We start from the raw sequence: 72,089 nt of genomic DNA on the forward strand, positions 1-72,089 counted from the left end.
CCAGGAATGATTAAACATCTAAAGTTGGACGTAGATAAGCAGACATAAAATAAGGGGACCTGTCTTCCACATCCTTCAAGTAAAAAGGTAATTAATTTGACATTCCATTCATTGCCAAATGCAATTAATATTATCCTGCAATTTGAGGTGACTGTAATGTGACTTCATATGTAGTTTAGAAAAGCTGCCTTTGCTGATATTTGTTTATAGTGAGGGGGACAGAAACCCATCACCTTCACTTCTCCACAAGGAACATCGTGTTCAACAGAAAGCCTGATAGTGCTGCAGGTTGGAATGGGATTGTATAGAAGGAACACATCTTTGACTCTTAAAGCCATATAATTCCTCTTCATTATGAAGTAGATATAATACCAAATCAAGAATGTATACTAGACAATTTAAATTGCAGATTTGCAAGATGTATATATAATTGAACTTTAAGAACAACCAGTGGTGTGAAAATGAGTCAGAACAGTTTCGAGATAACTGGCATGCTCATCCTTAAATCTTTGCCAATTGAAACACAAACCGTGGAGATGACAGCCAATGTTTAATATCACAACCCGTCCCCCTGGTTATATTAAAAAAAATAGATATATCAATTAGTTACTGTATATAATTCCAGACATCTAAAATCAATGTTATTATTTTTTGTAACTACATTATTATTCATTGTCAACATTATTTTATTTTAGAAGTAATTTTAGAAGTAATTTTAGAAATGAATATTACACAAAATGTATGTGTAATATTTCTTTAGATAAAAAAAATGTGGTGGATGAAGTATTGAGATTTACCACGGGCGACCGTGGCTCACTGGGTTAAGAGGGTCGTCTGGGAACCGGAAGGTCAACGGTTCGATCCCCGACTGGGACGTGTCACGTGTCGAAGTGTACCTGAGCAATACACTGAACCCCCGGCTCCCCGGGCGCTGATCACTGGCAGCCCACTGCTCCCTATACAGGGATGGGTCAAATGCAGAGATACATTTCGTGTATGTGTAAAAATATATATGACAATAAAAATGGTTTCTTCTTTCTTCTTCACAGTGTAGAAATACTCGGTCAAGTAAAAGCCATGCATTAAAAATAAAAAAGCACATTTGTATTGGCATTAAAATACATGTAAAGTAATGTATTATGCATAATACATACCACACTGAATTATAATTATTGATGCATTTATTGGTGCATCACTTTAACGGTATGCTTGGCTGTTAGGTAGCTTGTGGGACAAATACCGGTATTCAATAGAAATTGCCTAAAACTCTCATTGCATCCGTTGTTTCCTGCTATCACTTTGCATCTTGTCCTCGTGTGGGCATGTTGTATGTTTGTTTTGAGCGCATCTTTTGAGACATCAGAATGACACAGCGGGAAAAGTTCCTCATGGGTTACTTCCTCATTTTTAGTCACCTGATATTATTTACAATATATAAAGAAGAAAAAAACTTTTGAACTTCTCTAATCTTGCATCATGGGAATGTTGTTTTCAGAGCGTTGCGTGTGCAGGGCTGGGGAGGGGGGGAAACGTGTGGCCGGAATGAGCTGTATATGGCAAAGAGGGTGGACGTGTGAAAAGGGCTCATGGGACGATGAGTCACAGCCAAGATGACTAAGTAGTCACTTTTCTGAAAGAATCTTGAATCAAAGGTCTGTCACATATAGGAAGCAACAAAAAAAAAAGATTTTAGTATTGGATCTGATTAATTTTGGGATGAAAGATTTCAACGGTTTATTAAAACTTCAAACATTTAAATTTTCTTTTTTTTTTTTTATTAAAGATGAGCCCAGGTGAAAGAATTTGTGTGCAGTGTGCAAAAGCAGAGAGAGATGTGTGCAGTGCCACGGAGGACGGGGTGCAAACTTGGAAAAGTGTCCAGCGTCGTGGAAGTGTGCAGCGTGACTTTGATATTTAGGTTTATGCACAGGGTACTCCGAGAGTTTTGCAATTGTAGAGGCCAGTCTTGTCTGAGTCATGACTTGTCAGTAATGTCACATGGAAACGGACAGTTTATGACACACACACACACACACACATACGCACACCTCCTCAAATGTTGAAGGACTTTTTAAAGTTTTGTTTTTAATTATAGTTTGCAGGGGCGTAAGTTGCAGTTTCAAGAGGGAAATACAAGTATGAACAATGTCTTCTTTGAGAAGTTGAACAGATGTATACGATGCCATCTTGTGTTCAATCTGGAAATGACAACTTGGATTTCATTTACATTCGTGCATTTAGTGATGTGTGCCCTGTCTATGATTGTTTAAGCTTCCCTTAAAACTACTTACCTGCGCTTTTTAAACCCTCAAACAACAAATAAAATAAATAAAACCATGAACAAAACGTATTATTGTTATTATGAATAATAACAATGACAATATTTATAATAATAACAGCAACAATAATAACAATAATTATTATCATATACCAATGATAATAACTAAATCACAAAAATAATAATGCTGATAATAATCATTTTAATGATGTAAATTGTTGATTTATTTAGCATTTGAACAGAAGAAGAGGTGGTTTGGAGGGACTAACGGGCTGGAGGAACGTAAACATAGTCCGCTCTGAGGGCTGACTTCAAAGCGAGACCGTGGCATCCTCCTCTCAGCGGTGGTGCACACCCTTGACCGACAAAAAGCGAAAGTGAATGTTCACCCACGGTCTACAGCCTCTTCCCTGAAACCACTCTTTGAAGTCACAAAATGGATCTGATTGACTTATGAAGTAGACACATATACGTATAGAATGGAATATAATTATATGTGACAATGCACGTGCTGCCTCTATTGCTTCCACAGTCTCATTTTATACGAGGATATTACAGCTCCCCTGTGTTTGGCCATGCTGGCAATCTGCACAGTTGTGTGACAGTTGAGAGGTGTATGTATTGGGCATGCAGAGTTGTATCCTACAATTCAAATGATATGTTTTGCAGCAAGCTTACTCACGTTATAGGGTGAGGAAAATACACTTTATTGTTAGAAGCCATAATGTCTGTTATAAAACATTGTGAATGTCAAATAAAGGCAAAAAGTTGCTCTGTAGAATTTCGCACTTGCTTGCACCAGTAGACAGGACACTCATTAGATCTAGCAAGCCACAGCCTGTAAAATGCTCAGAATTAACATCTGCAAGTTTGTCTTGTGAGCATCTACATTCGATATTAATAACGTTTAAGGAATATAAAAAGTCCAAAATCTTTTATTTGTTTGTGTTAAATATGTTACAACTCCACTCCAGTTTTATGTTTGGTAAGGGAATATATGATATCCACATGCAGGTCTTAAATATTGTGCAACTCCCCTCTAGTTTGTAGGGCTTGGACTTCTTCCCAGTCACGCCTGCCGTCTTATTTCCACTGACCCACAAGCAGTCGGTCGTCCTACTCAGAATTCCGCGTGTGAATATGCACTGTTAATATCTGTAATCCTATATACAGTGATGATGGAAGACGTTCATTATCGCTGAGCCTCTCCAGTGAAGCCCTTTATGCTTTTCTTGAACTAAAATACACATTTTTACACCGCACAGGTTTAAAACACAACTCTAAATGGTGACCTCAGCTCTTCACACAAACTGAATACACTCCGTAATAATGGCCGTGTGTGTCGGGTGTATGTTAAGAAGACTTTTCGCCGGTGTGATCAGTGATAGAGGCTGGATCGGTGTGTCTGAGCTCTTCATCATTATCTTGGCTCACTGACTCATATCTTGAGCACAGGGAACAAACCTCTGGCGGCGGCCTTGTTCCCGACGCAATGGGACGCCCGAGAGGGACAATGAGAGAGAATTAGCGGTGAAAAAAGCAAATAAATAGGTGATTCAATACATGACAGCCCAGCAACAAAGCCCACTGTAGATGGGAGGGAGAGCGAGAGAGATAGAGAGAAAGAAGGGAGAGAGAGAGAGATGAAAATAAATAGCGGAGCTCAAAGCGAGGCAAGGGTTGAGCAGATTGGAGGTGATGATGAGTGGAGAGCTGTACAAAGTAGTACATCTGTGGGAAAGGTTTTAATGAGGCAGACGTCGTGTGTGTGTGTGTGTGTGTGTGTGTTTTCTCATCTGTGAAACAGACACTCAGAAAATCCTCAGCAATGATACTCCAAACTTCCTGTCTCCACGTGGGTGGGTGAGGATTTGTAAGTGCGCAACACGGACGGACAGTCAAACATTCTTATTGGATGTGTTAAAATGCAACAGTTGTTTAAAAATTAAGAATAAAGTGGACGTTTTTTTCTAACGAACAGCGTGGGGCATAATTGCTGCAAAAAATCCAATGCAAAAATTTGGTTTTCAAGCAATAAATTGAATATACTTGCAAATTGCAAATCTTTTTCCTTTTTCAACAAATAGCCAGACAGATTCAATAATATTTATCAAACCAAATAATGGTCGACAAAATAAGAGGACATCAATTCGATGAGACTGAATGTTGGACACCTAAAAACAAAATACAACAATTTTTCTGCTGTCGTCAGCAAATACTGTGACCAAGTAAACATAAAATAGATTACACCTATCTCTCGACAACTGACTTCGCTCTTACTGATTTTCCGAAAGAAAACAAGCATAGCCAAGCTACATGATCAGAGTTCTTGCTCCTTCAGGACGGATGTCCCAAGGATGCACAAATACTGCAAACACTTAACCAGCCCTGAGAAACTTTCAACGTTTCACTTCCTGATTAACGCTCAAAAAGAAGGTGGCTGAAAAAGAAGTTCATGACTATTGCTTTGATGTTGTTGGAAAGTAGCGCTTAGTGCCCAGTGTTAGAAGATCTCCCTGCTGCCGTGATTGAGCAGCTGCTGTCTTGTTCTGTTGATTTGAGGCGTTACCTCAAACCTCTTGATTGCTAACCGAACCAGACAGATACTCGACAACAACTTGGTGGGATTTTCAAAGTGTTATGATACAGGAGTCATGGACACAATTGGTACTTCAGTCTGGCTCTCAGCACTGCCACCGTGAGCCCAATAAGGTGTGATCATGTTCATCTATTGAGAGCAGGAGGAGAGTGTGTCAGCACAAACATCTGTAACTCTGTTTCTTCAAACGAGAAAGTTCCTTGGTTAGGCCTGCTATATTCTAACTGATTCAATTATAAATGGTAAATAACCGATGTTAGTTTTTTACGATAATATGTCACCCATCTAGATAGAGTTTTGTTACTGATGGCAAATAAACAAGTCAGATCACAGAGACCGTGAGGCACACCTGCAGCCAAGACGCAGCCAAGACGCGAACTCAAACAAGCAAGGGGTTAACAACCTGGGACTCACAGGGTGGTGGCATCATGAGTTTTAGGACACCACAGTCACACTGTTTATAACGTTACGTGGCAATTCAACGGACAATCAACAATGAGCCATGTTGGCTGAGGTCAGTTATTCAGGTAGAGGAGAGGACACCTGAGACTCTGTGGGACAGTTTCCTGGTCAGGATGTACTCTAAACCAGATGTAGGCCTTGATATTGTCTTTCTGAAACAACATCCTAAATGTTGACTTCGGAGTACCGGTATAGATTAAATTACATTACCACAGAAGACACAATTTCAAATTCCACTGAGAAATGATGAATATTCTTTTAATTATTTGCGATACAGCTTGCTGAAACACAAGGAGCCACGAAGGATTTCCATTTTAAGAGCCTCTATTGATGCATTTAATAAAATAATCATTTTAAAGTCAATGGTTCAGTTCATTATGGACTGGCATATTCAAATGTACGACATCCAAATATAATTCCTTGCAGGTACAGTTTTCATCTCTGACCCTGTGCATGTTTGACCTCAATCCACACTTCATGAGCAAGCATTGGGGCAGGAGTAACTGGGTGACAAAAACCGAGTTGAGTGGCATTCTCATACCCATAAAACACTCTTCAGTGCCAGATCATTGTTACTGAAGAAAGATGCCTTGCTCATGGGCTGACAGAGGAGCACACAAACCACAGACAAAGACTCTAAAACCCACACAAACCATCCACTTGCGCCAAATGATCATTCTTGGAGGAATGCAGCTCGGTGGACAAAAGCCTTTCTCTACATTTACAAAAACCTGTTTTCTCATGCCCACGTCATCAACACAGTTTTACACAGTGCCTAGAACTGCCTGGCAAGTTCTGCAGCAAAGGTATTCTGCAATGTTGGCGACAGGCTAAAGGCAATTAAACACAGTTTGCACAGCGCTTGGACAGCCAGGCCGTGTGCTTTGCCAATTAACTTCCCACATAAGGAGGGAGAAGAGAAGCTAGACTCGGAGATTATAACCACACACATTCTCTTTGTGTTCAATCAGTTCTGCATTGTAGCAAACGTACGAGTATCCTATTTTGCATGTATTCTCCATTAGTACTCTGGTGGCACTGACAGCTAATTTGCACTCAGATATTGTAATTTAGATATGAAGTACTTACTTTCTTTCATGCTTGTGCACTTGGCTCCCCCCTGGGACCATCAGCTATTGAGTATCCTCCCCCATCTTCGCCACATCTGGGCAAGTTTCTCCAGTGCGGTCAAGCTGTGGCCCGTCACCTTTATTTCAAAAAAAGAAATTAAGTGGTGTGTTTAAATCTGTATCATGGCACCAGCGATGCTCAATGCTAGACATCTTCATGCATCTTTGGTCGGCTAGAAAAATAACTGGAAGATAGTCTGAATTCCTTGAGTTAATTAAAAGCACCCAGCAAAGCACTGCATGCGATGCGTGCGATGAAACTGTTACATCTGTATCTATTTTCCATTCTTATCTCTCATCTTAGACTTTTCTCATCTTTTATGTTGAACACACGCACAGTCCATTTTGTCCATTCACTCACTCAATGATTTAAACAGTAACATTTTATAGAATTCAATCCAATGAGTCGTCATGTCTTAATACCACAAATAAACCGAGCGGAAATACTACTGTCACTGGACTATACATTTGAGAGCAATTCAATTGGGTGATTTCCAGAACAATGACATCGCTGAAAGGGAACACAGCTATCAGAAATACAGTTTCCAAATCCGATAGCAGACATTGTGGTTCCCTGAACAGGAAGTTGAAAAAAGAAAAAGATTCTGAAGCCAACGTACTTCTTTGGGAATCCACTGATGTTAAATATGTCACAACAGTGTCATTCCATTATTGATTCATTTACTGACTGACTGCTGTTTTGTTTTGTTGTTGCCCAGATTCAGTTTCGGATTGTCAGAAATGTTCCAGTCGTTGTCAGGCCCAGACAACCAGCGGGCGATTCGTCAGAGAGATGACGGACAGGGTTTCTACGATTCTGAACCACATCCACACAGCTGGCCTCAGTTCTTCCCGCCTCGGCCCAGCGGCACCGTTCATCGTGGTGGACCCTACACCAGAGCGCAAATTCCTGTTTGGTGCCAATTGCAAAACACATGGAAGGTAGGTAGCCACGGCAAAATGTACATGAATGAGAACCAAACCTTTCGTGACTCAGTTATGTATCAACACGACTAAGAGTCTACAGCCATGCTAGCAGCTTGGTGATGATGTGCAGAAGTGCTCTGAGCTAACGCTAACAATGCTCACAATGACAATGTTAACATGTAATGTTTACTGTGTTCAACATCTCGGAATGTCAGCTTGCTAACATTTGCTAATTAGCACTAAACAGGAAGCACAGCTGGGGTTGTAATGATGGGAATGTCATCACTGTTGCAGGTATTTGGTCATAAACCAACCAAACCAAAGTAAACAACAACATTTCAATTTGGACATAATTATAGCACTCGATGCAAAGTTATGAAAACACCAGTTTATCCTGAGGGAGACGTGCACATTGAAATATTTTAATACTATTAGATGGATTATAATGCAGTCTGGAGACATTTGCGTTTTATTCACAAATAATTTCATATTATAATAATGTGTTGAAATCCAAGACTTGACAAAGTCTATATATAAAGATCAGTATGTACCCCTATCTTACCATTCTCTATACTTCAACTGATCTCTGAATAGCTGTTACGCAGCTCCCGTGGCTTTCTTTTCTTTACGTGCATTACTCCCCCTTTGTTCTTCCCAATCTCTTTACATTGCATTCACACATGCATTCAAACTATTTGCTTTTAATGATCCACCATCATTGTGAGTTTTTCTTATTCAAACACCCCTAACAGCCTATATATCACCACAGGCATATAATTACTGAACCGTAGGGTTAAATAAATGTATAATTACAGAGCTCCATCAAATGCATCAGCTATCATAAACATGACACCCAGCCAGGCCATAAACACAGCGGGACTACGCAGGTGAACCTTCTCTTCCACGCAAACAACATCAATGACACATTGTTGTCCACTCATCACAGACGTTTAGAGGCCTTTAAATAAAAAAAGGTTCATGAAACAGGGCTGTTACAGTGAAGATCTCTTTTAGATGCGAGTCTCCTGAAATGGTGCTTCTAGCAGCAACACTTTTGTGTGTAACAATCTGCGGTTGGATACATACGAGCCTGATTGCGACTCTATTGCTGTTGTTCACACACGTCGCTAAACATTTGAATGAACCCTGTGTTTTAGGGGGCATTTCTTTTGGAATTCAGTCTCTGGGGATCGTAGGACCATTGTCCAGGCAACTGAAAACCCCCACACAATGTGCTGACAGATCACTGAGCCATAACTGGCTACTGCAATTACTGTATGCCATTCGACGCATGCATACTGTGTGCATTCATGTGCTCTTGCATATATGCAATTTTTTTTTAGATTGCACAAGATTGCAGACCTCATTTAGGACATGAAAAAAAACAACCGGATCTATTTTGCTGCTTTGATGCAAAAGTGAGACTGAATTTTGGATGTTTAGGATACGTCTGGGCTGTTGTGAAAGGAGCCAAATGACTTCCAGATCGGCAGTAGTCGTCTCTTAGGCTTTAGGGAGGGAATTCCTGGAAGGGAGATATGAATCAGACTATCAGAGGAGGAGGAACAGAAAACATCCCTACATTAGATGGTTGACTGATAGACTTCAAAGCATTGTTGCAGTATGTTTTCTCTCTTCCGTAGGAGGCCTTTCATGTGCTAAAGTTGCTCCGGTGTTTGATGTGTGCGTTTGTGTGAATGAGCAAATGCATTTGTGTGTTTGTGAGTCGATACATTCTCCAAATGAAACGAGCAGCAATGCCTGCATGAAGCCATTGAGAAAAAAATGATGGACTGAGTTGATCATTTGCTAACATGTAGCTGTTTTTCAAAGTTGAACATTAAACTATGTCCTATTAATTTCCTTAAAATGTACATTTAGTTCATATTTGAGCAAATATTGCGTGTTGTTGGGTGGTGAATAAAGCCAAAGTGAAAATTTCAACAATTCACACCGTGGCAAAGAAAAAGGCAGTGGTTTGTTTAACACACTTCATTTTTCCATTTTTTTTCCCACCGAATTGAGAGGAATGCGTGAGACAGGGAGACAGCCCAGAAAAAGAGGAGGGTGTCAGGGCGGCAGGGACACTAGCAGGCCAAAGCAGATTGGTTTGGACCACCCATCTGGACTGGCTGAGCGCCTGGGCTGCCTGGGCAGCTGTTTGCCCGCTGGACTGGGTGCACGGATGCATGAATAGAGGGATAAAGACGGACAGAAGTCCCGTGTAATGATTCAGATAGACGGAACAATGTGCTGGAAACATTGAATGTGTCAATGGCAAACACACATGCTAAGACCGGCAACCACAAATCCCATATACGGTATAACAGTTCATCCCATAGATGGTATAACAGTTCATCAAGGTTCAGGTTGAGGTCATCTTCTTGTGTTGTTCAGTCCCCTAAAATAAAAATCTGTAGGCATGTTAACCATTTTTCAGATTGGTGAGCCCAAAATGCAGGGTGGTCAAAGTAGAGAGACCCTTACACATTATATATATATATATATATATATATATATATATATATATATATATATATATATATATATATATATATATATATATATATATATATATATATATATATATATATATATTAAACCGCAGCTAATAGTTTTGGGCCATTTTTACAGCCCAACTGCACTAAACCTGCTTGTTTGACCCTCTCTGCATGTTCAACTAGCAGACTGATTTACACAGCGTACTGTAAATTAAATTAGCTAATCAAATGAAGCCTCAGACTTAAATTGTGTTTTCTATGTGACCTGAGAAATTCATGCCTCGAGGGACAATGGTCTCGCTTGTTTTTCTTCACCCTTACACAAGCACAACTATACATAGGTAACGCACTGTGAAAGAAAGTTATTTTCTCAGTTGTTGGCATGGCATCCCATTAACGTGTGTAAAGGAAACATTGTGTGTAAATTAACATTAATGGCTTCTATGTTACCGGATAATGTTTGTATGCGTTATTTATTCTATGGCTGTATCGCGCTATAGCCTAATACACATTTAAATATCTTATTTTGGATCAGCAGCAATGAAAATATAATTTATTTGCTCAACAAAAGAACATTTAGACACCATTCCGGCCAACTTTCGATGTTGCCTATGACAGCAATGGCGTCTCTCTTTTTTTATGATCGTGATGAAATGGTTCTGTTTTGGAGAGATTTTCCACAGAGGTTTTTCCCTTGACCCCTTCTGATGAGGCAGGGTTATCTAAAACGCTAATCGGATTAGACAGAATGGCTTTCTAAATGTTTCACGTTCAGTTCTTTCGTGTCTCACACTGAATATAACTCCATATCGCCAACACAAACGTACACACACACACACCGTCACCCCTGCAGCTCACCCTTGACCTCCTCATATGCCGATTGTTCTTACAACAAGAGAGATCAGGCCTTGAGACTGTCTCCATACTTGACACTCGGAACAAAAACACAGGGCCAATTCTGGATAAAACATATCATAATCCCTCAAGGTGGGGCGGTGGGGGGGTTTCAAGGCCACCAAGATAGCTATTCACAGCATCCAGACACATGGAGGGACCTCCGGGAAAGACATTGTGAGGTGTTGGTATGAGACTTGGTACGACACCCCTGGGAAGAACGGTGATTAGTAACGAAGAGGATTGTCTAAACTCTAGGTCATTTGTGGAAACATACACATTGATTAATGCTTTCTTACTGCTAATAATGGTAGTTGGCAAGTAAATATGTTTTAATTTAGGAACAAAATTGTTTTTGTTGCAGTTGTATAACTGTTGCGACGATACACAAAAATCTCTGCTTATTTACGCTGTGATGGGTCAATTCTCACCAACGCATTGTGTGGCCAACCTGATTGGTTGATTCAACTTCCTGTCAGGAAGTGGGTTCAAAACGGCCATGCACGTCTTAAATAATAACTGTGCAGAGGTGGATGATGTTTGCAATGTATTCTGAGGGAATAAATCAAGTGAGAAGTTTGGTCATTTTCTTATAGATTTCCAAACAATCAGATTTCTTTTTGCAACCGAAAGAGTCGCCCCCTGCTGGACAGTAGATAGAATGCAAGTTTTAAGACACTTTTGCGTCGGCTTCACTCGGCAGAACTGGAGGATGCGGCCTGAGTACAAGTCATTTGCAACAGCAAATACATTTTGAAGGAAGCGCAATGCTGACCGGATAACCTTTCCTTTTCAACACAATAAGGAAATGTTCATTAACGTATCTGCCAAGTGGCAAAAATATTGTTGCTAATGTGCAATGTTCACTGACATTTCTTTTGTTTTCTGATCTTGCAATACAATATCTACTTGTAACAACTATATTGTTCACTTCCTGATTAAGTTGCCCAACGCTGCGCACTATCTACCTCAATCATCTGGCTGCAACTTTGGTGCGCTTTCTTCACTGAAAAATAACATCACTTCTGAACATGATCCAGCCAGCATTTACGTCCGACACCCCAATGTAATTGGGAAAACATTTTAGTCCTATATATGCTTACTTTCTAGGGGACAGTTGTACTATAACACAGGATTTTACATCTCTGGAAAGTATCAAATGAATGGCGAGGGCTGTTGTCCGTCTGAACTTCTTTATCTACATCTTTCCCTTTTTGAATGGCAGAGACAGTCAGTGAGGGCTAATGTTTTGACCTGGGCTGACCTCATCAGTTGATGGGAAAATGTAGCTCATGCTGTACATCCTTCTCCTCAAGAGTGTGTCTGTGGCCCATAATTGATTCGTACAGGTGTATATTGAAAACACGATTGCACCAATTGATGTTTTTAGTTCTTTACCCGCCTTCCTTATGCTTTTGTCTGGGCCTAAGCGATTATGTTTTGCGTGTATTCTTTAACTTTGATGGTTAATGTTCTATTTTTGTGATGCTGAAATTGTATACATTACTCTTATGCAAGCAAATCCTTTATTTTGATAATTTTGACAACCTGATTCTTAATTCCGATACCAATCAACATCTACATACATACGAAGCTAAAATCCGAAAAGAATGTTTCAAAATGTTTCGTTTTACTTCACAAAGGTGGATGGTGAAGTGATTAGGTTCCGGATAAGATCACGCAGTAAAGCGATCAGTGACATGATAAAAGGCCATTTAAGAAACAATGACTGTTAGTAATTATCTTAACAGCATGGGCCTCATCAAGCCCTCTACGCTATACTCCCACTCTTATCTATCCCCATCTCTTTACATTTACGACTTCCTTCCCCTCGACCACAATCCCAAACATCACGAGAATGGGTTTGTGGTTTAACTGCGGCCCTTCAGGAATTTTTCACAGTTTTACAGAGATTTTAAAGATGACAGAATGGCTGTAGCTGCTTGTGTTAACGACAAGCAAAAAATGGAAGCTTGCGTAGCATTCACACTATTTCGGTCAGCCGAAAGTCTTAACAAGCCTTAGGAAGAACATAAGTCTCCGATATTTATACATCGTAACATATAAAAATAAATCCAATAAAATCCACTTATCGAATCCAAATCCCTCATTGAATCTTTTTACCTTTCAACATTTGCTTGTTTGTTTCATCAGCTTTTGTTGGCTGAGAAGGCAACACCTCTACACCTTTTAGTGGCAGCCTAAGTAAGGTTCACCTCCTGTAACTACAACCTGGAAATGACATGTGCAGTATAATCTATGAAATATTCATCAAATGTATCCGACACGTTCAATTACCAGCTGTAGCCTCCTGTACTTCACCATGTACTCCTAAAACTGAAATTCTTAAATTGATCAGATTCGATGTTGGTATCTTAATATATATAATATATATTAATATGAAGTGTAACTGGGAGTGTCTTAAATTGAAGTGAGGTGATCAGCAAGATAATTTATCTAGAAAAGAGTCGCCATTCTGTGGTTCTCACAAAAATAACCACTCCAGTGATATGACAATATCACCATTTGAAAATCGATAAACAAAGTATTAAACATCCCAAAATCAATGTCCAGTGTTACTTTTGCACAACGTCATAACTGTGGGTACTTAACTAGATTTAGTGCCTTGGTCAACAGTCATGCATTTTGGCTGTTGAGCTGAAACTACCGACTGTACGTTCAACCGTTTGACTCACCGATGCCCTCTTTCACCACTGGTCCACACTTCCCCTGATGCCATCAAGACTAAAACCCAGAGCCCTTCATCCAACCGTTCAACCCTGGGCATCACAGGGGCCCCTGCATACTACACAGCCTTTATAAGATTAATGCAAAAGATGGAGCAGGTGTCTGCCAAAATTCCATTCCTATTTAAACCTCAGAGCCCATACCAGCAACCTAATCCTATTAGGCCTAATTGAGTGAAGTCGACAGTCTTTTTCAGTTAAACTAAGTTCACGCACTAATAGGATTCAAAAGGGGGCAGAAAAAAAGGTACAATGTGTCGAGAGTAGTCGTGTTAGTGTGTGGCTGGGGAAGTGGACAGTGTGCATCAGGGAGCGAGTGAGCAGGGACTGTGTGCGTTGGGACCATGACTTCCCACTGGGTTTGGGGATCTGTGCTTAAGGAAGAAGGAGGGAGTGGGCTGGAGGTCTCCCAGGAGGCTAGATAAGCTCAGAGGGGGGACCAAGAACAACATAATTGGTATTCGGGAACGCCTAGTGTGTTTGTGTGTGTGCCTGTATGTGTATGTTTGTGATACTTATATGAGGAAATCCAGTGTGTATCCTTGGGTACTTCATCGAAACGAAGAGATATGTGCGAGTTTGAGTGGCCATGTGCCGTACGCACAGATACAGTCGCAGTGACTACATAGTCGCATTGCAGCAAACAATAATAGAACAAAGAGGATATTAAATAAAGGATTTGGTCAAATTAAGCCAAAGCAGCACTTACTTTCCCATTATTTATACCAGGATGCACACCTGCACCAACACCTCCCCCGGTAGGAAATCAACCACAAGATATGGTCTACTGTGATACGACCTCAAGCCAAAAGACAGTAGGAAACCACAGACTAGCCCCCTTTAGAAATAGTGAGGCGCCCCCTTTTCATTCTAAACTAAGTAATGCGTATCAAACGGCCCGTTACAAGTGGCTCGGACTGTGTTTCAGCATTTATGGGAACTGTGCAAACAAGACTGCAGTTTGAAGACCAACGTTTAAAAAAAGTGGAGGGAGAGATCATCTATGGCTTTCAAATACCAAACCTCTCGACAAGAATGTGAATAAACACATTTCCGAACATATCGCATTGTGTTTGAAGTACACACACCAAATTTAGGAGGTCAGAGTGCGACACAGTGTTTAGCCAGTGGCGTCAGTGGACACAGACGTGGCCTGAGGACATAACCTTTCAGGGCTGCCCATAGCCAGAGGTGCTACACCAGACTCCCTTTGAAGAAAACACATCCAAAAGGGCTTTGGAGACAAAAGGTTAGCATCGGCTTTCAGTGATGTGACGGAGGACAGTTGACATCGAACAGGAAGTGAAAGAGTAGATGTTATCTGGAGTTTCAGAGTCACAGATGTAAGTTTAAAGATTACGAATAGTTTTATGATTGCATATTACTGATTCCTCGATGGTTGGAAGTATTCTCGTTTATCACGAGGTTTGTGGAATAAGAACCGTTTACATGAATGTGTCTTGTATTTACACATTGCTGAGGGAAGATACTGTTTTACGAATCAGGACGATATAATGTGCGATACAGCTAGAAGTCTAGCCTGATAGCTGTCATAATTCAAATATTAATTACCATCAATCTTCATCGGGTGCACATTTATTACTAGATTAATGTTTTTCAGAAACATTAATTAAGACAGAAAAAAGGTCTGAGAAATACGGTCAAACTTTCTCATGTCCTAGAACGCAGTTGGCATTTTACAGTAACTGGCAGGTAAAAAAAACTCCATAGGAGCCATAGAGCAACATTTTTCAGATGAAACAAAACAAAAAATGTTGACTTTAATAGGTTACATTATATTTCACTTTTCAGTAAAAGTCATTTTCCTGAATCAGGGAAGGATACCAATGATACTTCGATTTCAATCAATAAAATTACCCCTAAATCAAATAATGTTAATTCAGACAAGAAACCATAACAGTTTGACTAGGATTCATATTTCCTGTCTTTTTTTGCTGTGTAATCTGCCTCCAAAAACAAGACATTTGTGATGTAACTCACCATAGTCATGATTTAGAGTAACTTAATTATACACTGCCTGAAAAATTTCCCCTAATCATGTTAAAGGATTGCCTTCATATACTTTTCCTAATCCGATTACATCTGATATCATTTGTAGAATGGCGTTGCCTTAGTTTCCTGTATCTTTGTGGAATCCTGTGTAAATGTCTGAATGTTTTTCCTCTGAGGCGGACTGCGCAGCTAGCTATATTTCCATATCAAAGACAAGTGCAATGTGTTTCCTAAAACCGTTCAAACAGTGATGCGAACCACTACAGTTCATCTTCATCCTAATTGAAGTAATGCGTTTCCAATGGTCCGTTAAAAGTGGCTCAGACTGTGAAAAATCCAGACACACACACACAAACCCCTTTCAGCACTTATGGGAACTTTGCAACCGAGACTTCATACAGTTTGAAGACCCATGTTAAAAACAGTATGTTTTTTAAATATCAAAACTTTTATTGTGAAAGGCATAGTTTGACATTTTGGGAAATACACTTATTTACTTTTTTGAAGACAGTTGGATGAGGAGATTGATATACATAAGAAATGTTCCTTTACACAATTAACAAACTTCACTTTGTTAATACTGTGTACACTGTTAAAACAGTTGTTTTTATAAGAGCTTGTAATGGGTTAATACTTTCTAATAATGCGATTGTAATGGTTTTAGTATCTTCGATGTGAGTGATAGCCTGAGGAAGACCTGAACCTGAGTCCACATACACCAAAGATCCTCGAGTTTGTGTGTGTGTGTGTGTGTGTATGTGCGTGTGAGTGAGTGAGATTGTCCAGTGATGGAGACTGAACTCTGAAAAGTAAAAAAAAAGGAAGGGGGGGGGGGCCACACAGCTTAGTGCAATGATAGAACAGAGACAGGGAGGGGGAAAAAAATCAAAGAATTGGAATAATTGGCATAATTCAAGGTGACTGGGCACAGTCAGGGGGAGTGTCAGCGTTGGGCGAATCTTTTGCCATCCTCAAAGAGAGACGGTCTGCACAATTAGCCACACAAACCCTGACCCCGCTCAGAATAATTAATGAACAGAGGGAATAAAGACAAAAAGGCGCAGAGTGGTCTGGTTGAGTGGCGAGCAAGGGTAATACATCAAAGAATGCCGTTAATTGGCCCTGTGGCTTTCATTCTTTGCCCTATTTCTTTCAATTCATTGACTCAAAATAATGGGTTCAGGTTCATTATAAACAGGTCGTTAGCCCTGGGGAGTGCCACAATTCAACAGGAGAGTCAGGGTGAGAGTGTGTGTGTCTTGCCTGTGCATGTGTACATAAATGTGTGCGTGTGTGTGTTTGATGGCTTAGCTTACGCCTGGCCCCCCCAAAGTCCTGACGACATCAATCCCACAAAGGGAGAAGTAGTATAGTTGTGTTGAGAGGAGAGCAACAGGCCGGGATTGCTTCCATTTTTTGGGGTTGTTTAAGAGCATACAAGTACAGTTTTCATCGTCACGATGTTGGAATATAACTGGTACGGACAGGTAAGTGAAGATGATAATTGAATGTACAGTGTTGAATGGAGCAAAATCTTCTCATTTTTCAAATATTGCAGACTGGGTTTCCACGACTTCAAATGAAATTCTAAATCCAAACTAAATGGCATTAGACTCACTTGAAATAATTGAACACTGAAATCGCTGATGGCATGCTCAAACCACAGCACTGCACGACAAGTTTGATAGCAATACATGTTGATTAAAACATAGCAGAGACACAGATTGATGACGCAAGGAGGAAAGAAATGCTATAGGTGTTGCAGACAAACTGTCTCTTGAAAATTAAGTGATAATAATGATGCGCTACAATGACAAAAATGTGAACTTTTTTCTTGTCTGATAAAAACCTCTCGGTGATTATGGGATGTGAAATTTTGAATGTGTCACAAATCAAATGGATTATCTGGGAAATGCATTGTCACACAGCTGAAACGGGAATGCTTTTCTCAGCTTATGAAAGGTTTTTTTGGACAAATATTGTTTGTGACAGTGATGCTTTGTGGGATTTCTTTTAATTTGTGGCAAAACATTAAATATTGTTTTTGTTCACTCTTAATGCAGTACAAAGTTCTACAGTATTTTCTTACAACAGCAAACATGAGACACTACATATTCTGTCTTTTCCTTGGCTTTGCTAGAGTTCTTATTTTTACACCTGTCATGAACATTCTCTTCTTTGTATTGACGATTAACCTGTTTAATCCCGATATGATACCAGGTAGTGGGACTAGGTGTCGTAATGTTTCATTCTCCTCCACCTTCCGTCACTTTTCTCCCCATTTGTCTGTTTAATTCCTTTAATCTGTATTCAACCTGTCTGTGGCTCTCATTCTTTTGTCTTTTAATTTCACCAATAAGTGCAGTTTTGGGGCAAAAACTCCAGGTCATGTGAAACGACTCCCACTCACGCACAGAACGAGACACACGATGAAAGAGAGAGAGGGGCAGCAGGGGTGCTTAACTCAATTACACTAACTTTCTCTGCTCTCGGCACACATGCTTTTGTCAGAAATACCTCTCTACTTGTTTCACTCTGAAATATTTCAGCCAACCTCAGCACAGCCATTTTTTTTCTGTGCCACACCAAAGTGTTCCCATACCTGGGTGAGCCATGTCAAGCAATTAATACCCTGAAATACGCCTTTTAAGTGAGTCTTTTGGTCTTCGTGGCTCCCCATTGTGATGAAACGATTGGTGTCGTCTCACGTTAGCCTCGCACAGGTACCTTCTCTGCCTGCACATCAGATCATTAACATAACCACAGATGGAGAGAGAGACTGATAGAGGGAGAGAGCGAGTGAAAGGGGAAAACAAGTGGACGAGCAGATCAAGATGATGTACTTTGGCGGGACTTGCTTTAAGTCCGAATGCACTCATGACCTCTGGATAGTTCAGAGTGCTAAACACAAACAATGAGGGACAATAGGCTACTACATTACACATTGCATTATCATCACACTGAAGATGAGAGGATGGACCAGCTGTATTTTGAAAATTCTTGCTTAGGTGGTGTGTTCAAGGATGTTTCTCTAACATCTAACATTTCAGTGCATTACACTCAAATGCAACAGTTTGTTATGACAAAATCTTAAACATAAGACAAACATTTTTTTGCACAAATGAACGTCTTTATGCAGATATTTGCAACCACATTACCCCATAAAGTGATATAGCTTTGACATCAATGGACAGATAATGACAGATGTACTGTGAGATGGATTACCCATGTTTACCTAAATGTGTGTAAGATGATTTCTATAACATAATGAAATGAACTGAGACCAATGGCAGTTTAGAAGGCAGCAAATCAATCTGAAAAAACGCATGGTATGCTTGAGAAAATGGCCAGCTGCAATGTAAAGTATAGACAGCTTGAATGTAATGGACTGACACATATGTACAACCACGAGCATGTTCCTTTAACCCCTAATGCATTTGCACTGTTGTAAACTGGGCACACTTTTAATTACAACGTTTCACGGCCATTTCTGGTTCGCTGATGAGATCTTTGATTGTAAAAACTTCACAGACGGCGGGGAAAAAAAAGGCAACATTAGTTTTGGTTCATGCATGCATTAGCAACACATAAGTAGGATAAATGCAACGCATGCTTGAACATTGACGCTGGTGGGAGCAGAAGAGAGTGAGCAGTGTGCAGAGAGGTTTTAGTCAGAAACATCTGCGCTAGATATAATTAGAAATACACCTTTTAGAAATGGAATTGAAGTCGTCTGCAGTGAAACTTTTTATGCATGTTATTGCATATTCATAAATTCTGGATTGTTCCAATGAGGAAGAATGCGCAGATGCAATTTTAACTGTGGTCGTGGTACTTCCAGAAAACTAGAATTACCACCTTGGTTGTATACCTCTGCCCAACCAGTGAAGTTAGCAGTTACATCCATGTCTGTCCAAAGGTCACAGTGGACTTGATCTTTGAACTCCAAAATCTAAATCAGTTCATCTTTGACTTCAAGTGGACCTTTTGTGCCAAATTTGAGGAAATTTGCTCAAGGCGTTCCCGAGATATCACGAGAATGGAACGGATGTTAGGTCTCAGTGACTTGACTCTTGATCTCCAAAATCGACTCACTTCCTCCTTGAGACCAGGTTTGACATATTGCATTGAAAAGAATGGACCGTACGGACGCATGGACAACCCAAAAAGGCATAAAAGAAAAGAAATCGGACAGATTATTGTTAAAAGCAGAGTATTTGTTGGGGGCTCATAAGAGGCCTGGAGTGGATTCTTTAAAAGAGAAGCATAACACTGAGGGAGGAGATAGGGGTGGACGGATGAGCATTCAAAGCACAGGACTTTTGACACCAGACGGTTTGTGTCTTGCATCTCTAATGATTCTGCCAGACGCTGACATTGGACGTAAATAGTGGAACGCTGAATCGTCCAATATGGACGGTCTTCTCAATATTCTGGGTTGGCATCCTGCTGTAAGGTTTAGCAATTTAAACACGAAGTTTAGGGAAAGGCAGGGCTGGTAGTTGACTTGTCAGATGAAGACACTTTCCTTTATGAACGTGTAGGTGATAGTTGCTTCATCTTGGTTGGAGGTTTGAACCAAACATGCAGGCCAAACTCTGGCTTCAGGTCATCCCAGTCCCACGTGTATAAGGCTTGAGCGGGACAAGTTGATTGGTGCAGCCGTTTAGTTTTGGTGGAGCTTATTTGGTGAAAAAAAGCGGCTGGCATGTGCATCAGAGGAGGCGCGTGGTCGTCTACACGGGAGGACTTGGCAGTCGCAGACAAATCCACACACTTGGAACTGGCAGTGACTAAATGACGGAGAAAATAAATTGAACTCAGGCACAGCTAATTACCCAATTTATCCGACTGGAAATGAGAGAGGGGCGACTGGTGGAGCAGCATGATTCAATAAAGGAAACGGAAGATAAATACATTTAAAAAAGTATATTATTAGCCATTTATTAACAAAAAGTAAAAATAAATTGATTGATGTGCTATATTGTACAGATTGTGGCAGGATGGAGATGCATCTTCATAAAGTTTAAGTTTCAACATGTCCTAAAGTAAAAGACTACACGCTGTTACATTTACTCATTTGGAGGTAAAGTTTAGGATAATATAGAGAGATTCCAGCGAATACATATTAACTGTGATGTAATGTCACGATCTGGATGCTTGATTAAAGCCTTTACCTCTCACTCCCCTGTCATTTGATCTTCCTCTAATGCGTGGGTGTGATGAGGAGCAGAGGCACTCCTCCGTTCGTCACAGCAACTTACTCATTCAAACGGCAGAGGCACAAAGATAGCCAAACAGAGCAAACAAACGGATCTTTGTCCTTGGCACTAAGCAATGTATGACTAGTTCTGGTAAGGTCAAAGTTGATTTAATGTTCTGCTTCGTTCTCATTAAACAGCGATTGCATTACTTAATTTCCCACAATCAAGTTAACGGAGGAGGAGTACTCAATACATCTCCACCAAAAGCCTTTTGAACAGTGACTTGCAAATGTGGCCCACAAATGCACTTTGTGTAGGTCCGGGGGAGCAGCTTTCTCTTGTCGAGCTTCAAAGGTCAGGGGAGCTGCATTGAAATATTTGAGATGTTGAGCTACACTCTATTCAGTTGAATCTAAAAAAATATATTTTTTCTTTCGACTTCTCTTTAAGATTTCTACAAAGATAAGTTCTACGGAAATGTAAACACTAAGTTTCCAGGCACTACTAGCTGTATACTGTAATAAAGGGATTCTCATGAATCCCCAGTGATTGTGGAGTAGCTCAATTCAATTTCATTTTTTTTGATTATGATTTGATTCTGAAATATTTATTGAGTCAGGTGTAACGCCTTAACACTTACATGTTGCGTTTGAGAGTGCACGACAAGCAGATCAATCTCAACTGTTCATTAAAGGGAACTTAAACCAACTTAAAAACTTAAAGTAATGAATACGTGGTTAGAGTAGTTCGCATAAAGTAATGCACAGACATTTGAAATTGCTTGCGAAAAAGTAATGAAGAAATGGTTGAAACAGTTCAAAGTAAAGGATAAATAGCCAATGGCCATTCTATGGCTGGATCCAAACGTCTGGTGAGAACTATTAATGAAGTGAACTTAGCCCACAATGCATCGTCAAAATAGTACAATGAAGGCGAGTGAATGATCTTCATGCATGATTTAAACAACTTTCACAGGCGAGAGGAGTGACCACATTGCCACCTGCTGCTCTGTATGCATATGAATCATATCGTAACAGAGACAGACCCGACATTTTTGACTGCAAAGGCTTTAGTTGCTCTGACTGACAGACTAGAAGCATCCATCCCACACAGTGCACCACTGACATGTTACTGACTTGAATCATTCAATCATCAGTCAAAACACTGGATCTTGTGTTGGCTCTGGTCTTCTTTGCTTTACCTTATTGTCTGTTCTTTGTTTAGCTTGCTGAGTTTGATGGTGACCAACAAGATTAGTAATTTCAACTTTTTCTGACTTATTTTTAAGTTAATTGAAATATATTTCTAAATCACTCCACTGTGGCATTTCCTGGTGTTTCAGGCACAACCTGACTTGTGACCCGTTTTTATTGTCTTAGATGCGGTTATATCTCCTCTTTTTAAAGTTATCATAGAATTGCTGATGTTTGTTAAATGTGAAAATTCCAGGACACACTGAAAGCAAAAATAAATCACATTCTTCTTTAAATAATCACACAAATATTTCTGAAATGATCCCATCTACAGAAGTTCATTAGCTCCTTTCGATGTCTTTCTCAGTGCAGTGAGCGCTTTGTCTTTAGGCTGTTGCCCATGCTTGAAAGGCCTTTACTTTGGTGAGCTGGGACCGTCTCGCAATCAATCATGTGCATAATTTTAATAAGACTTCACCTTCACAGTTATAGTTGGAGCCCACCAGGGGCTCCTTTTCACCGTCTGCCAAAGTGAGAGATTAAAGTTGTCTACGGTACAGCTTTCTGACATCATTCAGAGAGGCAACGCTAAGCACCGGTCTATCCTGTTCTAGCTCAATGGACAGTGAGGGTCAGGGATGAGGTGCCCCTTTCAGGACCACAACCACCACATAGCGGTTTACCCACAATCCTCTGCTCTGTACTGCTCAGCAGCTTTGTGACTCTGGCTTGGACGGTTAAAGATTAGGTTCCATTTGCATTTGTTTGTTTACTTGTAGAAGTCCTTTACCACTGTGAATCCAAATTTTGGTGATTTTATATTTTAACTTAAGTTGAACAAATGACATGAAATTTAACAGCAATAGGATTACAAAAAAAAAAAATTTGCTCAAAGAACCAGTCTAAATCATGCAACATGTTTAGATGTTATCGTCTAATGTTAACTTCATTAGCTTGGCGTTAGCTAACGAGCATTTAGCCTCGCATGTCATGGCATGATTGTATTTGAAAGCTTGGACGCAGGTAACAACCCAATAACGAGAACATGTCAGAAAGAACAATTTTGATTGGCAATTAGAATACAAGTGATTCAAGCTGTAATTGACGGAGTGTGTTCACATTTGCAGAAATTGAGCAAACTGTATGCAGAGTATTGCACGTCAGTGAACCAGAGAGTTTAGAGAAGCGATACACACATAAACACACCCACTAGTTTAGGTAGCATGCTGAACATATAGCACCACGAGCTGTCAATCTGTCAACAGGACGTCCAAGAACATGTAACCTTCATGAGTGTTTGTGTGTGTGTGTGTCTCCGTGAGGGACTGTGTGCACGCATATACGTGTAGAAGAGCAATACGATCTCTCAGGTTCTCCTGATTTAACAGCAAAAAATTATATTATTCCGTTTCGACTAATTGCGTCTCCTCTGCACTGACGGAGAGGAACAGCTGCACTGAGTCCTCCTCTTCCTCTGTGTCCTCCCGCTCTCACTCAGCTTTCTGTTGACCGAAACTTTTGGAATGCAACGTAATGTTTGTTGTTTGTTAAATTGGACAAAAACGGGTCAGTTACAAAGTAGAAATAGTTTGTTAGTGTACTTTAGTACGTTAATTAAGGTGTCTACACTTCACTATCTTTTTTGGAAACACAACTTTGGCATTCAGACTACTACTTGCTACAAAACAAACATGTTTTCTAAGCAATGACACACTTTTCATACAGTTCTATCCCTTGTCGACATCACATTTGCAGCCATGGATTGAAAGATTTACAATTTAAATATATTATATTGTTTGTATTTTTTTTTTTTTTTGCAAATTGTCTTTTTAGATGTAGGACATACATTTAAAATCTCTGATAGGACTAAAGAATAAAGTGTGTTTTGGAAAAAAAATTCTAAAAGGTAAATCAGTAAGATCTACGAATTTTGATCTATTTTTACACCAATGTCAAGGCAGACCATTTTCATAAATTCAATATTTCATCAAGGTAACAAGTACACACACACACACTCTTTCTCTCTCTCCTCTCTCATGCACAGTTTCACATGTAATCCAGTTAAAATGGCTGTAATATTTAATTCATATGAGAATCATTAAAAGTGCAGTGGTGCCGTGTCCATTATGCATTCCTTTTCTAGCAGGATAAAACAGTCCTCAGATGTGGGAGCTGCACTTTGAAGTGTTGTCTCAGAAGCAGGCCAACTCTTACAGGAAGTCCCTGATGTTTAAAACATGCCACGCAGGGGGACTAACAAAGGTGAGCACCACTTGTAGCTTGCCCCAAAGATGAGGCAAAAATGGCCAGCCAGGAATTTGGCTGTAGATGTGATAGAATGCGCAGCGGACATCAAATAAACAAGAGGCAGACAAAATATACACGTGGGTAATGGTGAAGTTGTAAGAATACAAAACACAGGGATGTGCATGCAGCAAGAGATACACGGACACACACACACACACACACCCTCTCTCTTGTCAAGACACAGCAGACAGGAAGACCAGCTGAACATGTGTCATGTTGTCCTTCAAATAGCAGCAAAATGATTTGGACACAGCGAGCTAAAATCTAAAAATCAGGGAATAAGGCCAGGTACAGGTGTGATAGAAACAGAGCAGTGTTCTGTGTTGGCATCGTTAGCTGTACTGCATACACTTTTGCAGGTAAATGTGGTGCAAGTAAAACAAAACGAGCATTTGCTTTAACAGAAATGTCTCGACTGTCTTGATTTGTTTTTGCTAACCCTGGCATTTTAAGACTCCACCCTCTTGTATTGAATACATTTTAGGCATCTGATTTGGCTGATGGTTTTTTTATTATGTAAAGTTTGGGACTACAGGGAGGATTTGCAATGACCCCGTTCAGTTTTGCTGTGTCCAGGGATTCTCTGAGAGGCATTCCGGGAAGGCCTACGTTGCCCTTTGTTGTGGTCTGCCAGTGACTGGGACATGATAACAGCTGTGAGTGAGTGCACATCTCGGTGTTTTCGTATATTTGCACACATGCACAGATTACATTTCGGTGCATTTCCCCCATTTGAATCTGTGACTGTATAGCTTGATGGTTGAAAAGCTGTCCAAGGGAAGTGGGTGTCATGAAGATAACCTGGGAGAATGTGCTGAGCTGGGCTGGATGTGCTGCAGGAAGGAAAGTGTGGCGATCCACAAGCAGGAACTCACATTTTGTCAACTCATTACAACTCTACACATGCACACTCCATCCCCCCCAACTGCCATCTGTATTTCTGCCTCTGTCAGGCCTTTTCCCCTGACCAAAAGCACAGACGCACCAACACACACACACACATACACAGGAAGTGGCCCGTGCGGCTCCCAAATAAGCTGATGTGTCATGCCTTCCTTTCCGATATTTCTGCAAAAAGCTCAGGAAAGAGGCTGCAGTACCTCTCTTCTTCCTCTTCTTCTCGATGAGACGCAGCTAAAGCCGTGACAGTTCATGTTCTTCTGGAAGAGTTTCCATATACTGTGGTGGGAGACGCTGCCACTCTGGGAGCCATGAGTCGCTGTTGCTTGGTCAAAGTGACCACCTTGACAGAGATCCAACTTCTACAGGTAGGGGGGAGCGACCTCAGCTACAGGCCAGGCGAAATCGGGACCAAATCAGATATCGAAACTATGTGTGCAACTATGTGTGCAGTTGTTTGCGTGCAAGATACATGTGCTTTATGAAAGGCAAGCACTTGCAGCAAGAATAAGTGAGTAGCCAGCGTGGAATGCCTATTTGGTGATTGCTTTGCTATCCCACTCTTATCTTCCCTCACATTTCACAATCTAGGGTGTGTGGTTACAGCTATTTACTGTTTAGAAGGCTCAGCAAAAATACAGTGAGCGTGTCTGTGAAGGCTTTTTGTTCCACTTCTATCTTATCTCTGTAGATTCAAGATGGGGGAAAAAGGATAGTTGAGCATTGCTACTCTTAATATGTTGTAAAAAAGAAAAATACAATATTTTTGCAGAAATGAATCCAAACCTCGTATGCTAGGTTTTGTCCATCATTTGTACAGCTTGGTTAATGTCACCATCACCCAGTGTTTCATAAGTTGTAGGATTTTTCTGAAGTGAAAGGAGAACTTGGGCAAGACTGAAACCGAGTGAAGCAAGAGCTTTTCATTTAGAGGGAACACCTGCGAGTGTGTCTGCTGCAATGGCAGTGTGAGTGCAGCGTGTTCATTGGGACTGACGAAAAACACCTTTGAACTCAAGAGGTAAATCACACCACGATCACATGCATCTCACAAATAGAGGCTGAGGAAATCATGATTTGAAAGATGTAGCATTGAGTGTGTGTGTGTGTGTGTGTATTCTAAAGTTTGTGTTTCATCTTTTAAAGGAGAATTTGTGATTTCCATTACAAACATGATTGGGAATATACAATATGTCCTGTAAAAAGCAGGATCAATAGTTTGTATTTTGAGGGATGTTGTTGTGATTAGAGCAACACTGTGACATGCTACACAGTTGCAGTAATGTGCACTTGACTGCATGAATCAGATGCATATTCTATACTAAGTGCCGGAAAAACAACATATGCGCTTCCCAGCAGAGCATAGTGGAGTATTTGTTGGATTTGATTATCAGACACAAATTATGTTTGTGAAAGAATTCGGAAAAGTTTGACTGAGAAAGAACGAGAGAAATGGGCTGTGCGTGTTGCCATTTTAATGGTTTGAATGTTCTCGTGAAGATAATGACGTGAGGAGGTTTATATCTTTTGCAAGGAAGCAGAAACTAGAAATATTATTCTGTTGTTCAAACGTTGTGAAACATAATGAAGCAAACTGTCAAAAACAGGCACAATCAAATGCACCGAGCAACATCTGCTTTGATATTCGTGAATTGGGAATTTCTTTCTTGTATACTCTGCGAAACGTTCGCGTGTCAGGAATAACTGTGCAAATGGAAAGTGAACCTGTGACCTCTTCTCCACCAGTAACCTCAAACACTGCCTCGATTGTTGTAGCAGGTGCCAGTAGCCATGTTGAGAGAGAGAGAGAGAAAAAAATCAAGTGTCTCAAACCTCAGAATAGTCACTACAATCCCAAACCTGATCCTTGATTGATTCGATTCCTATCTCATTCCTATCCCATGTGTACGGTGGACATTGATCATTTTCCCCATGTCCCCTTCACACATACACAACCGTGCCCATTGTCGAGGCTGGCCTCGGCGACTGAAGCACCATTACCTCACAAATCGAATCAGATTCCCTTAAGTGGATAACAAGCGTGTCTCCGGCATTTACAGTAGTGAGAAAGCTGAAGTGAAACCAGGACAAAAAAGCAGTCACACAAAGCAGATGTGGTGTGCGGCAGTCCTGGTATCTCTCCTGCTATCCGTAGTGGAAAGAAAATGTTGATTGGCTAACAACTGGCATCTTGTTTGGCCTCTGGAGGAGTCAGATAAGAGCTCTCAGTCACTACCGACAAGTTGTGTATTGTGAGCCTGTTCTTAGTTCGGCGGATGAGGGGTGAATAAGGGTGGCTAGGCTGGCTGACGAGGAGAACTTACTGCTGAGTTGCATTACAGATCCAAAGTTGCTATAGCTGAAAGTCCCCATGGTTCAGAAGTGCTGACATGCAACCCAGACAAACACACAACCGGCCACTTGCTAGGGAGTACGAAACTGACACGTCTCTCCTCTTCAAAATGAAAAGATACAATACAAGCAATAAATGCAGTTGCGCCAATGAATTCACTCGGGGGTTTTGTTGTTGCAGCCTTATTTGATCCGATGTGACCCGCAGCTAATGGTGGCTTATGTTATGGTAATTGCAGCAAACCTAAAGCTGCAATAGACATCACTGAGTGAGTTAGCTGACTTTATGACTCTTCTCCACTTGTTATACTGATACTGTAGCTTAGCATTTAAGCTAAACCCTACTGTCCAGTTACTATAGAGGTGCAACGCTTTGATTATCTGTGATATTACTTGATAAATGAAACTTGTTCTTGGGGGGTATGTTAATGTCCATTAAAGGTGACATTACTAATATGGGAGAAGAGATGGTTAAGATAATGAAAAGTTCTTCTTTAATATCATATGACCTTTTACCATTCAGTTACACATTAATTCAATGAATTAATTAAAGTCATGTTGCATAGTCTACTACAGTAAATCTGTAAGACCCAAGCATTGTTGCTTGTCTTACTTTTTACTACTTCTAATTGAATAGCTGAGGTCAGTCCTGGAAAATAGTAGCCATGTAGTTATAAAGAAAAAGTTCAGGCAAGCATAGAGCACACTATTTTGGCCAGTTAATATAATATATTTAGAGTTAAAAAACAATCTAGGTAAAAGAGACAGACAGGATGTGCATGTACTGTACGTATAACTCACACGGCTAATATAATAATAATACCACTGCAAATAATGCATGTATTAAGTACACAAAAAGGACATGAACTAATAGAGCAAGTAACAACAGTGAGCTTCTTTGTAAGCTCCAGATCAAAAAAGTAAACTGGATGTTTTTAGGTGATGTTTGCTCTGAAAATACCCCTGAAATACAGTAATAAAGACCTCAAAATAGCGTTATTACAGTTATTGTTTGGGGAAAGTGATAATACCTAACTGTCTGCTTTGAAACCAGTGAATGAATGAAAAGACTTAAAATGGCATCAGAGTTATTTAAAACCTCCATTGGGGAACAAGGGTCAATTGTGCTGCCACAACCCCTGGAGCAGGCTGTAGAGGACGTTGCAAGCTGATCAGCGATTGGCCAGGCAGACAGAAAAGGGGCGGTCCGCATGAATTAGTGACAGACGCTAAAGGCAGATATCCTGCAGTGATCAAACCCTGGGTGATCTGACAGTCCAGTGTTTGAAGTGATTATCATGCTACGCAACATAAAGGCTTACCCCCAGCTCTGTGCCTAATTAGTTCACTTAGGGCCCTTTATAAGACTTCGGCAGGGGACTGGGAAGTACAGACACTCGCTGAGGAGTCAGCAGCTCAACAGGATAGCAGCTACAGATTTGGATCCTTAAAGTTGATTTGCTGCCACAACAAAACAAGCCAATCTGAAGACTTATCTGCTTCTCTGAGAATGCCACACTTAACTGGCTGCAGTTACTACACAATGCGGGACGCAACCAGAGCTTCAAATGTAAGGACAACAAAATGTAGAACATTACTTGGTAAAAGTGTTTTGTTGAACAGTCAAGCATGTTTTGTAATGCAGCGTATTTGTAAGCCTTGTATTCGTAATTTTGACTGCTGACTGTATACGTACTACTGCAGATTAATATTATTTGTTGTTTGTCAACTTATGTTTCGATTCTCGGGCAAGCTTTTTTAATTGACCATATTTTTCAGTCAGAAACTGCTGGTATATGTTCAGAATATGACTTTACTGACAACGGGCCTTAAGAATTAGTCATACTTCTCATAAAGACACTGGCTACACATGTCAAACCTGACTTGCTTTTGTGCGAGTGTTAACTTAAGTTCTGCAGTACTGCTACACGTCCGTTATTTTCCCTGCATAAGTGAGAGTGACAGCACAAGAGTGACCACCTCTTGTGCATGTATTCTTAGTCAGCGCTGTTTCAGTGGCGTGAGAAGCGATGCGCGATGAACTGATTTTGTATTCAGTCAACGAACTGAACGGTGTTTGTTTTTGCTGCAGGTACAAAGCCACCTGGAGAACTCCAAGTTCCACCTCCATCAGACCCAGAATCAGCAGGTCAAGCAGTACCTGACCCTGGGCTCCAAGCTGGCCTCGTCGGCCGGGCAGGGCCACGCCGTTCTGCATCCACACGCCCCTGGCCAGCCACTCGCCACCGCGTCGATCATGAGGAACGGACACATGCCCTCGCTCAGTGACGGCAGCAACCCCAACAGCCCCGTTACCCTGCTCAGTATGGCCAATCACGACAGCGAGGTGAGTGGACTTATGGACATAAGAAACCGTGAATTATGATGTTGCTGAATATATGGAACTGAAATTGAGAAAACTCAAAAATGGGCCGAGCAGTGACTGGAAGAATGAAAATGCAACAACGACTTGGAACCACAGACTGGTTCTCATACAGTACGGACAAAGTCATGATTATTGTAGATTTCGCAACATTCTTGACACGTTTTCCTGTCAACGCTCCATCTTCCTGTCAAAAGTATGAGCTTGTCTTAGTCCCTCTTAATTCTGTCATTTAGAGAGATTAATGATGGCTGACTCTTCGTTTGAAAGACTCTACCTGTAAAATGTCAATGTGGATTGGGGTTTTGAGAGCGTTCTAACTAATCACCTCACCAAAGTGACGCCATTATTGATCTCCCCCTCTCTCTGATGTGTTCCTCAATAACTTCAGACATGCAGTCTCTGATGAGAGAACCATTTCAAAGGAGGAAACTAGTTTGATAACAGATGCATGTTTTTCCCGCCATGTTTTTTTCCCTTCGACAATGCGTTGGAGAACTTGTAAGTTATTGGATTAGTCTCCTGAAATTCCCTCCCTTTTCCGAATGTCTATTTTTGGTTTGAAAGTTGAGATTTTAAAAAGATCAGACTTAGACAGTGTTGATATTTTCCGGTTCAAACATAATCCGTCTGGCACGAGTACACTGAAATGACTGTTTTCTTTTAGTTCCCAATGGATGAAGTTATTGATGACCTAATCAGTCTGGAATCCGGATTCAACGATGGAGGCTTGGATTGCATGGAGCCGAACCTCTTAATGCAAAACAATGTAAGTATTAACAGCTACATCGTAACACTGTTTAAAATGTGTGTCTCAGCAGTTTGAAGGTCTTTTGTATTCATTTTTGCACACTCCTTAATTTGTTAAACTGTTCACGTTATTGCAGTTAGGTTTATGTAAAGTGAAGTTCCTTGACGAATGACTTCTGTCTTTTAAGTTAAACGGGGACTTGAAAGTGAGGTCAGTCCACCTAAATATTTAGGCGCATGCTTGACTTGCTTGGGAAGAAAGGGACCTATCTCAGTTTGGGGTCAGCTTAAGTCTGGAGATGAGTGAAAGTTCATTGGGGCTTAGCAACATTTCTCACATTACTCAAGAAGAAAAGGAGGATGTTTGTGGACAGAGGTGTCTTACTGACACAATACAATTTATAGTAACTGTCGAAACTGACAAAAGTCCACTATTGGGAAGACAACCATCTAGAAGTGGCACCACAGACAAGCACTATCAGTAGAATTCATGGCCAAGAAGGAATTTAAAAACTCTGGGCAAAAGTGTGGGACAAGGGGTCCATTCGGCCGGAGAACATAGCAACACCTGAGCCAAATACAGGGATAGTTTGTGGGATGGGAGCACTGGGAATCTGGCCTAACTCCTTAAACACAGAGAAAGCAAGACTGGGAGACAAAGAATCACACACAGATAAAGTGGCAGGCAGCAAAACACAACAGATACTGTGACAGAGAAGGAATGAAGGGGGGGGGGGGGGAGATAAGGCACGGGGGGGGGAGGGGGAGGAGGAATGGGAGAGCCAGTGGGTTTCAAATGAGGAGCGAGGAGAAGATTTTGTTGGAGAGTTACTGAGCCATTGGATTGGGCTAATGCATACACTCCCCATGGGCTTGTTCAGAAATGATACCATGCTTAAATGGATCAATTCATCCTAATTAGTCATACAGTACGATGCATCACGTCGTTTCGCCATGTCAACACATCCAGGAACACGGACGGGAGAGGGACTGAAGTGATTACAATAGGAGTAGAAGGGGAATTGTTGCAATCTTTCATTTTGATAAGTACTTCTGTCCCCTCCTCCTCCTCCTCTTCTCCCATCTTGTTGAGATAATGGGAAAAAAAACCGCACATGCAAACTAAACCAACTGCAGATATCTGAAATGTCTGCAGTTTCTTCTGTTTTGTTTCTTCTCTCACTTTCCATTCCTTCCCATCTCTTGACTTTGACATGCAGCCTTATCACGTAAACACACAAATGCGAATTAGACACACATGTGTGTCCGCACGCCATATCTTGACATCTCCCCAGTCCGTGAAAAGACGTCGTTATCGCGGAACTGATGCACGCTTTCCCAGACGAGAGGAGAGCCGTAGGAAAACAGTTTTGCCTCTGTTCAAGCGGTTGACCCAGCTAGCCTTTGCATCTAATGGGATGCTATTTCCAACACAGAGCACATCTCTGTGTTAGGAGCACTTTCAAGTGGAGGGGTTTTGAAAATGGTCGTGCTTGCAGATCAAGGCACAACGTCTGGACAAACCAAACCTCAGAAGGCTGCAAGCCTGGGTCGGAGGTTAGGCTTAGATGCAGTAGGGCTGGAGGACGACCCTTCATTGACCTGGTTTCAGCAACGGTTAAGTTTTTGTTTGGATGTTTTTACTCTTTGTGAAATGAGCAGGGAACCTGAACATGGCTGCACTTCACGAGTGCAGCACTGGGTTTGCACGGTCCTGCTGAGGACACATGTGGAGACTACAACTCCCTACTGGGAGGTCCAAAGCCAGAGGCCTGGGGTGGGGGGGGGGGGCTGACAACCTTCTCTGCAAGGCTCTGATCACTCCACTCGCCTCTAGTCATGTTCGTCAATGATAAATAGAAAGCCACACAGCAGTTAAAAACAACTATTTGTGTTGTGGCTTTTGGTAAAGTAAATGCAAATGGCTTTGCATGCATGCTTCCCCTGTGACTGACAATTTCTCTGTCTCGACCTCCCCTCCTCTCTGTCCCTCCTAGGTGTCCCTCAGTGGCAGCATGCTGGATATCTATGGGGGTGAACAAGGTATGAACGCCCCTAATGGTGGAATGAGTCCCACATCTAACCCCACAAAGCTCACTGTAAAAAGGGAACACACAAGTATGAACTCATACCATAGCACTGATCAAATAACTAACCTGAATAATCACATGCTCAAAAGTTGCTGTAAAAGTTAAAAACATAATTGTGGCTGTTGGATTTCGCTGAATTTAAAAAAAGGCATATTTTATTCTACATTCAAGCTCTGGGTGGGCGCTACAAAGAGCAGAAAAAAAGTCTAAAAAAGGCAACGTGTCTGTTTCTGCTTAAATCGAGTCCAATTAAGTGTGCCAGGCAAAATATAGACACATTTCCAAGACTATTTGGGACACCAGTGACTGCTGCTTATCACTGGTTCCGTTAATAGGCCGTACAAACGTGGAGACTTTTTGTCACAGTGCAAAAAAACAAAAAAAAACAAAGGTCCCTTTAAGACATTTCTTATTAATGTCTTGCATCAAGCGAAGACGCTTAATTGATTTAGGAAATAGAAAGGATGCCCAAAGAACCCCTTCACTCTCAACAGGCAAACAAGTAAATTGCCATTCGTTTCATTTGTGTGCGGGTAGAGAGGACAATGGGCTGTTACACAGAGTTTAAATTGTCTTGATTGAATCAACAGAGACAAATTGGGAAATCCAATCTCAGGTCCCCAATTACATAATTTGGAAGAATGTGAATACAAATATGGATGCTCTGGCATTTTCCTCCTCCTCCAGGACAGATTAGTGAATTTGCTAAACTCTCTTAATTACGGGAGTTTAAAAGTGATACCCGTTTTTTTCCCGTCCACAATGGGCTTCACACATGGCAGAGGGGATAAATTGGGCTCATTCAGTGTGCGTGCGCGCGTGCGTGCGTGTGTGTGGAAGGAGGTCACGCTTGTGTCTGTGGTGTGCACGGAAGCTCCACATTCTGGCTGATCCCGGCACTGAAACTCCCTCAAAACAACTGATTGTGCGTCTCCTGACTGGACCTTTTGTGGCGTCTTTGCGTTCGTTGCCTTTCGTTTTCTAAATCAGTGTGCGTTGCTAATCGATTTGCTCCCCTCTGTGATTAACTATTTTTCACAGTGCATGACACAAGAGTGATGGCCAAAGAGAGACAGAAAAAAGACAACCATAATCAGAGTAAGTGTCTCCCTGCTGCCTTTCAAACTCCCTCACAGTTCCTCATCTGAAAATGATTTTCATGGAGTTATGGGCTAGCCTTTAGCACAGCAGCTGACGGCGTCCTAATCGTCGCTTGATCTTTTGTTTTTTGTTCTGCTTGCATAGTTGAAAGGAGGCGAAGATACAACATCAACTACAGGATTAAGGAGCTGGGGACGCTCATACCAAAGTCGAATGACCCGTAAGTTGCAAGATATGAATGTATTTATTGAAACAATACCCCTGCTTCTCTTCACTTTATGTCACTGAAACAACCGCCAGACCTTGTCTGGCGCGGAAGCATATTACATTCTCAGCACAAAGACACTCTGAACGTTGTTCATTGAATTCAAATGAGTACTCAAGCACATTTCAGTCATATTTCAAGGGTGCACTTGAACTTCCATTGTCGTCGACGCTCCAAGAGCTGTACATCCTCTCGCTGGGTCCCAGCAGTTCAGCTCAAAGCATGAATGATGAGGAAAGGGTCAAATGCAAAGAAGCAGGCCACACCATTTGAATCAAAGTTTGAAGCACAATTGGAACACAGAGATGGAGCGCGGAGCTGAATTGAAAATCCACCGGCCGTCTTTCGCAATTGAACTTTGCTTCAAATTTAAATGGAAGGTTGCCGTTGTCATTGTGCCATTAACAGGAGATAAAAGAGATTATTAGCGCCGATCAGACCAACGTCTCACCCGTGTGGAAGAGGACAATTTTACTTCAGCTCCCCTTTCCTTCTTAAAAAAAAAAAAAAAGCAATAATATCTGCAGAAGAATGACTTGCACTCCAGCACCTCAAGTCCAATGCTCCATTTTCTCCTCCGTCTCCCTACTTAGCTCATTTTCCCCTCACCTATTTTTACTCGAGGATTAATTTTACCGAACAAGGAGGTACGAGAATGGACTTTCCGCACAGCTACTTAACTATTCTATTAAAATTCCCATTCAGTGTCCCCATGTAATGTCCAAGGATGAATAATTGCACCATGTAAATCACCATTTCCTATTCATATCATAAAAAAGGGAGGAAAAAAACCTTTTTAAAACTTTTCCCCCTGTTTCTTTATCATTATTATTACGGAGGATATTCTGCCAACATCAGGGGGTTTCTGTGTAAAAGGTTATCTTTTACATTTCTCCTTTCTGCAGGGACATGCGCTGGAACAAAGGCACGATCCTGAAGGCCTCGGTGGAGTACATAAAGTGGCTGCAGAAGGAGCAGCAGCATGCTCGGGAGCTGGAGAGCCATCAGAAAAAGCTGGAGCAAGCAAACAGGAGACTTCTGCTGAGGATCCAGGTAATAAAATACAACGGTCTCAATATGTTAGCACCAACAATGCTGATTGAGTCCTAAAATCAAGATTATAAAACTGATTTAATCACTTACATTCGGTATTATTTGCTGGACGACAGAGTTGAACGTTTTTTGAACTACAACTGGATGTTTACAGGCTTGCTTATAAACTATTTTAATTTGGCATATTATGACAACTACACAGCTTTAGATGTCAACTCATGCAACACTAAACCAGTGCTCCGTCGAATAAATATGAGATAACTGTGTTGGCCAATCAACTCGCCGATGTCCTATCTCTGGGAGCTCAGTGTTTATTATAGATGAGCACTAATAAAAGAGACGCTTAAGAGAGGGAAGCACGTAGACAGATTGTGGCTCATCTGAGTTTACGTCAATGACGGGAGGAACACAAAATCCGTAATCCTCTTCAAAAGATGAGATAACGATACAGGAAATACTGACCATCACTGACGTTAAGAGGACAGTTAGGTCAAACTGCCCTTTGTGATGACGCTGATACGTGACTATAGTGTTGATCATGTACTGTGATTCGAGTGTGTGTGGGAGAAGAATGTGCGTCAACATCCAAACTCCCAAAGTGCGGCCTACCACAACCTCAGTATGTGGAGGAGATGAGGTGTGGTGCTACTCCTCCCAATATTGTCATGGCAAATCTGCATTACATATTTTTGGTAATTATTCAGATCTTATCTAGACGAACATGCAATGAGCGTGGAGATTTGAACTCATGATTACTTTTTCTGTCTTTTCCAGGAGCTTGAGATCCAGGCACGAGCACATGGCCTCCCACACATGGCATCAGCCTTGGGGACAGTTGAACTATCCTCCCACCTCCTCAAACAGCAGCACCAGTCGTCTCCCCAGGCCCAGCAACCCCAGCAGCCGCCCCTCTACCAGGAGGACCCCAACGACGATTACCTCCAGAGGATAGCCGGCGTGCCGTCGTCCCTCCCCGCTGCTGCTGCCGGGCCGCAGGATCACATCCCCGGTGCCGACGGCTGCACCACGTTCTCTGACCCGCTGTCCCACTTCACAGACTTCTTCAGCGCTACGCTCAAGGAGGACCAACGGCTGGACGAGATCCTCATGGATGACCCGCTCTCGCCGTTCGGCACCGACCCGCTCCTCTCGGCTGGCTCGCCCGAGGCCGCGTCCAAGGACAGCAGCCGCAGGAGCAGCTTCAGCTCTGCAGAGGGTGACGACCTATAAGGGTGCCCCCTTTTCATGACAAACTCTTGTTATCTTCTGATGACAACACTGTTGGGATGCCCAGTGGGCGTCGGCCTCTAAAAGACTGACTGATGGCTCCACTCAAAGGGTTGCAAGTAATTTAAGTGACAGCTAACACACCTGGCAGTGCCTTTCAAAGTGCCACCTGTACAATAAAGTGTGTCATTCTTGTTGATCAGGTGGGTGTTCGAGCTCGATTGGCCCAGAAGCTTGCATTCTTCAAAGCTCAGCGGGACCAAAAAACAGCTCATGGACCTGCTGCTCCTGCACCTGCTCTTTTTTTTTTACTTCACAATAGACAATGAATATGTTTCTCTGCCTCCCGGACAGAGCCGGAACAGACTCACAAGAAAAAGGGAGACATTTATAAGCCTTTGAGTACAAAATATAAATGACTGCGTCTCCTGTTTTTTTGGTAAACACTGTGGTAGTTGTATACTGTAACATGTGCAGAATAATCACTGAAATCCAGGCAGAACGGTCCGTGAATGAAATGAAAATACTGCTCCTTTTAAAGAAGGACTGTAAACAGCAATGTGCCTTACTCAAACTCCAAGTTTTGTCCTAAAAAAAAAAAAGGTATCAACATGGGGCCGATGTACTCACCGCAATGCCTAACATGTCTTTGGTCTTGTCTGTGTCTTTTAAGTGTTTCTGTCAAATAATTGCTTTTGTATTTATATATGTTTTAATCCATGTTTTCCTGAAAAATATATATATTATTATCTAACATGTTACCTTTTTTATTCTTAGTATAGGGGTGGTAAAAAATATATAATAAACCCCTTTTTTGGTAAATGGGATTTTGGCTTCTTGTTGTGGTCTCACAGACAACATAATTTACTCGACGTCTGCATTTCAACCGAAATAAGAAATACAAGAAAAACTTTAACCACAATATATACAGATATATTATATATATATATATATATATATATATATATTTCTAAAGGCTATGAACTCCGACAGAGAAGTAATTATAATCTGTGCAATTCAAAACGGCAAAGTTTCAATGGAAGACTTATGTTAGCCACTATCTTGTATCATCATTTTGTACAAACGATCAACATTCTCATACACAATCTCTCACTCCGCTCGATCGTCGAGTGTACAAGTAGCGCAACACATCAGGGGCGTGATGACAGAAACATGATATGAAGTGACTAAGAGAGTGACCGAAGCATGAAAAGTTTCAAACTGGAAGGTGAAGGGCCGGCTTACAAGGTGGCTGATTGGCAACGAGTGGCAGAAAGGAGGAGAGAAGGAGGGAAAATTGGACAATAAAGGCAAGTAGAGGAGGAGTAATAATTCTGATGAGCCTACTGTGAGCTGATGAGCCCTTGAGGATGAATAACGTGGAGGAATAAAGAGCTGCTGTGAGAGCGGTTAGCTGAGAGCTAAGAAAGTTTCCTCTGAGGTAAGCAGCGTTGTGTCCTTTCATACTGAATATGATCACAAGCCGTATCATTAATAAAGTTTGCTGAACAAAGTTTGTTTGCGACACGCTGATCAAAACACTTTGGCCTCATTAGAAGCACGAATCGTACACGGTTTTGTGTTAAAAAATCATTCAGCAACATGTAGTTGTATAATCTTGTTATTATGCATTAATAATACAACAAACAGACCCATCTAAAAAAACAAAAAACACACGCCAAGGTTCCCAAATGGATTTCTCATCAAAGCCTCCCTGAATTAATGTTTTAGAGTGTTATTAGCGCGTGTTTTTCCATAATGAAATCGAAACGTTCCTCGCTCGCATCTCTTTAGCCGCAAAATCAGACTGAACCAATCAATCATGATGGAGCACAGTCACTCCAACTACAAAGTGGTGAGCGATGTTTACGGGTAATTGGCCAAAGCAGTTATGGAAGGTAAATATAGATTTCCACGAGGAGTATCTAAGAAAGCGTCGGCATGACTGAAATTTCAAAAGACTTGATTTACATTTTCAGTGATTCTTTTCTTCTTCTCCTTTCTCGGATTACAAAACTTGAGAAAAATACACACATCCAATTGGTCTAGCGCAGGAATTGATGAAAGCCAAAGTCAGAAAACACAAATGAATGAAGTTATTGACAGTAATACCTATATACACATTCACATAACACTCTTTTGATGCTTACCACAGGAGACAAAGCATGCTCTGAAAAACAAAGTCAGACTAAACCTCCCAACTCATTTATTTCTCTCCATATCAAAGACTATTATGGACAAAGTTCAAGGCCAGTCATGCACACGCTTCAAAAGGAAATGTGGTCGGATGAGGCAACGGTGACATCAGAACAAGCGACTTTTTATTTGGAACATCACAGTTCATCAACCCACGGTTTGGAAACTCACAGGAACTGATGTGGGGGAGTGGGCTGAGGAAACAGCGCGCAGGTGTCCCATAACGATGTTAAGTTCGAGGCATTAGCTGCATGTGTTTGAGAGGCGAACATACATTTGAAAATGTAAAACAAATCTCCCATCCCTCTCTCGCGTCCTCTGCTCTTTACCGAATCTCCTTCGTGGGAAACAGATTGCTTTCTAGCTGGTTGCAACACGTGCCAAGAAAACGCACACCTTGTAAAATAATCTTTCCATTCCTCTTTGTGTTGCATATGCATGTGCGGCAAAAAAAAAATGGTCTCCCTGAAAGAATGACCTCACTTCCAGTGTCAGAGGGCTGCTGCTGCGTCATATTTCAAACAGCAGGTGGCAGCAGTGGGCTGTGTGTTTTCGTCACACTGTGCAGTGTGTTCATAAAAAAGAAACCCAAAACAGGAGATATGGTAAAACAGAGAACAGTTGTTGTGCATTATCTTTTAAAATAAAAAGCCAATCAAGTAAAATAAAAAGAGTATAACTATATTTCACATATGGAATAGTGCCTTGGCAGTATATGCTAAAGTCCACGGTAGTCCCTATACTTCCCAGTATAAACTGACAAATCTAAAGAAGGCAAGTGATGTCGTGAACCTCACAGCGCAGTCGTTCTGTCACCAAAACAACGTTGTCAGACCTCCTGCCACCCACCAACACTGACACCACCACTGAGCAGGAGAAGCTGTCACCTGTGCAGATGCCACAGCTGCCAGCGTGCTACAATGCACTCACCTGTCGGGCCTGCCATTGGCAACTCTTAATCACCTCCAGCTAAGGTGACTCACTTTGGAGCACAGCAAACACACACACACACACACAGGGCCGCACACACTCACACACACACAAACAAGCCTAATCAAATGTGCTTGTGTGCAAACACAAATGTGCACACGCACACACACACACATACGCACGCAGATATACATACAACACACACACGCACAGGTGTGTATCTCGTTGCACCTCGTTGCTACACACACGAGGAAGCTAAGGGGGAGAAAAAAAATAACCACCTAAAAGCCCTCATCAGGATCTGGACTGTGACAAGACTTGTGCACAAATTAGGTGAAATTTGAGTAACAATATGACAGCCGGCAGTGAGGCACCAAACATCAAGTGTCATATCTATTTTCAGCCATGATTCAGAGCTGTGTGACAAACAACACCATGCTGCTTCTCAATCAGTCAGCCCGTCTCCTGGAAATGCGGCAAACTAGGCCCTGGTGGAGTTTTTCCCCTTCAGGAAAAATATGAGAAATGATCTGAAGTTATGGTCAAAGTTGAAATGATAAAACTGGGCCAAGATTTGACCGTTACATTTAATGATTAGGAACTCAAGCAATCAATATCGTCTCTCCAGTGCACTCCAGTAATTCCTCCCGTAATTCTTAAGGGCATTAGCCTCCATGCTGCTTTTATTAAGGACCACACCCTAAACAGTGCTCGACAAACTCCCATGTCACTAGACTAGCAAGGCCCCACGTGCATTAACGATGGAACACTAGAGATGAAGAAAAAGAAGAAGAAAAAAAAAAAACGTGGCCGGGCCTTCTCGAGATGCTATAAAATTAATGCGATTTCCAGAGTTTTTATGAAACGAGCCAGATGCCAAATACATAACTTCAAACAAATTGACTTCCAATTATTGGTGCGGCGCACCACTTCCAGATGTGCAACAGATGGGGCCGGGGCGACTAAAGGTGTCTCAACCCGCGCTTTGTGTTATGCTGCAGTAAAAATGGTGGTACAGTTGTATGTGTTTCAAATCACCATGGGCTGTGGGGCTGGAGGTGAAGGGAAGGACAGGGGGGGGGGGTGGGGGGGATAGCGGAGGGAAAAATGAAAGCACATCATTAGGAAAATAGAAATCGACGCAGCACAGACAGTAGAGCTCCGTATGTAGCATTAATACAGCCTGATATTATGTAAAGGCAGATGAGATGCTGAGGCTGAAAGCTGGAGTTGTATCAAGGAGATGGGGGATTCAGAAATGTAAATGTTAATGTGATCTCTGCCGTATCTTCCAGTGCTGGGATTAAATGGTAAAAAGGGAACAATTATGGGGCGAGCTTTTTTTTGTGCATATGTTAATAGCTTACAATATCCTTGCATGCATAAAGTACATTAGATATTATTAGAAGATATCCACAATACATGGCTTTCTATACGAGAAGGTTTTACAGTAGTCATAAGTAGCACTGCACTCTGTTCAATTGTTAATGAAGTCCCTTCCTGGAAACTTTCAACAATTTGATTAGTCACTGTTAAAGCCACATAAAAGTAAAACAAATGTGATTCAGAGTGATAAAAGTAGCTGAGCACGGACTTCTTCTCACTGCAGGGGAAACTAATAGAATATCCAATAGTGGTACGGTGTCCTGGGAGGGTCATGGCTGTGATCCCATTATTACCACAGACTAGGGCCCTGAGGGAGCCAAAATGGCTGTGTATTTTTCCCCACAGCCCATACTGAAGCGGTCTACTGGGGCCCTATCTACTTAACAAGCAGTCCGCCTGAGCACCACAGGTCCCGCGCCTCTGATCCTGGGGGCCAAAGAGCTCCTTCCTTGCCGCCTCTCTGTTTTCACGTATCTTCGGCTGTCTATTCAGATACAGTGGAGAGAGCGGGGACCATTTTGCTCGGCCATCGTACCTCTGCGCTGCCTTTAATTCCCTCGCTCTGTCGGAGTCGTATGCTAATCCAACTAGCGACAGCCCCCCCCCCCCCCCGCCCTCCCTCTCTCAGGTCTCTCTGCATGCGCACACACTCCAACACACACACACTTTAGCCTTGTGTAATCTGGGTGACCTTGCACTGAATGGAAGCTGCCGAAGAGAGGACCCTGATTGATTTGTGATTCAGAAGAGGAGCGATGGCCAGTGTGGCCCCCGCCATCCTAACACGAGGAAACCCCTCTGCTAGCCTGACAAAATGAAATACGGACACGAAAGCTCGTTTCCACGGTTTTGGCGAGTTAGGGAGCAGGACACGTCGTGAAGTGCAGGGATGTGGGATTTAGGCATGGGGGGTGAGGTGAGTGTGTTGGGGGAGAGCATCAAGACGATCATCATTAGCAGGGGAAGATAATTGGCGCTGCATGGGCCCCGGCGTTGGGGTGCTCTGATGGGCATCTTGTCTGCATTATTCATTCATCTTCTCTCTCTCCTGTTCTCTCTCTCTCTCTCGACCCGGGCCAGCACTGGGCCTTAGGAGCCGGACTCATCTATAATAGATGGGTAATTGTTTATTAAATGCAGGCCTGACCCTATTATGCCTCTTAACCACGTGTTACACACTGGTGTGTGTGTGTGTGTGTGGCTGGCTAGCGTCTGTTTTTTTCCATCTTCTAGAAGATCTGACAATCCGAGGACGTGAGGTCGCCTCGGCATGAGCAAGTGTCAGCATTCGCGGCCGAGGATGGAGACAAATGAAGGAAAAAAATAAATAAATAGAGATAGGAAAAGAGGAGGACGCCGGCAGGGAGGAGAGGAAAAGAGGATGATGAAAAATAAAGCCAATGCCCGTGTGGCTGCCACTGGCCGGAGAAGTATCTCTCTCCGTCTCCTCCAAGGCTTGGTGGATGGAGGCAAAGACAAAGGGTGAGCTAAAGAGATGCTTTGCTTCTCATTACACCGACTCCTAATCTACCTCTGCCCTATCCTGGGCAATCCCTGCTCCAGCCGTTTTGGAGGCTAAAGCTTCAAAAACCGGGCAGTTTGTCCAAAGCGGATTCATTACCTTCGATAGGACCGCCAATGAGCCGGCTAAAATGTCACATTCAACACTCACACCGCTGCCAGAGCCGGGCCAAACTGACACTAGAGGTCAGTGTTGTAACAGAGTTCAGACGCCCTCGCTCTTTCGCTACCAGACAACAGTGAGCTTAAAGCAGACACATTCATCACAAAAGATAGGAGAGATTGGCAAAATAATTCAGGTAATGGAAATGAATTGAAATGATTAAGTTCAGTTAATTACTGGGTAGCTTTGGCAAATCAGCTCAACTTATATCAAAATCAGTATTTCAGCCAGAACGGCAGATTCACCAGGACGATATTTCCCCAACATGTACTTAAACCAGTGTAAGTAAAGTAGGATGAGGCGAATGGATTCGATCTAATACATGCGGCACTCGGTATGGTGACAAAAATAAATGTGCTATTAGCAATTATAGGGCTTTGGGAAACAACCTGGGGTCAATTTAGAGCCACAGATGGTTCGGGGGTGGCGGTGGTGTCATCGTTCCAAGTATTCATATCACCTCAGTACCACTTTTGTGAATGACAGTTTTGCTGAATACCAACTTTCTGTTCAGGAGAAACAGTTGAAACTGTCATTGTCGTACTGTCAAGTAAGTCAAAATACTCACCGAGACGTCTCTACAACACAACACTTGAGGAGAAAAGGGGAAAACATCGCCTGGCTCGGATGTGCTGCTGCGCTGCGGTATGATGTAGTGATCTGCACGATGGCATGTCACTGGTTATTGGCTGGGTTGAGAGTGATTAACATGGGGTGTTAATTAGCGGGTCGTCAGGAGTGGGTGTGTGGCTAACGACACGGCTCCGAACAGCTCGGTCACACATAAACACACGGCACAGCTCAGGCCTTCTTTTACAATTAAAATGAATTTTACAATTAGTGCTGAGGAGAATAATTTAAATTACATCTCTCAATATGTTAGGTTTAATCAACGGCTTAAAGGAAGATACTGACAATTAAATAATTCCGAGAGAAACACAGAATCACTATTTCACAGGACATTATAAGGATATCCGAGTGATTACTTTTATGAATATTTAAAGAACTGCAGATTTATAAACATTTTGTCATTTCAGATCCCATTTGAAATCAAATGATGTCTCGAGCAGCTCACACAGAACAGGCTCACATCAACACAGATGAAGCTGTGGTTGTGAAGAAGGAAACTAGTGTCATTTCTTTTTGCCTCCATTAAGTGTTATCAACTGATAAAATCAGCAGCAGGGATGAGCTTTGTCATTTAGAATTACTGGCCAAAAATACTACAAAATGTTAATGTGATTCTGTGTTGCGTGGACAAACATCTTAAAACAATAATAACATCAAAAAAATCAAATAAATTGCTTTGAAAACGGCATCAAGTGATAATCAACGACACGTTATTTGCAATCTTTTGCGAATTCAATCGTGCCGGAATGCTGTCGAGTTGATTAGAAGAGTGAGAGGAGAGTGACGGAGAGAGTGAGTGAGTAAGGAGAGAGGAGGGAGTGAGCGAGCGAGTCGAGCCGCCCCTCTTCCCCAAAGCTTATTTATTCCTCCAGCATCCAGCCCACTGATTAGGCAGCTACAGACACTCGTAATGCCTCTCCACAATGAACGCGCTCGCTGCACCTTCAATGGACTTATCTGTTGTGCTGTGTTCAGTAAATAATGCCGCAGCTGTCATTGGCCCTCCAACGCATCATCCATGTAGCGAATGCTACGTTGGGATTAGCCGTGTTGAATGAAGCCGTGTCACCGAGCGGGTGAGGCTTTGCCGAGCTCCAAACAGTTTACAGGACCCTCCGCCCCGAGTGGAACAAATAGAACGTAATTAAAAGGAAAGATGAGAGCACGGAGGAGGCGTAGTTTAGACAGGGATGCACACACACTAAAACACATGCACGCACAAACACAAGACTCTCACATTTTCTCCCGCCAATGCAAATGCCTCTTTGTTAGTTGTCGTGCCTTTTAATACCCAGAGAGAGTAAAATACCTTCTTTTTTTCTCCACATTATGGAATTTGTCATGTTCAGTTGGAGCTGTCATAGCTAGAACAGTGTGCGCTAATGTGTGTAATCTGCTTTGCAACACATCAATTATGATGGATATTGCTCCACCACCATGCTTCCAGGGTTTTTATACAAGCCTGCAGGGGAATCAGTCTTTTCTTGTTAGGCAACCTGTTTAGTAAATAATGATCCACTTTGAGCCCGGCTGACGCCGTATAATGTGATGTGCGTGCGTGTTTGTACACGTGTGTGCATACAGTGTAGCCTGTGTGTGTGTGTGTGTGTGGGGTGGTACTTTGGTGCGTAAGGATCAAGCCTACTAGATCAAAAAACACTTACGTCCAGGCTGGAATTCAATCATGCCTGTGCCGTGCGGGAAAAAAAGGAACACGTCACAGAGAAACCTAAAGCGCTTCTGAACATGCTACGAGACCACATGTAAAAGAAACTATAAATATTATCACTGACTTGTAAAAGTCTTTCCAGAGCTGTCTGAGCTAACAAAGAGAAAGAACGAACAAATATTTAGATCTTACACTGTGTCAAACTAAATTGATTTCTTTTCCAAATCAGCTTTACCATTTTCGTTCTTGCAGGGATGCTCCGGGGTGCACATGCACCACCTCTCTCCTCCTCCTGGCATCTCCTCTCTCCCCTTCAATAAATAACACCACCGTTATTTGTCTGTTTTGCTATCCCTTTATCTGGCCCTGCCACGATTTTTACCACTCCTTTCTCATTCTCCGTGGCTGTGGTGAATCAAACTCTTTCTTTTTCAAGCTAGATCAGCTCGTGAACTCCCTTTGCTGGCGTTATAAATTACGTTTCTCTACCTTGCTGTCTCCAGGACAGGGCAGGGCAGAAGAAAGCATGGAGAGAGCGTGGCACAGATTTAATCACAATCAGCTTTAATCTTGTACTCTGGAATCACTGGGTGCACTACATTTCTCCCTTTTTCTCTCCATCGCTCACAAAGTCCTATTTTTTTTCAGTCAACCACAGATTTTGAAGGCCAGCACTCTTCAAACAATCCCGAGCTATGAATCATTCACCTCCTGGCTCGCTCGCCTTCACAGTGCGCAGCAACATTTAGTTAGAACTTGTCCAGAGCAACCTCCAATGACCGAACCTGCAGGGCATATTACGCTTCTCTCACCAAAGCGCATTTTGACAAAACACACACAGACACACTCTTTGGACTTTTCCGTTAAGGGACAAAGCTCTCTAAACTCGGGGCCCACCCTGCATCCCCGGCTCCGCTCACATGGATCAGTGTTTCGCCAACACGCTTGGGAAGGGTTTTTAGCTTTGGGTCCTTTGGGAGATGCAGAAGATCACATGGATATCCCCCTCCGATCCCCACTACACTGCACCATACTCTTCTGTCAGTCAGAGAGCCAGGTAACAGATGGGGGGGGGGGGGAGAGGCCCTTCACTCAGATGAACACATTCTTTAAACCTTCAGCCGCGCTGGGACCCACTCACGGACGTTGCTCTGTTTGTTTTTTTATTTTGTGTGGTGGAAGTGTTTGTACGCACTCACGCGTCGTCACACACCTCTGTCAGAGTGAAAAACAGATGAGATTTTGGTGGCTTAATCTGAGATTGGGACAGACACCACTGGATATTCTATTTACTCCATGCAAGATGCTCCCCGATGCCCCATAAAGCCCCCTTGCCTCTGAACTAAGCTGGTCAGGGTGAAAGCTCCCCAGCGACGGGAGACTGAGTACCTGCCCAGAGAGTGTGTGTGTGTCAGCGTGTTTATGTGCATCTGTCTATGGGAACACACAGTCCTGTCCCCCCCGCCTCTCAGCAGTGTAATGGCTTTATTTATGAAGTGGCACCAGCAGTAACAGGCAGGCGATAAAGGAGCAGACAGTGCAGCAAAGCTGCATGCCATGTCGTGGCCTGCAGCCATGCTATCCTTCTGGCTTTAAAAAGATTGATAACATTTGATGTTGTGTGCTTATCATGTGAGTGAGGAGGAGAGATGGGGTAAATACTGCTGAGAGAGGGGCAGGAGAAGCTACAGGAGGTGATCATTTCAAGTTTTCATGAGCAATATGAATAAAAACATACTTTCAGTTCAGGAAACTATATCATCAAGTTAAAGGAAAGAGTATCTTAACTTCTATTATGCTCACTGAACTTAAACCATGACTTGTCTATTTGTCGTATTTTCCACATGATGAAATTCTCTTTCGATGCTGTTAATTTGGGCCAAATTGTGACTCTGCTCCAGTAATTGGGAGAGAGACAGCGCGGAGTTTGAGCTATTTTTTGCACCAACCTAGGACATGAAAAGGCAGGGTGTACAAACTATGATTCACTGCATGATTAAATACATGCTGAATCATGAAGGCTTTATCTTTCATGTCTAAAGGAATTATTGTGTTTTGACGCGACACTGATTGGAAAGAAAATACTACCAAAGTCATTTTAATGATGTTTATCAGAGAAGACGGCAATAAATACCAGACAATGTAAAAATCACCGACGGTGTCACACAATCATAAAAAAAACAAATTTGTTATTCGTTTATTCAAGATATCGAACAACAACTTCCTTTTTCTCGTGCATGAATGCTTTTCTAAAAGTCCCACCTGCAGCTGGTGCGCACACACACACACACACACACACACACACACACACACACACACACACACACACACACACACACACACACACACACAGAGGTGTGCCTCTAAAAACAGAAAAATTAGGACATTTCCTGAGTATTCCCCAAGGCAGCGGCCTGCTGGCCAATGAGACCAGCAGGTTTTCCTAGAGATGCAGAAACCTGTTGGAACACATAGAACTCATTCAAGCTCTTCTGCCTGTCCTCTTCCTCTCCCCCCCCCCCTCGCATTTCCGCTCGCTGTACTTAAAATCTGCGTGAGTGACTGAGAGCATAACGTCTTTACTCAAACCTCTGCTTCAACGCACCTGTGCGCCGGGCAGACCAGTCGTTAAAATGAACATATGACCTGCCGTTAAATTGGGCACATTGGCTGTGTTTTTCTTTCTCGTTGTGCCATTGCGAGCAAACTGCTGAGTGAACTCAACAGTTCTCTGGGGTACCATTCCTCAGTTGTTTACCTGAATAACGACTGCGATTCACTATTTATTTCAAACCCCAACGACACCGTAATGATGGCGTCTGACCGCGACCGACAGCGAAAAAACAGAGATGCATTCACATGCACAATGAAAGCAATGTTTAATGTGAAGCAAATGCCAACATTGAGTGCCGCTACCAACCAAAACATCTGCAAATGCAGATGTGCGAGGCCAGGCTGCTGTCATCACAACCACCTCGTGTGTGTATCGGAAAAGACAGACGGAGAGCAAAGAGAAGAGGAGGTGAAGACACTTAGTCTCTGCTCATGACTCCCAAGGACTAAATATAGCGTCTGGCTTTTGTAGCCTCTGTTAGATCCCATATTTCAGTCTGACCCTGATATGAAGACAAAGCAGGAGGTTTTTCTTTTCTTTTTTTTAACTCTGTGACCCTCCTTTTCTCACTGACTGAGTTATGCCTAAATTTACTGCTAAGACAACAGAGCGTGGGCCTTTCAGATGTGTCATCTCAGTAAACTGCTCGTTTGTTAGCAGAGATGTTATAATCACTGTCACGCCGAGGTCCCATCTTGTTTTGCCAGGTGGACCGGGGCCCTTCCCGCCAGCTCCGTCTCGACTGTTTTGATCCAACGCAGCTGGTCGGACGCGATACCCGTTTAGTCTGAGAAATCAGCTTGTGCAAACAAACACCTCGCTTTCTCTGCAGCCCCGGCACAGGCCAGTGCATCTGCCAACCATTATATCTGAATATCTAGCCTCGTATCAGCCCTCTTGCAATATCTAAGCCAGGTCCTGTTTCCAGGCCAGCAAATAAACAAAACAGGCCTCGGGCATCATTATTCATTATTAAAGATGATATGACTGAGGCAGGGGCAGTTTACAAAGCACAACCTACAATGCCCACAGTGATCCAGGTCCGCATACCACATCTGTCAAGGGAGATGCCAAGTGCTACTCACAGGTGTGGTGGGTTACGCATGCCGCTGCTGACAAGGTGAGGTGACATGCCTTTAAGATATGCCATTACCTCATATGGAATTCATTGATTTTTTATTCATGTATTCATCAAACACAAAAGCCAATTCAAAGTTAGTCTAAGCGTGAAAACTCTCCTGGAGAGCTCTTGTAGTCTGCCTGACACATACAACGTACAAACATGCAGCCAATGGCTGTATGTCGTCAGTCACTCCAACGCAAAACTGCCAGGCTGACGGAAAATAAAACGCTCCGTGAAGCAACTCTGGAGTGTCACTGCGGTGGAAGTTAACTTGTAGGCCTGCTGAGCACTTCTCCCCGGAGTACAAACTTGTTACAAAGTAAGGAAGTGCTTTTGTGTTGATGGAGGGAAACTGAACACCACTATTCGTTGCAAGGACTTGAAGCTTTGGGAGACACCTTACTGCACCGCGAGAGAGAGACGGGAAGAAAGCAAGAACGAGAAAGTGAGAATAAGGGCAGGTTGGAAACAAAAGAACGACAGTGTGTGTGTGGGTGTGTGTGCAAATGAATGTGGATGAAAAAGGGTGAAAGGAAAGGTGGGTAGTTGTGGCTTGTTTTCCTTGGCGCACCTGTCCGGAGAAGCCGCCGCCACGTACAGGAAGGTCTAAAAGTGAATGACATCAGCTGTCCGAGCCAAAATAAATGTCAGCCCCTGATGGACGCTGCCGGACGCTGCAACACCTCGTCGCCTCTCAGCAGGCACTTCCCCTGCTTCAAGTTCAATGTCCGAGCGCCAATGACGTCATAATCTGTATAATAATATTCTGTTCAAGACACACCATCTCTGAGACCAACTAAATATTTATGTTGGATATGCTTAGGTTCGACACAAAGGCCAAACATGTGTTTTTTGGGGGATTAGAATGAGCTTTGGATCAAGTGGAACCCATTTAGACTTTTCTAATTCTTCACTCTGAATGTTTAGGAATGTTTTTGTCCACTTCTCTGCTCGTTTCCCTTAAAGTCTCTCCGCTATGCTCTTCCCCCCCCCCCCCCCCTAGCTATGTTCATTGAGCAAGCCTTGTTCAAAAAGCACTGCTCCGGGCCTTCCTCGCCTCTTAATCGCTCTTAGTTTCCCATAGCACCTAAGGGTGCCTTTCCTCGCCCAGTGCTTCTGCTAATCCAGCCCCTCCCGGCCTCCCCTCCAAACATCGTCCAGGCTACTCACGCACCCTGCACACATCCAACCGAGAGAGCCTCCACGCCATTCAGCCTCCAAGCAATGTGGACTTAAAAAAAACACGCTATCTCCCGGAACACGATCCCTGGAACATTAGCATAACTTAACCCGGCCCCTCTGGTCAGCCTTTATGAGTCACTACAGAGAGGGAGAATAAAAAACACCCTCCTATGGGGCCATAACTTCGAGAAATATGAGAATAAAGCACATAGAAAAACATTAAAACAAATTCGATGTGTGTGTTATGTGCAGGCCAAACAGTACATGAACATCAATCATCCTCCATCCATACAACAGTTAACTATGTACTTTGAATTTTGACCGCAGATCCTCTCAGCAGAGGGATCCAGCAAAACGGGGAAGTTTCCGCTTGAAAATGCTAGCTCATTAGCAAGCAGCAAAACCTTGCAATAGATATTGCTGCAGCTTCAATTTGACACATTAGCAAGCGTGCTAATCAGAAGCGCTTACAACGAGATGAAGTTTTGCACCTGAAAGCCCTCTGAAAGCTTTGCGAGGATAGATTTCTGTGCCGAAACACAGCGACGCGACATCTCCCATTGCGACGCGGTGAAGGACGAGTGGGTGGGCAGACGGAGGAAGGGCGACACGTCTCGCATCTTCCTCGCGCTGCTGTCACGTCTAGCATCCTCTCCTCTTTCGTCTCCTCTCCTCCTCTTCTCCCCTTTTCACTCATGGCGGGAGCAGTGCGTGGGAGTTGCTCAGGAGACATCATCATGAGCCACTTCACTCGAGTGCTGCCTTCAATCAGCCCTTGAATTAATATTAATCATTTCTCCATCCCCCACCCCCCACACACACAACAACCCTTTCGTCTCCAGACTGCTGCTGATAAATACTGATGTGGGGAGAAGCAGCAAATAAAGGATTTTACAGATGTGTGTCAGTTGACCGCACCTTGGCTATGTGGGCACCTCTTTATTTCCCTCCTTCTGTCCCCGGCAGTTTCACGGTTCAAACCGCCGTTCAAGACTTAATTGTCCCTAATCACTGCGGAAGGTCACGGCTACTCAGCAATACATCTCCTTTCCCCTGCCCTGTCCTTCTCATCTCTCCTCTTTTCCTGGCCCCCTCCTTTCCTGAGCAGCCGTCACATTACCTTCAAGGAAGAAGACAGTGAAAGCAACTGTCCATTCGAAATCTTCACAAGAAATAGAAAAGGAGTGAAAGTGTAATTTGGACCTTTATTGGAAACAGCTACTGTCTTGCTGTTCGGGGCATGCTGCCTTCGAGAGAGAAAATATGAACCCTACAATCAGAAGTGATCATCCAGAGGAATGTTTTTGTACGTGTGCGTAAGCGCTGAAGATGGCTGAAGGGCAGGGAGACGTTGAGGCAATCACACTAATGAAAACAAACGAGGGGTACAGTTTGAGAGGAGAGAAAGAAAGAAAGAAAGGAAGGGACAGAGACAAAAAAAGAGAGTGGTAATGTGTGTGTGTGTTTGTGTGTCAGTGTGTGTGTATGGAGAGATAGTCTGCCTTGCCTCAGACCAATCAAACACAACACGGTGCTATAAAAGGCTGGTGAGAATGTACAGATACACAAGCACACTCTGCCATGTACTGTTCTTTTATTGACATGCCCTCCTAACCTTTAGTGAGACGAGAGGCACACTCACACACATCTGTACTGTACATGAGCACGCACACACACACACGCGTCGACATGGCAGTGGCAATATGTGAAGGTTATTCCTGCAGAGGGATGACAGTGTTTATTCAGGGCTAGCAGGCAGACTCTGTGACATTCAGCGACGGGAAAATGATTAATGCTACAATATACATCGGCACGAGGAAATAGAAGAAGAAGAAGAAGAAGTGTTGCACTGGTCCTTCACAGAGAGCAGAGGCCTTTCTAGCCACAAATACATTGTCCTTTAGCTCCCTGTGCTTCATTTGTGTGTCTGTGAGAATGGGTTGAAATTACAGTGATCATGACTCTTGATATCTGATGCTTTGTCAGTTTTCATATCAAACGCCCCTAATTTGTTCGAACATGTTCAAATAGAAAGAAACAATGAGAGAGAGAGAGAACTAAGGAAGGACACAAAAGTTTGATTCTGAAGAGAAGAGAGGGGGCGGGCGGAAGAAGGAGAGACGTACATGAGATGTAAGTGAATAAAACCTCCATTACCAGGCTGAATGTAAAGGAAGTGGGTTTTTAATTAACAGCGCTGCTAATTAACGGGTGGTTATAGATCAAAAAGAAGATACGGAGGCATGGGGAGGTGTACAGTACGCACACACTTGTCCGCACACACCTGCACAAACTGCCTGAAACACACACACACACACACACTCACGCCTGCACATAGTCACGCGCTATCCGCACCAATCAGTAAGCATGCAGACCCAATGGCTTTCTCACCAATAACACGCGGTGGAGATCATTGAGACATTAGGAGCGATCAATAAGCAGAGGGCCGACCGCTGCGTATAAACCTTCCCAGAGGAGAGGCACCGCCTCGGGCAGAGAGGAGAGTGAGCTGTGTGGAAGCAAACGCTGCAAAAACAATGCAAAAATCAAGAGGTGGGGGGAAAGAAAACAAAAAAATCTACAGCGTGGGGATTCTGCTGCAAAGAGAAGCATTTTTACAGATCATTTTCAGATGAAATGGTTGATTTAAAATGTGAATAGCTGCTCATTAACCACCCGCTGTTCTGCCTGCGGGATGCGAACATTATGTACAACTTTCACAGCTTGCTAGTACTATCAAACATTACATTAATATCAACATGTAATATAAGTATTAATCGGTTAGATTCTTCAAAATGTGGGAGGTGCAAGATGTAACTGGCTGGGGGTTCACTTGATTTAAAAATGCCAATGCCAAAATCATGACCAACTGACTCCCTTACTCCATCAGTAAGACACCGATCCAGGAAAGTTGTGAGTTGAACTTTTAATTGGAAAACTACAGCAGCCAGTTTCCACTCCTTGTTGAATTCCAAGGCCCGAAATGAATCATTTGGAGCGACGAACGCGAGACTTATTTGGCTGATTGACCCAGTCAACAAACCGAGCCTTCAGTCAGCCGGTCGATCCAGCAGCCAGCAAACAGTTAAATCGTCCGACGAGCCAGTCACCCGGGCAAGCCAAACACACTGACTCAGCAGCTCTCACACAGCATCCTGGCTGTGCTGAGCCGCTCTGCGCCGGCCTACTCCACTTCAGAGGAAGCCCTATAGTTTATTTTTCATTGGAAGGGGATTTGGCTGCTATCAAGAGGTAGCAGCCCAGTATCAAACGCACGTCTGGCTTGTAAACAGGCAGCTGGCAGCTCTCCAAGCTCCCCACAGCGTGCGGCGCGGCCGAGCGGAGTTGTGACACTGATCCCACCCCTATCACTCCCAGACAGCCCGTGCTAATAGACCCTTCAAACACTCTCACCTCTATCTATATTTTATTTGAGACACGCCAAGTCTGTTGTGTGTGAACGTGTTTGTGTGTGTTTGCGTGATACGACTCTGGATGTGCATCACGTTGTGTGTGTGCATGTCTCTCTGGATGAGGCATCTTCTTTATTGCTTGTTGTTGACATGGATCCCTTTAGCCCTTAACAGGAGTCAGCGGGAGGGCTAAGCTGCGAACCAGCCACTCTGAGAGAGAGAGAGACACACACACACACACACACACACACAGCTTCACCAGTCCAAAAGCATTATTCAGCAGGTCAACAGCCACTCTCACAGGGAGTGTGTACGTGTGTGCCTGTGTATACAGTATGTGTCTGCTGGATGTGTGTGGGTGTGTGTGTGTGCTCAGCGCTTCGGGCTAAGGCACTCAGAGTGAAATTATGTTCTCAGACTGGCTCCGTGTTGCCCTCTTTATCCTGACAGGCGAGGAAACAGCCACAAATAAATAAGCAGAGAGCTCTCTCTCTCCCCAGACGTGACCGCCATGGCATACTAGCACTCCACAAGACGGCGTGAAGAAAACACAATTGCATTTTATTGTAGGGGTGGCAGGGGACTGTGACTCGATAAGCATGGTGTATTTGTTGTATTTGTGCCACTTAAAGTAAAGCAGCTTCTGTGGGGATGGATGTTGAGGGGGCGTGTGAGGACACAACAGGCATGGAGAAATCTGCTTCACGGGCAAAGGACCATTTACAGTCCCAGGCGGTATTTCTGCTATTTTTGAAAGGTTAAATATGAGTTTTTAATTATTTTGTTTTCAAAAATAATAATGTTGAAGCTTTTAACAGAAATACCGTCTCATTTACAGCTAGAATCGATACGCTTGTCTGGTCTTGTATGATTATATGTGTAAATTCAACTGAACTCTCATTGTTATTTATTGACAAGAATTAGAGTGAAAGGTCGAGGAAAACTTTCCGTTCCGTTAGAACTTTCAATCTAACCTCTCAGTCATATAATAAAAGACTGATTTGAGGTTGTTTTTTTTATCCGATAACATATTGGCAGATGTTAAAACACATAATGAACTAACTTTTTTTAATTTCTGGATGACGTCACATTTCACAGTTGAAAAATATACTTGTCCGGGTTCTTTGATGGACAAACTTTTTTAAAGCGACTGTTTCTGACTGACCTCAAACTAATTTTGACATTTCTGAACTACACGTTCTCTTATGGGGCAAATAAATGTGAATAGAATATATATCTGTGATAAACTAAAATTGGGTAAGATATCAGCACAGGCTCTGGTCATATCCAAATCTCATACAGTCTTCATTAAAACATCTGGATCATATACTGTGCACACATGAGCAATGGGAAATCTGAATTCCATAAATTGAGCCTCTTGAATATTTTCTGAATTTGAATCCAATCAGTCATCATTAACCTCCAGAACAAAGTGATTCTGACCCAAATCCAGCCTCATGTGAACGCGATGGCGGACCCTGCCGGTTATTCAGTTCATACAAACAAGGTCTTGTTGGAGCGACTTCTCGAGCACACAGAGGCAGCAGCCAGGTCGTACAGTTTCGTAATGAACAGACATTTTGTTTTTGCTTCTAGCCAGAGGGAATCGAATCGATTTTTTTGTGTTGACAGCGGTTTTATTTAAATGTCCACGGCTACAGACAAAACAAAAAAAAGGGAAAAAGTCAGTGTTCAAATGGTGGCTGATGATAATGAAAAGAAAACCCCTCCCTAGCTGGCCTATAAAAGACTTGCAGAGAGACATCTTTGAAGGTTCTCCTTCAAAGCCCCGGCGAGCCTCCACAGCCGCATCAGGGGATTTCTGTTATTAATTGAAGTTAATTTTCTGGGATATCAGTTTGCTGGGCACGTGGGAAAGATTGATAGCCCCCACGCGTCTCCCGAGTGTTGGGATGTGGAGGGGGACGGGCGAGAGGACAGAGAAATGACACTGTTCCTCACCATCCCACAACCCGGCTTTCACTTTGATCATCCCCAAATCAAATTACAAACATCGGAGGCCAACCTTGGCTGGAGGAGATTTCCATAAGATTAATTAGGCCGGCGAGCCAAAGACAGAGTGGGCAGGGAAAATATGAAATAATAAATATGGGAGGGGGGGGGGAGTGATGGGGATGGGGGTTGGTCGAGGGATAAGGGATGACATGTGTGTGTCTGTGTGAGAATGGGCAAGTCAAATGGACAATGGGTAATTAGTGCAAGCAGCAGATTCTCAAAGGCACGGGGAGGACAGCCGAGCGGGGGCTCTCTCCGTTGGCCCCCGTGATGTGGAGGGCCGTACGGCGGGGCCCACATTTAATTAGCGCCACTTTGATACCCACAGGAGTGCCAGGGGCCCGGGGGCAACCTAAACAGTGACTGACAACCCCACACCTCCGGACGCTCCCTGCTCTCCAATTATAGATGCACCAAGCTGAGAGGGCCCAGTGTAAAACCCTTGTACAGAGGAACTCACGTGTGCACACACATGCAAAAGTCCCCCACACACACACACACTCACACACACACCTTTGTACTGTATGTGCACAAAATGCCCAAACAAGCCAGCCAACCAGGCAGCTGGCTCCAGCCTCTTCCTATTTGTGTGCTACAAATTGGCATTTGGATTAAATGGAGCTTGAGATGCCCTGAAGGCGGGAAGAGAAGACAATCTCTCACCTGGCCTGATCTGCTAGCAGAGCAGACGTTTAAAATGAGGATTCATTTTGGAAGGCGAGAGGAGAAAAGAGGAAAGGAACGTCAGAGAAATCCCTCTGCCTCTGTTTTCTGAGACAAGGCGCATTAGCAAACAGGGGGTAAAGACAGGCAAGCTAGCCACACACACACACACACACACACACACACACACAAAGCCTTGGTGTGCCAGTGTACAATCTGCAATATTAATGTGTGGAAGCGAGTATGAATAAGTGACTGGAAAGCAGGAGCTTTGGCTGTGTTGCACTAGTCTATTTTTAATGCGCAGGGATGTGCCCGACACCACAACATTTTACAGCGCTTGAGTTACGTGAACAAACAATGCCCGGGACCCATGAATTATGCAGCCCGCAGTGTTTTCATCCAACTCCAAAAAACACATATTTAGTAAACAAACTGCTTACTCTTCAGCTGACAAGATGTTTGTGTAAATAATAGATTTTAAAATCTGTTCTCCCGACAGAGGAAGAAAGTTGCCATGTAATTTGTTGTATTATTTAACACGTCCTCTCTTTTCCCGCTCGCTCTCCGACTCCCCCGTCGCCCGATTCGCGGCACCTCGTTGACAAACACATAACAAACATCAACAGCAACAACAGCTGTTGTTCTTTCTCAATATGCCCTGTGAAAACACTTCTTCTTTGTTTCTTCCTCCCCGCGGTAACAACCTCCGCCTGTCATAAATGAATTACCAGACTTTGAAATATGAATCCACGTGACACACATCCCTCACAAAAAGGAGGGAAATGTGAAGATTTTCACTGTGACAAGCTTTAGATTGTGACTGCTTTAGATTTTTTGAATCAAAAGAAATCAATCGGATAAATGTATGTAAAAGATGGCAGCGCTAACAATGTGGCATCTAATCACATTTGCCTTTTGCTTGTGCTGTCAAAGATAATTCCTCCACAAGTCTCTTCTGGGAAAACCACGTTCGGTGAGCTCAGTCGCGATGTAATGCGCTGACTTTTCAACAACAGATTGGGGGTCGACAAGAGCCCCCCCCCCCCCCAACGACCGTGCGCAACGGGCCGCGTTGTGTTTATCCAGGGAGCGGCGGGTGGTGTTGTTTCATCAATAAAGCCTGTTTGATTGGGGATTTCTTTGAATCGATAAGAGGAAATCAAACAAGCAGACTGCTAATGGCTGGATAATCTGTGACAAGAGATCTGAAATCCACTAAAAGCCCAGAGGCCAGAGGGGGTAAAGATGAGCATTTATATTGCACACACAACCGGGGACGTGTACGGACGTTTAGCTCCAACGTGAAAAAAAAGGCAAGAACTGAAATCAACAGATTAAGGAGTAAAAGTGATGACGCCTCCTATTTCATTCTCATGGGTCTCTTTGCATTTGCTTTACGACGTAAACATCTGTCACAAACTGAGCGACTATAGGGTTTCTTCCCCTGTATGGACTTTTATGTATTGACCTCATGTTTGTTTTATTTTGTTTGTATTGATCTTTTGTTGCAGTCTCAGCAGCTAAATGTATCGATGTATCATAAAAAAAATAGAATCTGGCATGATTTATCAGTCAAAAGCGTCAGATCTCTACAGAACGTAATGGTCATAGCCAAAGAGTTGTCTTGCATGTAGTCTGCTGGCTAGCAAAGATAAAAGGTAGACAAGAGTGGTTCATGTGACAGCATCATAGAAGGAAATATCATGCAACGTGATGCAACTGTGACAAGCTGTTGTAAGAACAGTTGAAGCACATGTGGACATTTTTAGTCACAGGGCATTTGTTATACCAGTCATCATTAATCATTTCCACAACTTGAAAAGACTCACCCGGAGCCCTCAGCGGCCTCAATACCAAGTCTGGACGCTACTTTGTCACATGCCAGTGGACATAGAGCATCAAATAGGGGGTGTTCAAAACCTCCCAAAAAAAATTGAAAAAACTCAACAGCAATGTCTCTTTTGAGAAATCATGTGAGCAGCCTTGTTCCCACGTGAAACTGCTCATAAAAACGTTTGTGGATTATCTTGAGAAACCGGGTTTTGCACTTTTTTTGGCACTCTGAGCACCACAAGCCAAGTGCCATATACGTGAAAAAGCAGACATCTCTACGGCTGACATCACCAACACGTGGCAACTCACACTAAAACAATCTGGATTGATGAATAGCACAAGTGAGGTAAGAGATTTTGGGGGTGAACTGTCCCTTTTAAACACTAAACTGGTTTTCTTGAAAAAACATTTCCATGTCCGGGAAACATGTTTCTTCCACTTTAGTGCCCAGCCTGTATTATTTGCATCGTAGGACATCATGCTCATGTCTCGCAACTTCAGACAAGGCTCCACGCACGCATACATGCATACAGTATTCACTAAACCCATCCTACAGGGCTGATGTCATGCCCCCCGCCCCCCATCTCCACCATGAGCCCATTTGTCACACTCCAGGCCCCCCCGAGGTAGTCGATAGAGTCGACCCTCTTGACCCAGACACTCTCTCACCCAACTGCCTAGAGAGCCGGGGGTGTCCCTTCTGTAACCACCAACACCCCTCCAACCTCACATACTACCACTGCTCCCCCCCCCCCCCTTCCTTCGCCAACCTCCTCTCTGTCTATGCAGCCTGGGGAACCTAAAGCAGTGCCAGATGGGGCCTCTTGTTGCCACAACAGGCAGTCATGCATTTGTTGCAAAGCAGCCTCCCGCTCTCCTTTGCCCTCTCGGCCTCTCTGTTCGCCTTATACATATTGATGTACAGGAACTTGGCGTGACACGTAGAAGTTGACTCAATTCTTGTCGACCCCCTCCGACAGCTGTCATACATTACATCCAATCAGTTTGGCTCTAACCAGCCATTGGGCAGTGAGCCCAGACGGCTGAGCGCCAATGGACTTTATTGGACACGACAAATTGGGCCCTCTCAAAAACTGGGCCATTTGCTCCACATCGCAATTTGTCACCGCTTCGCTTACGTTCTTTGGTGGTCACCGACAGTATATCACCTTTCCCAGAGGACACAATTCCACACATTGCATTACAGGATCTGTCACTGTATCCCCCTTCCCTGAACTACTCTTTTCTGTCGCAGTCTTTGCTCTCTTAATCGAAGCACCTCTCTCAACCAGTGATTGACAGAGGAAGTTGCAAACGTCTGCTATTTATCCCTCCTTACCAACCAGATATGTCGCCTTCTTCGAGGTGACAATAGATGAGACGGAGCTGTCTCATTACAGTGAGCATCTGATGGTATTCGTTGTGATTTGTTGTCACGAACAAGATGTGTCAGCCTGTAAATCAGTGATCATCAGGTTGCCAGCTTTTCGGTCTCGCAAAAATGTATCGGCAGCCATCTAAGAAATGCTCAATTATTGTTGTGATGCAATTCAGTCACACACTGGTAGGTATAATCAAGGCTCTGGGCTTTTCAAAATCAATCTCTCTGTGCATGGATATGCAAGATCAAATCATGTCGACAATAGGAAACGCGCTAAAAGGGATCGTGCGCTTCAATGTGATATTGAGCTCTTCATTTGGGTAGCAACACTTCTTTGAGCTCATTCACGCTGGCCACTGTACTCACATTCTCTCATTGTAATTCGAAATCCCCCCCCCCCCCTCCCCCGGACTCCATCTGCCAGTTTACCCAAACTGCATGGAATAAAGAAGTAATAAACCTCACATTCACGCAACTCATGTTGAAGCCATCGACCGACTCCGAGCCTCATCCGTCCCACAGCTGCAATCCATTATCATTTGCTGTCGATTCTGTATATCAACAAGGAAAACATTGCGTAAAGGGTTCCATATGGTCAAGAAACGCCACTTTTTGTGCGTTAGACACTAAACGGTTTGGAGTAATTTAACATGATCCCCTTTGGAGAAAGAATCTTAGCCCCCTTCCAGCGAGATTTCTGACAAAAGACACAAAACATGTGGTGTTGATGCACGCGAGTGCAATAACATTTACCCTGCAAATCACTACCACATTGGGCTGTGTTGTATCAGGTAAGTTGCCTGAACAATAACTGTTCATACAGTAAAAGGTACCTTATGTTTCCACTAATGAAGGAATGGCTAGAAATCTAGCCGCATTTTTTGAAGCAATTAACAGGAAAAGGGTTGCAGACATTTCCTGCTAGAGCATATTTAGTCAATAATAAATCTATTTCAATTTGACATTTAGGGAGTCAAATTTCACCATCATGCACAATATGCATGCATCACTCCTCTATGTATTTGTTTGTTGGCAAGACTGTGCGTCTCAGACCTGTTGCATCTTGGCTGCCGCTGTTGGCTGAGACCCAGGACCTCCAGTTCAGGCGGAACGCCAACAACACGCTGGCTGCTGTATCATCATGTGTGCCAGGCAAAATGAGAGTCTTTGCTCCGCGACGCTGTGCTACATCAATGTTTTAATGGCTATCAGTTCGTCACTTAACTGCCGTAAACACCCCCCCCCCCCCACCCCCCTCGCAGTGCACGGCAATCTGTTGGTAAGTGAATGAGGAGGGGGGCATTCCCACCCAACGCTGGCACCTTGCCAGGCCCCGGCTGTAGAGGCAACAGGCTGGTATAAAACCGGAAGGACGGAAGGGACCGGGTCGGGCACAGTGAGGCGTCGAGCGTGGGAAGGGAAGGAATACAGGAAAGAAGAAAAAAAATGATGGAAAGAGAATGTGGAAGAAGGTGAATGCGTAAAAAAAGGGTAGATTCCTCTTTCCTCCCCGTTAAAGGGGTTTTTTGGGGATTTTTTCCTGTTCTGATGTGAGGGTTCCGGGACAAGAGGATGTCAAATGTGTACATATTGTAAAGCCCTCTGAGGCAAATTTGTAATTTGTGATTTTGGGCGATACAAAAATGAATTGAATTGAATTGAATTGAAAATAACTTCTACTCAACAGCTTCCAAACATTGTTGGGCCATTCAGGATTCAAAATAGAAATGTGAATTAGAGTAGCGAACAAAAGCTAAAAACCCACATGTTAGAAGAATTACTCTCATGCTTTGTCGAGGATCAACATCGCTGTTGGAGGATGGTTCAGATTTCACACTGAAACAGGGTTCCAGACTTCAGCAGCGACGCTTCGGCTGAGCTAATTCACTAAATAGTCTGTGTGAACAACCCCTGGCCCCACTCCACCCTTTTTACTCACTTCAAAGTAACTTTATTAGGGGAGAGATTAGACTGCACTTAACCTCCAATGATGCCATACGAGAGGCTGAAGAAAGAGGGTTCTGCACGACGCTGTTTTATTTGATAGTTTCAATGTGAAGAAAGGAAGGCGAGCAGCGGGGGGGGAGAGGCATGACAGCACCATATCTGATATCTGAAAGCCCACCACCACTCCTCCTACCCCCACCCGCTCTGACGATGTACAGCTGTTTTCACCCTCCCTCTTTATGTCCCTTCCACCCTTTCCTTTCTCTCTAACCTCCCCACAATCCCTTCCCCCCCCCCCTTTAGTCAAACTGCCTCCCCCTCCCCCTGGCTTTTTCCCCCACAAAAAAAAAAGAAGAAAATAGGCCAAGGTAACTTGCCAGCACCTCCCCCCCCCCCGCCCTCCCCGGGGATTTGTGTGATATTTAACTACGGCTACAGTGGCATTTACTAATTTTATATGTGCAGAATTTATGTCAGATTCTTATTCAGCGAGAACAGGGGAGAGGAGCAAAGGTGGCTGGCTCCGTGTCCACTGTGTATACACTGGTATTATGTGAACTATTCACAACACGTCCACTGACACGAGCGTCGCTATTTTGTCTATAACGCTGCTGCTTTCCAACCCAGGTGCCACAATTAAAGCCTAACCTTAGCATTTGGGGAGGGAGACATGAAGGAGCCAATTTGTTGTCCACCACGCGCCCCCCACTTCGATACACAGTGGCCAATAGAGGTATTCTTTCCTTCTTCTTCTTCTTCTTCTTTTTTTCAGGCGGAGCTCACAGCCTGCAGGGCCACAGCTTGTTGACAGGGGTGCGAGGTCAATCAGATACGACCAATACAGCGACACAGACTAAAGACAAAGACATGCAGGCACATACACACGCACACAGAAGCTTTCACATGTGCACATGTACAGTAGAGTGCGTGCAGGCCATGCATGCTTCCACACACACACACACACACACACACACACACAGACACAAATCATGTCGTTACTTTCACAAAAGAATAAGTCTTTCCCTTACTGAACGAATCATCAATGATCATCTGGTTGCATACTATTGGAGGTCAGACATACTTCTGTTTTTGCATGGTCAGCATTTACGCACTCTTGGACTTGGATACGCAGGAAGTGTATACTGCAAACAAGTCAAGGATTGTATCGGCATTTTAAATGAAAAATTGATTTGTGGGAATCAAAACTCAATCCGACCCAATTAAGATTTTAAAAAATTAGGAATTGCAAATGACGGGTGGTAACTAATTGCTGGTAACAACAAATGCTTCAGTAGTCAGAGTAACATGTTACGCCAATCGCTGAACTCTGATCGCTCTGGAAAAGGGAAAGGAATGTCATGACATTCCCAGTCCGACATTTCGATCGAATCACAAACCTCCGAAGACAGGCAGCTGTGAATAGAATGAAAATCACAGGGACAGTTCAGCACATAGCGATAGAGACAGTGAGTTAGAGAATGCAACTCAGTGTGTGAGAGTGATAGAGACTCAGAAAGAGAGAGCAAAAGAGTTGAGATGTGGAAAAAGAATGATAAAAGGAACTGCTTGAAAGGGAGGAGGGGGGGGTTCAGGAGATTGACCTGTGGGGCTTAAAATCAAATTGCAACGGTATTGTATTCCCTCCCATTTCCAGTACGGCGAGTAAGCTCCTTATTGATAGAGGAGAGATGAGACCACCCATACCTGGGGCTCATCCTGCTGTCACCGTGCAGGACGGGCACCAGGAGGAGGGAGAAATCACACAACACATGTGGGGCCTTTTCTGTTCTGCAGCCAAAGCCAAAGCCAAATCCCCAGGGTGGGATCCCGCCTCGTCCCCCTACTCAATAAAATAATTAGCTTTTGGACGGCCCGGCCGTTAATCAAGCTGCTCTAACATATGCAAAGGCGAAAAGAGGAAGAATAAAAAAAAAAAAGATAGATTCATTTTTTTTATCCGCCTTTTCACTTGGCAAACTTGGCACTTTTATCTGTAAAAGTCGCTGATGTGAGTTCTTTTTTTTCCAGATTTCTATAAAACATATGGCACAGTCAGATTGCTTTTTAATTTTATGTTTAGTCTACAGGAAGCCCGATTATTGCTCCCCGGACTGAGGGGGTTGAGAAGTAAATGAGAGAATCAGCACAAACTGTTTCGTTTCAAATAAATCGGCGAGGTGCTGGAGAGAGGGCACGTCATGTGAAGATTTTGTTTAAATAAACTCAAGCTTTTTTTGTTTCCCCCCCCCACCCCCTCTCCCCAAGATTCCTCTGAGTGTAATTGTTAGTCGTAAATGAAACATCTGTTTGGCGGTGGCGTCGCAGTCGAAGAATGCCCCAAACAATTACAGCAGCCCACAGACAAAATAAGCAACCGTGAATGGGACGCATTAAAAAAAGCTCTAAACAGATTCCCTAGTAGCACATTTACGAAAGGCTTTGTAAATAATCCAAGTGCTCTCCAAACACTATCATTAACATGCCGGTTGAATAGTACTTGGACTCAATTCATTTGTAATTCTACAAAAAGATGCAACCTCAAAACAAAAGAAAAATACAGCAGGGGGGGGGGTCTAATTCTAAACTGAATCTAACAGAAACAAAATATTATGCAAATGCGTGACACGTGATGCAGAGGTGAAAGGAGGCTGTCTGACAACAAGTGAGATGCCTCTTGTCTGTGGAGGCCTCTGCAACACGATACTGTTGGAAATAGGCACTAAAATATGGAGCGCTAATTTAAGGCCTGACATGTTTCACCGTCTAATTTTCCTATTGCTTCACGTTACAATCAGAAGGTTGCAGATATGTGTTTTACACTCACCCCTTTGGGGGATTAATCTGGATTTTCGCACTTGCTGTGGGCAATTGGGCTTAACCTTAGATATGCAAATAGTCCTTTTCTATACATGCTGTGCTCAAGAATGTATTTCAGTTGAAAGCAAAAGGTCACAAAGATGACTCATAATGTCAGCAGGAACTAATACTGTCCTGCTAAGTTTCTCCGATGCTGGACTAAAAAGTAATGACGAGATAATGCAAAAAGAGAGGTGTAGTGAAACCAACTGTCTCCTGGTATAGTCAAGTACCTCACACTGTCAAATCTGAGTGCAGATTCAAGGAATACCTTGAAAAAACAATATTATACAGTTGATAGAAGAAACCAAGTCAATGTGCAACAGTCAGACAGAGGATAAGAGCACTCACAGGGCCCTTATCCTTGAGAGAGAATCTGTGCACTCATGGATTTTCCTTTGCACAAACTCGCACTGAAATGCTAAACAACAACGACACGGTCCACCAAAACAGAGAGAAACACACGGCGCCCCCCCCCCCCCCCCCCCTCATCTTTTATTTTTTATTTCCATCCTCCTCCGGCCCCTTGTCCAAAGCTCAACATCTCTAATGCATGAACCCATCGCCAGGCATTGTGGAGGAATCCAGCATCAACCAACAAAGTGTTCAATAAAATATGGAGGCATGGCGTTCAAAGCCATGCTAAACGCACCTGACATGGGGGAGAGAGAGAGAGAGCAGGACGTGCAGCTTCCGTCAGATCGACGGGAAGAGAGCGAGGAGCACATGAGAGAGGAGAGCAACTGTTGGGAGGAATATTGTAACTTTCAGATCATAACACTTCCACTGTGGCTTGGGAGCAATGATGGTAGACTGCTGGCTGACACAGATCTTGCCTGTGTGTGTGTGTTTGAGCCAGTGTATGTTCAAGTTGTTCATTTGTGGGACGGTGATGATTTAATGAGCCGGTTAAATTCCATCCTGATTAGTTTCAGCATCAATAAACTGTGCTATAGATTTAATACAGCTTGGTTGAAGTTTTTGGAGGCATCTAGCGGTGAGGCTGCAGATGGCAACCAACTGAGAACGGTGGTTGAAGTGCAAACGCGAAGGGCCCTTTTCTAGAGCCAGTGTTTAGTTTGTCCCTTCTGGGCTACTGTAGAAACATGGCGGTGCAACAGCGCTGACAGAAGAGGAACCACTCGGTATGGAGATATAACAGGCTCATTCTAGGCGAACTAAAACACAACGATTCTTATTTTCAGGTCATTATACACTGAAGAAAACACAACTTTTTAAAACTTCATTCAATTCCTGCCAATAGATCCCCCCCCCCCCCTCAATGCTACACACTGGCACTTATTCCAAAAAGTACAGATACAACTCTGTGTAACTGTTTCAATAATTAGTTGGACATTTTATTCACTTTCTTGCCTTAGATGAGAAGATCAAAACTAATTGTACCTTAAATTAGCAACAGACAGCCTGGCTTTGTTGAAAAGATAATACAATTCACCCACTAATTAACATATATCTTGACTATTTACTCCCAAGAGTTAACATGAAAATTCACCAATTACAGGTAGATAGTGATTTCCTGGAGTGTCTTCTGGAGCAAATTGTTTTAAAATGGGATATTTGTACAGATTAAACAAGCAACATACTGTATAATGTATGTAATGTATGTTAATTAGTCAGCTTTAAAAGGGTGCTGGTTGGCGGTTTTTCCATTTTTTATGCTAAGCTAAGCTAATCTGCCGCCGGCTCCAGCGACATATTTACCGAGCAGATATGAGAGTGGTATCAATCTACTCATCAAACTCTCTGCAAGAACGCAAATAAGCTTATTTCCCATAAATGTTCAACTGCATAACTGGGTGATTAAGAAAGCAATTGGTTCACCGAAGGACAAGCTGCAGTGAAATAGAAATTACAGACGTTTTCCATATTTTCATTGCTGAATTATGACGCCCCGCTGCTTTTTGACGCCGCCGGTTTTGTATGGAAGTGTGCGTCTGCCTCGGTGTGTGAATGCGAGTGGGTTACTGAGGTAGAGAGAGAACAAGAGACAGCTTGAGCGGGGGAGATTGAGCACAGCGGACTGTGTGGCCAATGATGTCTGCAGATCATCATGTATCATAATTACCCGCAGCAGAAATTAGAGTAGGGATGTTGAAATTTCCATCATGTCTGTTTTCTTTGGGCCTCGCGCACCTAATCACCTCCAACGGAATGCGGCTGTCAATCATCGCATGACTCCTGTCCTCAATCCATAATTCCAGGGTCCCTGGAGTGGCGCTGCCTGCTGGACCAGGCTGCCTCGCACATATAGACACACACACACACACACACAAGTAGGCACAATTTCTAGTGTTTACACACACAAACATACCTGTACAGTACACACACTCAGCAAGATTAGTTAAGAACAAGGGGCTGAACGCAAGCAGCCAAATGAAATAAAATGAATAAATAAATGGACAAATAAATAAATAAAATACAAGCTGGCGTTCTCATACATTTTAGATGACAGGCTTATATTGATTGGGGTGTGTTTGAAAAACAAGTTATATCCATGGCCCAGAGCACTGAACATGCACTCTGTAATAATTATTTATGATATATTTGGAGAAGGGCCCAGTGATGTTCTGGCATAATAAACTGGAGCAGACTACAGACTGCAATCACCTTTTCAGCACCAAGGCCGGGGAGAAAGCTCGCTTTACGAACAATACGAACTTTTGTTTTTTCGTAGCAGCTGACAGAAATAATCAAAGTCCCTAATGAGCTGTTTGGGTGTCACATCCAATTATTTTCCCTCAGGATGAGATATGAGATTATAAATGATAGAGCGCATTCACTTGATTGAAACGACTTGACATCAGCTTCAATCTACAGATGAGCTCTTGACTCGTGCTCTTAACTCCGACAGTGCATCCGTAACCAGACTCCACCCATACATAACCATGCTCCATTGACATGAAAATAAAAGTGCCGCTTTGTCTATCTGAGGGCCTGAAGAAGAATGGCAGGTGGATGATCGCCCCACCTACTGCTTCGTGACACCCACCGATCTTGTGTTCAAACCACAACAGCCTGACATCATAGATGGGACCTCGATACAACCCGCCTTGTCAAGAGGATGCTGCAGTATATTCAGTATCTCCGTCTGCTTTGCAAAAAACGGTCAGATTCCCCTTTGGGTGTTATGTGTGCATGTTTTCTGTGCTGATAAGCTCCAAGAAGATGAGACGGGGACCTGGGGGTGACAGGTGATGCAATTCACATTTAACAAGCTTACACTCCAGTGTGTCCGTACATACAAACAGGGCGTAAGTAGCTTGGAAATCAATGGGCTCTGTTGGGGGAATAGCAGTGCGCCCCCCCCCCCCATCCGCACTCCTTCATGTCTGGTCAGCGAGAGCTTAGACATTGCTAATCCATGTTTAATATCAAGGAACTGTGGCATACGGTGAGGTGAGATTTCCAATTTGGAACAAATAAAAAATTGAACAGTAACGTAACACTAATCAGCAGCTGTTGTTTACATTGCCGTGATCCCTGACTCGAGGTGTGTGGATGTTTTCCCGTGAGGCCTTGGAGTGTTTGTTTGCACGTGAATGTGTGTGTCCGTGTGTAGATTGCACTGGGCAGCTTTCCTCCAGTTTGTTGACCGGTTTGCTCCATCCAAACACAGTCACCACAGACTACTCTCGCATGTTCCAGAGCACAGATGGTGCTCTTAACTTGTGTGGCTGCAGAAGAGATATCTCATCAACGGCATTGTAATTTCCTGGGTCATACATATTATGCGAGATGTCCGAATTACTTTGAACAACTTTTGGATGACTGCCTCAGAAATAACCAAAAATGTTTCCCACATGTTTTCCGCTTATTTGCTTGACCATCATCTCCAACATCTGAAAATGTGATCAGTCATTACTCCGAGCCTCAAAACATGTGTGAGCCGTCCTTCAAATGCTTCCCTTCCACAGCGTTTCTGAAAAACCCTGAAACTAGTTTATAGACAGATAGTTTGTAGATATAAGGCAAAATCTGTCTCTCAATGCTTTCTGTCTGAGGCATTCTTGTTTTAAAGATGCCAACCTTTAAAAACATGTAATAAATATGTATTCGTTCATTAACGTTTGTTCCCAGTTTTTAGCTAAAGTTACCAAAAACGGGAGTAAACAGTGCATTTGTTGGCGGCTATATTCAGCAGTGGATTTGGTCTGCTTCTGCGTATTTACAGCAGCAGAATGGTGTATGTGGAAATAACTCAAAAAGGAACTACAGTGACCATGTTTGGAATGAAAAAACATGTTGCGCAGTGCACCGGTGTGGTTCACTATTGTGCTTTTAACCCTGAGTTCATAACCAGACTTAAAATGGTGACTGTCATCAACTTTAATGTAACCTGTGAATTTGGACTCTGCTGCACCAACATACACGCAAAAAAATTCCACAAACCAGTTATGCTAGGCCACACACACACACACACACACACAAACTCAAACCCACTCGAGAGTTGGGGGGAGGATCCTGCAGAGGTCAGTATAGCAACACCAAAGATCAAAGACTTCTTTGACTTCACAGGTGTGCATGTAGGTGTGTGTGTGTGATCCCTGTTTGTGTGTGCATGTGTGATGGTGGACAAGACTTCTGTGTTGCCCGCTGCGGTACAACTCAAGCAGAAGAGCCTTCGTTTGGACCCTTCGTTTCTCAAGTTGGCACAAAAGTTCTCACTTTTTATTGTACGATTATTTTTATTATTGTGTTTCGTCACATCCGCCGTCACCTGCCATCATCAGAGCAGAGGCGAATAAACTGAAATGATCTCCCTCGACAGAAAGCGCTGGTGAGATTTCCTTTGTTAATTAATTCCATGCTTGCCATTCTCATAAACTCTGGATTTCTAACACGTACCATGTACATGTGTATGAGAAAAAAAAAATGAAAAAAAAGGTTGTGTTGGAGATAGGAGAGCGGTGGCTGCTGGAGGAGGGGGAGAAGGGGAGCGGGGGTAAAGTATAAGAGTATTATTTCCCTCCGCCTCTCCTCTGGTTTTAATTGCAAGGTGCAAAAGTGAAATGGCTGTGCTCCATGATAGTGTTAGAGGAAACAGGGGTGTCAATGGGTGAGGGAGGTGGCGGAGGGGTGGAGAGGGGATGATGGGCAGACGGCAGAGTGGGAGAGCGGGGCTGAGAAGTGGGGTTTGTGCACGAGAGAGAGTGTGTGTGTGTGTGTGTGTGTGTGGGGAGGTGACAGACAGGAGAGCAAGTCCCCAAGGTGCTCTCCGAGGAGCAATAGATAAAGATTCTCTGGGGAAATTTCTCTCATTAGTCCTCAGACACAGTTCAGTAATTCAGCCGTGTCAGGTTACCGTTTGTCATGAGACAAAAAAAAAAAAAAAAAGGTAAATAAATCAGTCTAAGAAAGAATCTGAAAAGCACCTCTCTGCTTCCTTTATTTGGATATGCCACGTCACCGCTTCGTCTTGTATCCAGCGCTTCCATTGAAGGCCATCATGAGATACGAGAGATGTGAGATACGTATCATCCCACGCCCATGATAAGTCAACCTTTAATGATTAAATGAGGTTACTCGCTCTCGCAGTGGAGTATTTCAAACCTGATGGCAGCAGCAGCATCATTTGGCACCAAAGCAGGCTACGGCAAGATAAATATGCTCTCCGTCGGCCCACTGTGCTGTTTACCGGTTCAGCAGAATGAGTGCAGTCAAGGGGCTGAATTCAAAGTGAGACGATACAAAGGAAGAGCTATGATGTTGACACCAGAGATATAGCCGGAGTAAGAAAACACTCTGGTCTAACTGGGTAACATATTAATCTTGCCACCAACAGAGCCTGCAGTTATCTCCTCTGTACAAGAGCTTCTCCTCAAACAAAAGAAGCTCTTCCTCAAACGGCGTTGCAAGTTTTGGACATTTTTATTACACTGTTAGCGGCATCAATTTTGAGCAACAAAAGGAGCCCCCGCTTGTGTGTCACCTCTGAGACAAAGCCAAACCAAGACAAATGAATTCCTCGGGCATGTGATTGTTTAAAACGTGGGGGGGGAGCGAGGGAGGATCTATTCTTTCGCACATCTTCTTGACACAACAGCACGGATACAACGAATGTGCCCTTTTCGGAGACAGAGACACCGGGGCGAGACAGACGCGCGGTTGCGACAGCCGGAGTATAGGCGGGTGGGGGCACCAAATGTATGAGGAAAAAAACTCGAGCCTCATTTCTGGTTCATTATATTTCCAGCATTGTAATCAATAATCACAGACGCCTGCCTGCCATGCCTCTTCCTCATTCTGTCTGGGAATTAATGAAAAATAGAAACACAGAAACACAGAATTCATTTTTGAGATCATAACTAAAAAGTAAACCAAAACCTGTGAGGACCATTATAGAAAATAGATCCTGCTTGCTGCTGGCCTTTGTCACCCTCTCCTGCTTCCTCTCATTGGCCGCCTGCATGCCTTAGCAGGGAGGCCGGGGCCTTTTACTCCATCGTCGAAATGGAAATGGAGGTCTGTCTCCGTCTGTAATTGCTCCTCTGTGTCTGCATCATCTTTAACCAACGAGAAAAAAAGCAAAGACGAGGGGAGAGCATGAGCGGCCCTGCTTGCCCTCTGCTTTACTATCAGCCTCGGCAGTCTATTATACCCGACGCTCCTCATCGCACTCGTTATCCTCCTGGGTTAAAAGGTCAGACGGTACCCATCCCAAGTGGTCATTTAACTCTTCTTAACACAACAAAGAATGCAGATGACATCGCTGTTGCATAAAAAGGTTAGGAGCAGCGCACGCCAGTAAAGTCTCTGCCGGCTCACTCATTGCATATTTAAACAAAAAAAAGAAACAGAAATAAGCGCTTCAGTCGTGGCCCTCACCTCCATCTGTCGGAATGACCGGTAGTTCGCCTCTCACCGTGCGCAGGGAGAATAACAGTTCAGCCTTGTGGCAACCTTGGATTTATCTTGGGCCAGTGCTGTTTTAATACAAGCACAGCTCCCGCTTTATGAATGCCTTTGTATTATTAATACAGTGAGAAATGAGAGGCGAGGGACTGCGGGCTGGGTTTATGGATACCGTATAGTGCCCAGCAGCGTGGTCCGGCCGTGGGAGTAGAAGACGGCTGAGTGGTGGAATTATTCTGAAAAACCACATAAACTTTACCGTGAGTGAATACTGAACAACAGAGGGACGCTTCTGTGCTCAGGACCACACACCAACATTACAATTAACAAGGGTTCATTTTGAATACATTTCATCGCTCTTTTGGGATGAACATACTGCTAATATATCACATCCTTCCTTTCCAAATCCCTGTGCCAACATCGGGTGCAATGAAACTGGAGATGCCTGTAAACACAATTCCTCGAGCAGGCAAAGAAACGATGTTCTTCAGGCATTGTGCCTAACCTCTGGACTCCAAAAACCCACAAAATAGAATTATTACACCCCAAGCAGTCGGGTCGGAGTCAGTCATGCGCTGCTTTTAGTCCTGCCTCCGTCTGTGATGGCACATTGATCAACTGTACGTCCTCGGGCACAGCCAATGCTAGCCAAGCAGAAGCTGAAGAAGCTTATAAAACACTTTTAACCAAACTTCAGGGCAAATCCGGGCTGAGGATAAGTGCATTTCAGACGAGGGGCAGTCCGTGATTTTCGTCTGTGTTTGCTCGACAGTGTGTGGATATGTGACGCTGTGTGTTCGAGCTGGAGGGAACCTCAGCCAACGCCTTGAGGTCAATCTCAGAAATAAGAAAAAGTGCTTTGAAGTGGGACAACTCCCTGCCAGATGTACGACACAACAACTTCATTCAGAACCGCACAAAGTCAGCACAAAGACATTTGAGCTACAAGATGGGTCTGGCAAGCGAACAACAAATTAATCTTCCCATTGGCGAGCACACACGCGACATTCATCAAAAAATTAGTGATTTTGACGCATAACAAACCCAGTAAATATACAAAGAGTGGATACAGTGAGGCTTTACTGTGTGTGGAAATGAGCGATGAGGGAGAGACAAAGACACAACATTGTAAGAGATTATGACTTCTCCCTTCATTTGAATCTGCGCTCAAGTTGAATAACGCTATTTATAGAAGTGGCTATGGAGCTGCTCTGAGAATTATGTAAATTCAAATAACATATTCTTTATATCAGAGAAAATAATGAAGGCCCAATAATGTGCTTCTTGTAACAATGAACGGGTTTGAGGAAATGT

At 43.2% G+C, this 72,089-nt stretch overlaps 1 protein-coding gene across 3 annotated transcripts; it reads left to right on the forward strand.

The window, feature by feature from the left end:
* Window positions 1–7,210: 7,210 nt before the first annotated feature.
* tfec (transcription factor EC) lies at window positions 7,211–37,092 on the forward strand (the record flags this gene model as incomplete). 3 transcript variants are annotated; one of them, XM_079294995.1, is made up of 8 exons in its annotated part: window positions 7,211–7,411; window positions 29,600–29,854; window positions 30,558–30,659; window positions 32,638–32,683; window positions 33,772–33,828; window positions 33,976–34,051; window positions 35,002–35,149; window positions 35,924–37,092. In XM_079294995.1, the coding sequence occupies 8 exons, from the start codon at window positions 7,211–7,213 to the stop codon at window positions 36,377–36,379; spliced, it is 1,341 nt and encodes a 446-aa protein (XP_079151121.1). In that variant the 3' UTR covers window positions 36,380–37,092. The 3 variants fall into 3 exon arrangements, with proteins under 3 accessions (XP_079151121.1, XP_079151122.1, XP_079151123.1); XM_079294996.1 differs by lacking the exon at window positions 7,211–7,411 and adding an exon at window positions 29,018–29,077 and having other exon boundaries at window positions 32,638–32,758; XM_079294997.1 differs by lacking the exon at window positions 7,211–7,411 and adding an exon at window positions 29,018–29,077.
* Window positions 37,093–72,089: the final 34,997 nt, after the last annotated feature.

This window comes from Melanostigma gelatinosum (assembly GCF_949748355.1).
Source record: "Melanostigma gelatinosum genome assembly, chromosome: 22".
Taxonomy (NCBI): Eukaryota; Metazoa; Chordata; class Actinopteri; order Perciformes; family Zoarcidae; genus Melanostigma; species Melanostigma gelatinosum.